At 43.7% G+C, this 72,089-nt stretch overlaps 3 protein-coding genes across 3 annotated transcripts; 2 read left to right on the top strand and 1 right to left on the bottom strand.

Moving 5' to 3' along the window:
* Positions 1–15,484: 15,484 nt before the first annotated feature.
* On the top strand, positions 15,485–19,852 carry LOC309404412 (uncharacterized protein C4orf17 homolog; the record flags this gene model as incomplete). The annotated part of the gene is made up of 7 exons (XM_081998883.1): positions 15,485–15,789; positions 15,983–16,186; positions 16,763–16,818; positions 16,895–17,013; positions 18,354–18,760; positions 19,155–19,304; positions 19,692–19,852. The coding sequence occupies exons 1-7, from the start codon at positions 15,519–15,521 to the stop codon at positions 19,850–19,852; spliced, it is 1,368 nt and encodes a 455-aa protein (XP_081855009.1). The 5' UTR covers positions 15,485–15,518.
* Positions 19,853–26,739: 6,887 nt separating this feature from the next.
* On the bottom strand, positions 26,740–36,926 carry TRMT10A (tRNA methyltransferase 10A; the record flags this gene model as incomplete). Its single annotated transcript, XM_081999677.1, has 7 exons — positions 26,740–26,906; positions 30,533–30,638; positions 31,821–31,970; positions 32,958–33,032; positions 33,485–33,556; positions 35,478–35,640; positions 36,652–36,926. The coding sequence occupies 7 exons, from the start codon at positions 36,924–36,926 to the stop codon at positions 26,740–26,742; spliced, it is 1,008 nt and encodes a 335-aa protein (XP_081855803.1).
* A 6,015-nt stretch (positions 36,927–42,941) lies between these two features.
* Positions 42,942–71,839, top strand: MTTP (microsomal triglyceride transfer protein; the record flags this gene model as incomplete). The annotated part of the gene is made up of 18 exons (XM_081999489.1): positions 42,942–43,002; positions 47,955–48,142; positions 48,714–48,857; positions 50,849–50,956; positions 51,684–51,800; positions 53,017–53,156; positions 54,013–54,163; positions 57,578–57,735; positions 58,630–58,798; positions 59,381–59,488; positions 60,498–60,710; positions 62,471–62,682; positions 63,319–63,416; positions 63,518–63,639; positions 64,425–64,652; positions 69,504–69,628; positions 69,962–70,132; positions 71,062–71,839. The coding sequence occupies 18 exons, from the start codon at positions 42,942–42,944 to the stop codon at positions 71,228–71,230; spliced, it is 2,682 nt and encodes an 893-aa protein (XP_081855615.1). The 3' UTR covers positions 71,231–71,839.
* Between the last annotated feature and the right edge of the window lie 250 nt (positions 71,840–72,089).

Raw genomic sequence — 72,089 nt, 5'->3', positions numbered from 1 at the left:
CTTTTCCCAGGGATGTCAGCAAATGGCCATCCTACCAGCCTCCACTTTCACACTGCAAAAAGACGCTCAAGAGACAGGAGGACTGAGGACTGCCTTCCTGGTCTGCCGTGACGAGCTGTGGCACCATGGCAGGGACTGGAAGTATCACAAATCGCACGAGCCCTCCTTCCTTGCACAAGCTACTCTCTCAGACTCGCCCACAAACAGGTTCCAGTGCCTCGCGCTTGATCTGATGCCGGGGAGATTTTCATGTGCTCCAAACAATTCAGCCGCTGTCATCAATAACTTTACAGTGAACTCATTGCAAGAACAGCCCTTCAGGGCTTCTGGAACCGTCACTTCTCCCTGAGGACTTCCGCACAGCTCCAGCCTGCTGCCTGAAAGCGGATCACCATTTTACTCCAGTATGATCGTGCCTAGTGCTGGACATTCCACCAATGAACAGCCAAGCAGGTAAAGCATTTAGAGAAGAGTGAGGAGTCTCACTCGTACGAGTCCAGGTCCGCCAAGAACAGCCTTTTCTACACGGCTGCAGAACTGTAGGCTATTGAAAGGCTGAGGACGACAGCAGTAGTTAGAGGGCTGTGCCCGTCGAAAGCCCAGTCTCCTCTTACTTACTGCTCCATCTCACCAGTTACCACATCTCGAGGACAGCAACCTGTAGAGACAGCTTAGGACAACAGGCATGAACTTCAGCCTCGTGTGACCCGATTCGGTTAGCACAAACAGAGAAAAGGTAAACAGCAGCAATGCCAGCTACTGGCTAAGGCACCCGTGAGGACAGGAGGACCTGGTGATTGAGACAAGCAACACATGAAAACAGGCAACAGCTAGTTACCAAGCTGCTGTGATGTTGCGGAGCTAGCACTAGGAGCCTTGCAAGAGCAACATACCCGACCATCTTTTTCTTCTATTTCTCCATAGACAGGTAAGCTTCAGGATTGCAACAGCTTGATTTAAAAACAAAAACATTCATGCACATGGGGGGGTGTGTTTATCTAATTTCACTGGGTAAAGATGCACAACAGGCTGTGTCTTAAGCCGCAAAACAATTCCAAAAGGTGCTTTTGGACCCTTGCAGAACTTCTCCGAAGTCCCCAGTGCAACCTGCTCTCGCACTCTCAAGCCTGAGTAAATGAGGCATGTGTATGAAATGGTCTTAAGAAAACCTCAGAGAGACTGAAGAGTCTCTCTAGAGAGAGGAGGTTTAATAGGTGCTATGTGCATTAACACGCAGAACCTCAGCGGCAAAGACGTTAACTCCTTGTTATTTCACTGCATTTCTATCAGAGAACCGGTGTAATACGTGGCGGGTATACTTACGCTGCACTTTTTGTTACTGAAAGGAAAACAGCAATGCTTGTATGAAAAAGCTGATCTAGCTGCTGGAACAAAAGCAATCGCATTTTTGTAAAGCCTAACAAGAAAACCCATATTACTTGAGCAACAAGCCCCAATCCACACTTTTAACAGAAGAACCTTTTCTATGGTTCTTTAAAAAGTAGAGAGAGAAGCGCAGTGAGTGGATCAAATCACAACCAGTTGGTTGCCAACTGGGTGCTTCGGGATTCTCCTCCTGGTTGCAAAGGAAGACGATTTTTGTGCCTGCCATTTCCACATCAGCATGACCCATCTGTTCTACCTTCATCTTGAGGACCACAGGGACCTGTCGGGATCCCACTTCTAGTCTCTGCTTGAATGCAGTAACAGCAGAGGGAGGAATAAAAACGCATACAAGCCAAGTCATACTTGGATCAGCCCTCCGATTCCAGCTCAGCAGAGAGGAACAGTTACGATGACGTGTCCTTGCGTTCTTCAGCCAACCCGTGTGAAAGCTGCACTTGCTCAGAAGCTGCAGCTACCTGACTAGTCCCTACAGAAGAAAGTGATGGCGCAGGCTCACAGGGGTGAAGTGAAGCCACACTTCCAAGGTGTCCATTTCAGTACTCTACAAAAGCACTTAAGTGAGTTAGAAATAAGTTGAATCAGAACATCCAGCCAAGATGGAGACTATGACTTTTTTTTTCTAAGGAAAAATATTTGACAGATAATACAATACATACAGGATCATGTGATAAAACAGGTACACTGAAACTGAATAAGTGACTTGTAAGAAAGAGTTCATGTCTCCTGGTAGTGTTCTGAGGCTGTGTGAAAAATCTGCCTAAGAGGATGAAGGAGTAATCAAAAGTGACTGTGTCACCTCAACTCACCATGCACCACCTGCCAAGCAAGGCACACAATCTGCTCTTGTGCAGACATCCATCCCACCCAAGCTGAAGCATAAAGCATTGGCTTAATCCCACACTTGTATTTCATCTATTGACCCCAGCTAACTAAACACAGTACAGAAATCAGCGTGGCTCAGCTGAGAAAGGCAGTTCAGTTGCTTGTGATTGTCTGTTGAGATGCTCAGGAAAATTAGAATTTTTGTTTGAGCGTTCATGCACGCTTTGCAACAGCACTAGCAGTAGCAGGTTTTGAGGTCACAGGAACGCTTGTCTTGCACTGCTATTAAGAAACCGTAGAGCAGAAATGGAGAAAAATGCATCCATTAAAATAGTAACTACAAATGCTCTTGGGTAATGCATCCAATGTGGTACGTATAAAAAATAAAATTGAAAAGATAACAAAATTAAATAGCTTCCTTGGGAAACAAAATAAATTCTGCACTTGCCACTAATTTATTTTTTTTAAAAAGCTATTAATATGGAAGTTTCAGGGTAAAAACTACATTTATCTTTACCCTTAATGTCCAGAAACAGCTCTGGGCCAACTATGGAACTACCGAGCATTGAGACAATTCAGCATCACAAGGGCAGCAGATGGTCTTTGCAGCGTAACTACTTCACATCCCAGCTTTACCCCATGAACTGTGTGCCTCGTCTTTCCCATTTTCTCATTCTGAAGCCTAGTTGCTGTCCGAGTCATTGTGTTCATCTTCTTTTCCAGATAGAGCATGTTCGGACAAACCCTTGGCTTCTCCCAAAGGAACAGCCCCTTTCCGCTGTGGCAAGACACTGAAAAAGGCCTCCTTCCAGTCTCTCTTCTCCAGGTATGCAAGGATGATTTCAAACACTGCAACATCAAGAAAGACCATCAGCTCTTTTACAGGCAGATAAGTGAACTGCTGACAGGAACACACCCCCAAATCCATCTTTACAGAGGTTTACATGCATTTAGTTGGGGCATCTTCAGAGTAAGGCTGAAGAAGTACAGGCAAAAGCAGACAAGGCAATTCTGCCACTGCTGTGGTCTAAAGCCAAGCACGCTTGGAGTCTCCAGTTGGAAGGCAAACTCGCTCTTCTCAGTTACCACATCAGTGCTTTTCTGCAGTGCCTCCAGTTGGAATTGATTCCTCCCGGGGCGGAGACAAATGTCCCCCCAGTACTTCAGGTCTCACCAGTGCCTTCTCTACAGGCACCAGTGCTTTCCCATGTTTGACAGGAATACTGCTGTGGATGCACTTTAACAATGCCTCGGTTCCCGCCCTGACGTATGGACAACGCAAAGCCTTCCTAAAACCTGCTATAGTTAGCGCTGTCTTTAATTTCCATCTGAGCTTATGGCAAAAATCCTTATTAGTCTCCAGTTCTGTGACCCTTTCTGGCTGTTTCGATTATGCTAACCATACAGTCACCCTTCTTCTCCTGTTTCGGCTCCCAAAACGTCCCCTCATTGACAATAGCTCCAAATGGCATTCTATGCAAAATTCACAGGCAAATCCCTATTTAGAAAAATCCCAGCCTATCCATAAACCCTCTCAACACAGACTGTGGCTCAGCAGCAGCAGGAAAGGCAGGAGGAGGCCCCATGGCTGGTAAGACAGACTTGGGTGACAAATCTGGGACAGAGGGCTGGCTCCTCAAGCCTAGGGCTACCGGAATGGTGCTAACACCACCGGAGAATACTGCCTGCAAAGAATGCACCCAGCACAAGCGTTCTCGATGCCAAGCGACAGCTTATGAGAAAGGGTCAAAGGAGCTGTGGAGGGAAAAAAACCTTACAGAGAGCTAGGCAGGCGTTCGGAAAGCGAGGAGCAGCACGGACCTCATACTCACTGAGAGTCAAGTTACAGAAAAGCGTCTCATTTACTAGAGGCTTCCTGGATCCAGGCTTACTGCACAGCCAGCTGCTCTGTGTGACACCAATATTGAAGAGTTGGCCAGTTTACTAAGCAGGTTATTCACCTGAACCATACTCTGAAGGTATGAGCTCTCAAAGGACTATAGTAATATCATTGTAAGTTACAGTGGAAACCATCTGTGGCAAAAATGCTGGCTTAAGAGACAAGATTTGGAGGGGGGAGGGGCTAAAACCGGGCTCACTAGAGATGAACCTAGGGGTGGCCCAGCTCAGGTGCATCTACACCAATGCACACAGCATGGGCACCAAACAGGAGGAGCTAGAAGCCATTGTGCAGCGGGACAGCTATGATGTAGTTGCCATCACAGAAACATGGTGGGATGCTTCTCATGACTGGAGTGTTGCAATGGATGGCTATAAGCTCTTCCGAAGGGATAGGCAGGGAAGGAGAGGCGGTGGGGTGGCTCTGTATGTTAGGGAGTGTTTTGATTGCATAGAAATCAAAGATTGTGAAGACCAAGTAGAGTGCTTATGGGTAAGGATGAGGGGGAAGGCCAATGAGGCAGATATCCTGCTGGGAGTCTGTTACAGACGACCCAACCAGGATGAAGAGACAGATGAGACATTCTATAAGCGACTGGCAGAAGTCTCGCATTCGCTGGCCCTTGTTCTTGTGGGGGACTTCCACCTACCCCTACCGGACATCTGCTGGAAGTATAACACGGCAGAGAGGAAACAATCTGGGAGGTTCCTGGAGTGTGTGAAGGATAACTTCCTGACACAGCTGGTGAGTGAGCCCACCAGGGGAGGTGCCTTGCTGGACCTGCTGTTTACAAACAGAGAAGGACTGGTGAGAGATGTGGTGGTCGGAGGCCGTCTTGGGCTTAGCGACCACGACATGATAGAATTCTCAGCTGTGAGCGAAGTAAGGAGAGGGGTCAGCAAAACTGCTATCATGGACTTCCGGAGGGCAGACTTTGGCCTGTTCAGGTCACTGGTTGAGAGAGTCCCTTGGGAGACAGTCCTGAAGGACAAAGGGGTCCAGGAAGGCTGGACAGCCTTCAAGAAGGAAATCTTAAAGGCGCAGGAGCAGGCGGTCCCCATGTGCCATAAGAAGAGCTGGCAGGGAAGGCGACCGGCCTGGCTGAACAGGGAGATTTTGCTGGGACTCAGGGAAAAGAGGAGAGTTTATCACCTCTGGAAGAAGGGGCAGGCAACTCACGAAGAGTACAAGGATCTTGTTAGGTCAAGCAGGGACAAAATTAGAAAGGCAAAAGCCCAGCTAGAGCTCAGTCTGGCTACAGTCGTAAAGGATAACAAAAAATGTTTTTACAAATATATTAACAACAGAAAGAGAGGCAAGGAGAATCTCCATCCCTTAGTGGATATGGCGGGGAACATTGTCTCCAAGGACGAGGACAAGGCTGAGGTACTTAATGCCTTCTTTGCCTCAGTCTTTAATAGCCAGACCAGGTATCTGCAGGGTATTCAGCCCCCTGAGCTGGAAGACGGGGATGGAGAGCACAATATACTCCTCATAATCCAGGAGGAAGCAGTCAAGGACATGTTAAACCACCTGGACACCCACAAGTCTATGGGGCCTGACGGGATCTACCCGAGAGTACTGAGAGCTGGCGGAGGAGCTTGCCAAGCCACTCTCCATCATTTATCAGCAGTCCTGGTTAACAGGGGAGGTCCCAGAAGACTGGAGGCTTGCCAATGTGACGCCCGTCTACAAGAAAGGCCGGAAGGAGGATCCTGGGAACTACAGGCCTGTCAGCCTGACCTCTGTACCGGGGAAGATTATGGAGCGGTTGGTCTTGAGCGTGCTCACAGGGCATCTGCAGGACAACCAAGGGATCAGGCCCAGCCAGCATGGGTTCATGAAAGGCAGGTCCTGCTTGACCAGCCTGATCTCCTCCTATGACCAGGTGACCCGCCTAGTGGATGAGGGAAAGGCTGTGGATGTTGTCTACCTGGACTTTAGTAAAGCCTTTGACAGCATCTCCCACAGCATTCTCCTGGAGAAACTGGCAGCTCGTGGCTTAGACGGGTTTATTCTTCACTGGGTGAGGAACTGGCTGGATGGCCGAGCCCAGAGAGTTGTGGTGAACGGCGTTAAATCCGGCTGGCGGCCGGTCACAAGCGGTGTTCCCCAGGGCTCGGTTCTGGGGCCGGTCTTGTTCAATATCTTTATAGATGATCTGGATGAGGGAATCGAGTGCTCCCTCAGTAAGTTTGCAGATGACACCAAGTTGGGTGGGAGTGTTGATCTGCTGGAGGGTAGGAGGGCTCTGCAGCGGGATCTGGACAGGCTGGATCGATGGGCAGAGGCCAACTGTATGAGGTTTAATAAGGCCAAGTGCCGCGTCCTGCACTTCGGCCACAACAACCCCAGGCAACGCTACAGGCTTGGGGAGGAGTGGCTGGAGAGCAGCCCGGCGGAAAGGGACCTGGGGGTGCTGGTTGACAGCCGGCTGAACATGAGCCAGCAGTGTGCCCAGGTGGCCAAGAAAGTATCAGAAATAGTGTGGCCAGCAGGAGTAGGGAAGTGATTGCGCCCCTGTACTCGGCACTGGTGAGGCCGCACCTTGAACACTGTGTTCAGTTTTGGGCCTCTCACTACAAGAAGGATGTTGAGGTGCTGGAGCGTGTCCAGAGAAGGGCAACGAAGCTGGTGAGGGGGCTGGAGCACAAGTCTTATAAGGAGCGGCTAAGGGAACTGGGGTTGTTTAGTCTGGAGAAGAGGAGGCTGAGGGGAGACCTTATCGCTCTCTACAACTACCTGAAAGGGGGTTGTGGCGACGAGGGTGTTGGCCTCTTCTCCCAAGTAACTAGTGATACGACAAGAGGAAACAGCCTCAAGTTGCACCAGGGGAGGTTTAGATTGGATATTAGGAAAAATTTCTTCACTGAGAGGGTGGTCACACATTGGAACAGGCTGCCCAGGGAGGTGGTGGAGTCGCCATCTCTGGAAGTGTTCAAAAAACGTGTGGATGTGGCACTTCAGGACATGGTTTAGGGGACATGGTGGCGCTGGATTAATGGTTGGACTTGATGATCTTGAAGGTCCTTTCCAACCTAGTGATTCTGTGATTCTGTGAAGAGTGTAAGGAGCACGTTTCTTCTCCTTTGCTTTGGAACTTCCTTTGTCTGCATAGCAAAAACAGAACTGATGGAGAGAGTGGCTTCCACAGGAGAACAGAGGTGTCTATGATGGACTGCAATAGCAACAAAAATACTATGCAAGGACAGAAGAAGGGAGTGGAAACAGTCAGTAGACACCACTGCAGACTGGAAGGGAGCAATAGAGGCCTCTAACATACATTACAAAGGATTAGCATTGGGACACAAACCTCAACAGACGGAAAAAAAACCTCTCTCAGCTACACTTGCAGTGATGTTTTGCACACAGTGTTTTACATGGACCTCAGATCTTTCAAGTTTTAAAATTCCAGATCGAGTATAACAAAAAACAGCATCACCATATGGCTTGTCAGTTTTCTAGCATCACATACTTCACACACATGTGCGTTCCTCATGCCACTGTAACATGGCAACGCAGGTACTGATCTGCCTGTGGACGTATATGGAGACTCGATCCCAAGGGAGAAAGGTTGTAAGTAACTCAGTAAAAAGCAACAAGAGAATTCTGCCGTTAACGATGCCATCCATCTCCCACCACCAGACCCCCATTTAACTAACGCGCTTCAAAGGCTGGCAAGGCAGTTCAGGAAGAGTTTCTTCTTCTACAGGACTTTCCAAATCCACACCTCTCACAAGTAGTTCCATGGGGACCAGGCAGGTCCCACAGTCTCATCTGGTGAGCCCCACACTGTGCTCTGCTAGCTTCAACTTCTGCACCGAGGGTGGGAACCCAGAGGCCAGAATAACCACATCAAAACAGAAAGGGTGGGCAATTACACAGTTACACAAAGCAGTGAGGTGGATGCACTCAAGGCAAAAGACAAAAACCTCAGTGCAAATCTCCTTCTCCCCTACACAAAATTCAGTTGTGCATGTCTCCTCCAACACCTTCCTTGAGCCCACCTGCCTGCTTTATCAGAGGCCTGGATTCTCTAGCAGGACAAGCTGAAGCAGATTCTTACAATCACGTCAGTTTCCATTTTCAGCCTGAAGGTTTCACTTTCTGCCATATCCCCTTCGTATTTCCCACTTCTGAGACTTTCTTTTCAGGCTCGTCAAGGCATACCTTCTTTATTGCCTTTCTAATGCTTTCTTAGACAGGTGTAAAGATCTCCATGTGCGTTCTGCTGTTCAGCAGCTGCTCAGGATTGCTGAATAATAGTTCTGGCAGCACCCAAAACTTGACAAGACTTCACAGTGATGAACACACAGAGCTTTCCTAAGCAGATCAGTGATGCCTGATGGCAGCGCACAGCGATCACGTTCTGCTAGAACTTCTGTGCAGCTTTTCCCTTGCATGTTCTGTTCTCTATGTCCAGGGTGGCCAGGGAAAAAATGGACTTAAATTGAAACCTGGAAGATTCAAATTACACTTCAGGACAAAATTCTCCCTGGCCCCGGAGAGCAAAGAGGGTGGATTCCTTGGAGGTGGCGCGGCGCCATCATCTTGGAGGTCTGTAAGCCCTGGTTAGACAAGCAAGCCAGAGCTGATCTTCCCTGGGGACAGGCAGGGTGAAGCAGAGAACTTCCCTGCCTCTTCTTCCACAGTTTCGTTAACTTTGTGCAGCAGAAGCTGGGATTCAAAGAAGGATCCTTCTCAAAGAGGAATGCCTGAGAGCACTGCATGGAAATATTTATTTCTGTTATCAGAAAGTAATTCCTGGTCTTTTCCCATTACAAAACAGTACAGCGATTCATCTCTGCTTCCAGCGCAATGCTTCAGTGGCCACACCTGAGATAGGCAAGTGTGTCCACCTTGAAAATCTTGAGACCAAGACAGCCAGGCCTGCAGATTGCAGGCAAGGAACAGATTTCGTAAACAATGTGCCACAAGCTAGAACACCAGAGTGCCAACCAGTGCTACACCTTGCACACAAGATGTAAATCCAAAACGTGAAAAAATTAAAAGTACGCTTGGTGACTCCACAGCCAGCGGCATGTGCTGCCTGTAGAACCCTGTTGGCTTTCCGTTTCAGTCCCACCTCACCTCTTCTGTGCGCATCACCGTACAAGGGCAGGTGGAGGAAGCTTGATGCCCACCACCAGCATAACTTTGGATCAAAATTGCAATTACAGTTGCAGTTAGGTATCGGTAAGATAAACAGGTGGAAAGAAAAAGCTCTGAGAAAGAAAGCAATGTACTGCCTGATTTTAGCCTGAAGTCAGAACCAAGAGGGGCACTGAACCGAACCACTGAATAAATGTTCCTACTTGTTCAATAATCGTACCTGCATTATTGAACATCATAACTCCACTCTTGAAAGGAGTGATAAAATCATGGAATTCAACCAGGAGGAAGCAGGTTCCCAGTCGTTAGTAGGCACTGATAATAACAGCCTTTCAATGTCTTCAACTGGCAGTTCATGAAACGATCCAGACCTTGAAACGTTACAGCAGCCCTTCCCTTCACACCCTAGAGATATCTGAACATAGAAAGACCACAGACATTTCTCACATTGGCTCTTAGCCACCATTTGCTTGTTTTGTCATTGTTTACTCACAGTTGCAGTTTATTTTCCCAGGCTGTTCTCCTTCCAAACTGATTTTAGCTAGCAGATCAAAAACAGAGATGGTATTTCTTTTACCCGAAGAACATCTGCACTGAGAATGTTACCCTTGTATCTCCACAATATGATCCTGAATGCTCCTTTCTGCAGCACCATAGGGCTGGAGATGGAAATTACAGGAATGGGGACAGCAAAGTGGTTCACAGCTTTACTTTACTGTAGATCTTTGTGTAGGTCACAATCCGCTGAATTGTGTCAGAAATCGCACAGAACTGCTACCAGGACCGTAGCTAAAGCTGCTTACTCTGTAATCTATTTTCTTCAATCAGAAAGTCGGATGCCACTTTGGAACAGAGACTGTGTCTCTCCAGCTTTGACTAGGCGGCTTTCAGAAGCACCTTCCACAGACACTGAGATACGCCCTCCTGAGAACTACTGCTTTAAAGAAACATTAACAAATTTTGAAACCAAAGGCACCTGTCGGAATCACCCACCAACCCAGACTTCTTTCGACGGGCTTTCACCAAGACTTTCATCAGTAACTCCCAAAGCATTTCCAGCCAGCCTTTTAGTTAAAGGTTTCGGTTGCTGTTTGATGCAAACTTGAAACAAATGTGTGATGCTCTGCTGTATCGGCCCCTATCTGTCTCAACTGCTGAGTTCTCGCCGGATGCAAGAGCTAATGAACCTTTAAAACTTCACTGTCCAGCTCAGTTTTACACTTCTACTGAACGTCTTAGCTGTTTTCCTACACAGATGGGCACTGCATAACTTCTTGGATCGGATATTCTGCACACGCAAACCCCCAAATCTAGTTCCGGGTTTTCCCTAGGTATCCACCTCGCATATGTGCCAAACCTTTCTCGTTTTGCGCGAGACTTGGGCTTTTGAAAAGAGGACTTCACGTTGAGCCCTTGGACTCCCGGAGAGCAGTCCGAGGTAAAGATGGTGTAGATAACTGATGTGAAGAGACAGAGAAGAATAAGTTTCTAGAGTAACTTAAGATCCTCTGTGACATCTAAACTGGCGGAGACAGGCACAACTTCCACCTAAATTAACATTTGGAAAATGTTTTTCATAAGGCAACAGAATACATGTCCAGAAGAGGTATTCCTTTTAAAACTGAAAAAATCATCAAAAAAGTATTTCAATAGCACTATAGTGGAAAAGGTATGGATCAGCTCTGGGGAAAGCAAAGTGTGGAAAGCCAAAGTGCCAGAATTACTGGCAGATTCTGATCCCGTAATACTCCTTCATCTTTTCACCTTCCAGTGAAGTCGACAGGCTAGGGTGAACGAGGGAACTGTACTGAATCCAAACCTCACAGAATACAGAATTAACACTACTGCCCTTCACCTGACTGCATCCATTCCCCCCTTCTCCTTTTAGATATGTCATCATCTCTTTAACGTTTAACACATTTTCCGTTGTTGTCTTGCAGCATCAGCAGCAGTCATTACAGAATGACTGGAATCACAGAATTAGATTGAATTTCCCAGTCAATGAATCTATCCCTCTGCTTCGCAAAAACCAAAAGTTTTCCCAAATGATCGCTTTTATCAATTTGCCAAAGGAAGTTAAGCTCCTTGTACTGCATCGCAGGAAAGTGCCGTTCCAGAACCTCACTGTCACTTGCTATGTTTGGATAAAGACAATGCTGCACTATCAGAGATCTTAATGGCACCTCCCTTTTAACAAGCCCAGCTGGCTATTTGCTTAAGCTGCTCTTCTGGCAACTACTTCTTAATCCCAAGCAATCCTAAAAAGCTGCACGGTGCTGGAAAAACAAGGTTTGCAGCTTACACTCTGTTCTGTAGGCAGACAGTCGCAGTCCCCAGGCAGCCGTTTTGCTGTCACGGTTTCCTCAAAAATTAACTGAGCAGCAGTATGAAAGACTTCTACCTTGCAGTCCCTTCCACATCCTTGTGAGTTTCTCAAATTCTTCCCTCCAACAACGCCCTGCTGCGTCTTACATGTAGCAACGGACTCCTGAGGAAGTAGATCCACAATTTCATGCCACCCTTGTTGGTGTTATTTAAAAAGAATTGATAAAAGTGCTTTTACTAACAAAATACACATCTTAACACATGCCCCAGGGCTCCTGACACTTTGTCTCCCCATATGTGACACCTCACAATCAGCCTGTGTGCCTCATGCTACCTCTGTGCCTTCATGACAACAGCCTCTTGTCTACATAGGCCTTACAGCAAAGCAGATGGTAACAGGCTGGTTTGGGCTGCAGGATCAGAAGCCAGAAGCTGCAAGGGCCCTTTCTCAGAGCTTCTGCTCTGATATCATCTGTTGAAAAAGAACAGGGCAAATATGTAGCACTGCATAGTTCTACAGAACTTCATAGCTAGTTCTTACTAGCTCAGTAAGAAATCCCACTTTTGGAACTGTGATTAGGCACAGCCAAAATACGGAGACCTCTCAGGAACAACATGGATATGCAGCGTCCCCACTGTGGCCACTTGCATGACAGCGAAGCGCATTTATTGTCTTAAAGACTGTACCCGTTTGTTCGTTTGCACAGGGTTAAACAACGCTCCCGTTTGTGTTGTGAGAAGCAGCTTTTCAGGAGAACAACCACCTGCTGGCAAAACAAAAGCCATCCCCGAGCAAGAACAAGAACGTGTGCTGACTGGCAACGCCACGGGCAACACATCTGCCAACCGCTACCTTCCAAGGCTCGAGGCTTTCATGCGACGGGAGCGAGGAACTTCACGGCCCATGACACGTGAGTAGGGGCAGCAAACTCCTGTGTTATCCAGCAGCAGAAGAGGAACCCAAGCTGTTTAAGCCAGGGCGCTGCGTCATCAGTGCTCAGGTCCACGTAAAGGGAACCCAGGGCAATGATCATACATTTAAAAGGCAACTATTTCTTCCCCGATATGTTAGTCACCACATCGCAAAAGGTTTCTCCTTGCTATTTACACTTGCATCTTTACAGCTTTTAGAGATTATACGCTCACTAGACACCCAAGAGCTCCACATTTGGCAGCAATTATTGCCTCTGTGAGCAATATTCTGCAGCGGTAGTTACGCAGCACCATAAGCAGACATCTATGAAATACGCTTTCCAGGGTTTTCCCCAGCTTTGTTAGGCATCCCAGCTAACAACTGCATTAATGTGCTAGGTGAGGTAGTAAAAGCAAACAAAAAAGGAAGGAAATACACCCCCTCACAGATATCTAAAGGATGCCTTGTGCATTTTTGTAATTGAAAATGGCTCCCCTGGACAGAACACAACGCGACTCCTATGGCCTTTATATTTCAACTTGAGAAAACGCTCTGCCTCTTCATTTCCAGGAGGACGTACAGAGGTTCCTGGAAGGGCTCAGAATATCCCTACTCCACATGAGACTCCTGGATTCGATATTCTGCACATGCAAATCCCCAAGTCTAGTTCCGGGTTTTCCCTAGGTATCCACCTCGCCTATGAGTCAAACCTTTCTTGCTTTCTGCGAGACTGAGGCATTTGAAAAGAGGACTTCACGTTGAGCCCTTGGACTCCTGGAGAGCAGTCCAAGGTACACAGATAACTGATGTGAAGAGACAGAGAAGAGTAAGTTTCTAGAGTAACTTAAGATCCTCCATGACATCTAAACTGGTGGAGACAGGCACAATTTCAACCTCAATTAACATTTGGGAAATGTTTTTCATAAGGCAACAAAATACATGTCCAAACAAGCTATTCCTTTTAAAACTGAAAAATCATCTTAGTATTTTCATAGCACTACAGTGGAAGAAATATGCTTCCATGGCAGCACACAGCTCCGGGGCGTCACAAAGAACAGCAGCAGTTCTAGAATCTTCCTGCATCACCAGCCCTGCGCCTGCCACAGCTGCTGGGCAGAGCAGACGAGCCAGGCTGCTGCTCACTCAGCTGAAGACCCCGACCCAAGGAAAGACGTGAAGCCCTGCTACAGGGTGAACGCTACCTGCTGGAGCTGGGAAAAAGGTGCCACCAACCTGCTATCCTGCTGAGAAGGAGGTCCTCTGCAGCGCTGCTTCTCAGGTAGTCAGACCTCGCTGTCCATTACAGCACCACTTACACGCTTTCCACGTATTGGCTGAGAACTGGGGAAAAAGCAGTAAACAGCATGTCACATTTTTCTCGAGAGCCCGTTAACATAGTGAGGCATAAGACTACTCTACATTAAACTGCTATACGCACCCTTCGTGAGGAAATGGGAAGCCTTTGAGTATTGTTTAGTACTGCATTTTGGGTATGATTGCATTCACAGCATTAAGATGACTGTGCTGGCTGGTAACGTGGTTCTGTCAAATGTCCAATCGTTCATGCTATCGCTGCATTTAATTTTAGAATACTTTATGTTAAGTACGACAGTTGAAAAATCACGAGGCTTTGGAAAAGCTAGTCTCCCAGTTAACGTTATCTTTTTGGAATCAAAGTTCTAAAAGTTGGCTGAGAAATACAAATGCAATCACGATCTTGCACAAAGTAGCCATTTTCTTTTAATTTCTTCAACCAACTCACTACAATCAATACCAGAAGACAGGTATTTTTACTTTTTACATCAGGAGAGACGGGTATTTTAAATTTTTATTATACACTGGTAGGCAGGTGAAACTAGACACCCCATATGAAGAATTTCCTAAAAATAAAAATTAAAAAAAACCCTGTTACTATCTCCTTATACTATCTTATTCTTTCAATCTCATATCAACTTTTCTTCTGATCTGTTTTGGAATTTGATTGTGTTTAGAATAGATGAAGGCTAGGCTACACTCATTGTTTTTACAGCCTTTAAAGCAGCCTTGGGACAGGCAGATGTCTGACGACAACAATGCCAACACAATGTTTTGATCAACAGGCATTTAACATGGATATTAGGCCAAATGGAAGGCATGGTCTCTACTGTAATCACAGCAACACAGCAGGCAAAAGGAAGATGGTGCCTGACATTTGTAGTGAACGTACCAGGTTAGTGAGTGTAAAATGAGAACTCACTCACTCCTGCCCCATATTGCTTATAATTCACATCTGTACAAACAAAACAAAGCAAGAATTTGCTTTCCTGCAGTAGGGAATCAGAAATCAATTAATCTTTCATCTTGCTGTGCACACCAGTTGAACATCACTAAATGTGGTGAAAAAAACAAACTTAAAGTTTTTTAACTTTAAGTTAAAAAGTTCAGGGTCATCCTGTAGGTACACTATACGAGTCAGACTCAAAACGCTTCTTGAAAATACACAAAGAATCAAGTTCATTGGCTGCTTTGAATTCTCAATGCCGATTAGTCCGTCCTTCCATAGCTTTTATGCAAGCTCATCATTTCTATCCACTAAAATAAACATATTTCCTTTACAGTTTTGTTCTTAAAGTAACAAACAGTAACACAAACCCACAAAATAACTTCTTAAAAAAGAAAAAAAAAAAGAGAAGAAAACCTGAAAGAGCTTGACATCTCCTTTGCTATCATCACCTGACCCTGCACTTCACAACTAAGAAAGCAGTCCACTCCCCCTGCTTCAGTACACTCTGGTACTACAACAAGGTGCCTCCGATATGCACGGCGAGGAGCGGCTGAGTTCCAGAGCAGAAACCACAAAGAAATAAAAGTAGCCAGAAAGTGCCCACAAGCAGCGTTAGCTGCCCGAAGTAGCTACTTAGGAGTGGAGCAGTAGGTAGCTTGCTTCCACCCTCCTATGCTTACAGCTTCGCAATTGTATATGGAAGACATAAAAACAACAGGTAAAGAGATTGCAAGAAAGAGAGTTGATTGTTGTTTCTGCTACCTTTCTGTCACAAAATGTCACGTGTCAATTTGTGTTCTTTCCTTCAATTCCAGCGTTTGGCGTCAGGCAATTGGGGGAAGAGCCAACCTGCTCTGCAGGAAGACACTGCGCAAGAGAACAAGAAAGGTTACACAATGAATACCCATTTCAAGGCAGCGTTTGAACCTCGGTTCAACCACAACATGGGGAAGTACAACCAGCGTTACCCTCAGTCTAGCTGCTCAGGGAGAACGTACTACTTCTCCAGGAACATTCCCCATCCCAGGATGGTCTGTCATATACCAGGTAAGAATTGCTGAGAAACCACACAGTTAGCTCAGTAAGAAATCCCACTTTTGGACCTGTGATTAGGCACAGCCAAAATACGGAGACCTCTCAGGAACAACATGGATATGCAGCGTCCCCACTGTGGCCACTTGCATGACAGCGAAGCGCATTTATTGTCTTAAAGACTGTATCCGTTTGTTCGTTTGCACAGGGTTAAACAACGCTCCCGTTTGTGTTGTGAGAAGCAGCTTTTCAGGAGAACAACCACCTGCTGGCAAAACAAAAGCCATCCCCGAGCAAGAACAAGAACATGTGCTGACTGGCAACGCCACGGGCAACACATCTGCCAACCGCTACCTTCCAAGGCTCGAGGCTTTCATGCGACGGGAGCGAGGAACTTCACGGCCCATGACACGTGAGTAGGGGCAGCAAACTCCTGTGTTATCCAGCAGCAGAAGAGGAACCCAAGCTGTTTAAGCCAGGGCGCTGCGTCATCAGTGCTCAGGTCCACGTAAAGGGAACCCAGGGCAACGATCATACATTTAAAAGGCAACTATTTCTTCCCTCCTATGTGCGTTAGTCACCACATCACAAAAGGTTTCTCCTTGCTATTTACACTTGCATCTTTATAACTTTTAGAGATTATACACTCACTAGACACCTAATAGCTCCATATTTGGCAGCAGTTCTTGCCTCTGTGAGCAATATTCTGCAGCGGTAGTTACGCAGCACCATAAGCAGACATCTATGAAATACGCTTTCCAGGGTTTTCCCCAGCTTTGTTAGGCATTCCAGCTAACAACTGCATTAATGTACTAGGTGAGGTAGTAAAAGCAAACAAAAAAGGAAGGAAGTACACCCCCTCACAGATATCTAAAGGATGCCTTGTGCATTTTTGTAATTGAAAATGGCTCCCCTGGACAGAACACAACGCGACTCCTACGGCCTTTATATTTCAACTTGAGAAAACGCTCTGCCTCTTCATTTCCAGGAGGAAGTACAGAGGTTCCTGGAAGGATTCAGAATATCCCTACTCCACATGAAAAGGTAAGGGAAACAAACACAAGTTCTTTATTTCAGCACTCTCCTCCTCACTTCTGAGCACTGTAACCTGAATTGACAGTCTCAGGCTGCTAAGGACGACAGCACAGAACAGAAGGAGCGAGGGGAGAAGCCCATGTGTAGAATACAAGAGCTTGGAAGGGAGATGGTGTCAAGCAGGGTGATATCTAAGCTAGAACGGTATCACTTTCAGCTCTCTAATGTCACTGTGCTTTGTTAGCAAGAAAAGTGGTCAAACCAATGAATATGGGAATAAAACCCACTTTGTTTCAAACTGCTGGGGAACAAATGGTCACACTATACAACAAACAAGCACAGAGAAAAGCCTCCTCCCTTCCCAACACAGAGGATTCTTTAGATTAATTACTGCCAATGGTTTTACTTTTGCTGATACCGTTTTGTAGAAGTAGCACCTGGGGTTTAGAGCCAACTTTGCAACTGTGTTCATACATTCCAGTAAAGGATTCTTTAGCCTCAAGCTGCCAGCTACCAATTTCCGAGTCACCTCTCCTGTGACTGTACAAAAGCTGAGTGCTAAGTGATTCTTCCCTTGCAAACATGGGACCACGAGGAGGACTGCACACTCTTCAGAAAAAGGGAACACAAGTGTTGCTTGCGCTGGTGCTGGGCAGCAGAGGGCACTGCGAAGGCCTTTTGCAGGAAAGATGCTGGAAATAACAACTCCCTTTTCTTCTAAGTTTTCTAGTTCAACTGTGGGGGCGTTTTCTGCCTAAAGGTTGCACTCTCGTTCTTGACTGGGCATAGTAAAGACCATGCGTTGTTTTCACTCTTCATTTACACGTGCAGAACACTTCTGCAAACTCTGTGTACTGTGCTTTCGCTGCAAAATAACTACAGCATGGGCAGATACTGCCATAGAGTCACCGACTCGTAGAATGATTCAGGTTGCAAAAGACCTTTCAGATCATCGAGTCCAACCCTTAACCTAGCACTGCCAAGTCCACCACTAAACCGCATCCCTACATGCCACATCTAGACGTCTTTTAAATACCTCCAGGGAGAGTGACTCGACCTCTTCCCTGGGCAGCCTCTTCCAATGCCTGACAACCCTTTGCGTGAAGAAATTTGTCCCGATATCCAATCTAAACCTCCCCTGGCGCAACTTGAGGCTGTTTCCTCTTTGCCCCATTGCTCGGTCCTCGCGAGAAGAGACTTGACACCCACCTCGCTACAACCTCCTTTCAGGTCGTTGTAGAGAGGAGTGATAAGGTCCCCCCGAGCCTCCTTTTCTCCAGGCTAAACCACCCCAGTTCCCTCAGCCGCTCCTCACAGGACCTGTGCTCTAGACCCTTCACCGGCTTCATTGCCCTTCCCTGGACGCACTCCAGCACCTCAAGGTCTTTCTTGTAGTCAGGGGCCCAAAACTCAACACGGTATTTGAGGTGCGGCCTCACCAGTGCCGAGTACAGGCCGATGGTCACATCCCTCATCCTGCTGGCCAACGTTACACATTACGCCACAGGTATCTGCTCTTGTTCTTGGTGACCGTGTACTGGAAGCTCTAACAGTCAACCTATATGTGGCCACATTCCACCAGATAACAGCTTTAGATGTGTTTCCTGCTGCACGCCCTTGCTGGGGATTAGCGGTAGCTACATACTTCACATTGCCTTTAACTGCCCCTTAAATGGAGTCAAGTCAATTCGTTACACATTGTTTTCTCTTTTGGAAAAGCTTTTGAAAAAACGATTCCAAGTCTCTGCACAACCTGCAACTAGGCAGGGAACCCACAGTGCGTCGCTCGCCCAGCCTTCCTCTCCGTTCCTCAACTTGCGTCACGGTCCTCATGTCCAGGAGAATGTGAATTCTGACCTGAGCTCCCTGGATCAGGAAATAAAGGTAAGACATGAGTGCTGTAGGATGTGGCTTCCTATGATGTTACCTGTTTTTATTTTTCTTGAGGATGGTGTGGGGCATCTTTTGACATACTCTTTTCCCCACTATGGATTCTGTTGATTTTGTATTTAGCATTTACTCCAAGCTGCTTTCACCTAACTCGGACTTGCGATTGGCAATCGCTGGGGAAGCAATGCAGGTGGCGCAGGGGCTGAAACCTGTTCTCTAAAAAACAGCCTGCAGCTACTGCATGTCACACGCGAAGGGCTTTATATGCAGTAAACACTGCTTAGGATTCCCTTCCTGGGTGGCTGAAGTGCTGTGTACACAGCACTTGCTCAACATCCCCTTTTGCAGACTGGTGGCCTTAGCTCACACCGTGGCAAAACAGACGGGACAGCTTAGGCCACGCGAATCACACAGCTCTACAACTGCATGCTCACACAGCTAGAGCTAAACTAAAACACACACAAAAACTGCGTGGCAAACCAGCTTCTCTTCCTTCATGGTAACGCTTCTGTACATCTTCCAGGTGCTGGATAATCTTGGCAAAGTGTTACAGACAGATTCGCTTACCGAGATCCAAAAATGGTTCACAAGGGCAAGTCACAGAGGTAACAAACATACGCATCCACATCCCTTCTTGAAAAGCACGCTCTCTCGCATATCCACATAAAATCCTAAAATTCTCATAGACCTGAACTGAGTGGGACTGCTGAGGCGGAAGGAATAGGATCCAGGGAAGTGCGTGCCTGGCCCCGTTGTGGCTGTGCTGAGCAGTGAGGTGACAGTACGCAGAAATCAGTCACTCAGGCCTCAGCGCACTCGGGTTTGGTGCACGGTGCAAAATCGTGCTCTCCCAGTGGAGCTCTGAGCTGCTGTGGGCCGGGGAAAGGCAGAAAGCAAATGAAATGTGGCTAAGGGAACTCCTAAATTCACCCCTAAACACCCAGATCAGCAAGTGGGAACTTCAGTCAAATTTCTGCTACCTTCAATTGCAGAGAAAGAATTTGTGTCCAGTGTGATTTACTCAGAACTGACTGGCAAAGGTGTGCTGAACTGCGAGGAAGGGGCGGCAGACAACATGAATAACCAGAGCCTGCTAAAGCCTCACCCTCCCCCTCGGAGAGGTCCAGGAGGGGACATGAATTGGTCCAGGTAAAACCTGCAGTGAAGTTGCTGGGATTAGGCATAAACTAAACCTCCTAACCAGAAACCCTTGTTTTCTCCTCCCGTGAAAAACGCGACTTTGCAATTAAAGTTTATCATGCACACTTTGAACCAAAAATGGTCCGAACTACAAACAACTCTTTGATACAAATTTAGTTATTACAGGAACAGCACAAAGCTTTAGAAACCGCTCTGGGAAAAAATAAAAACTGTATATTGCAGTGCACGGTTTTTACTAGTTATAAAGGTAGATGTTCTTTCTTTCTTATTCAGGCCTTCAACTAAAGAATCAGAAGCAAGGCAAAACATGAAACAGGGTAAGTAACGGAAATGATAAACGTTAAGACACCATGTGTGTAGGATGCTACTCACCGAACAGCACAGGGATTGTGAATGTTCAGAAGCTCTCACTTTTGTTTTTGCAGCAGGACCCAAATTCTGTGACAGTATGAGCAATGAAACCCAAAACCCGAATTTAAGGCCTCTAAGAGCTAGATACCCAAGAACCCCTAATTCTCAGACCCATTCAACCCATTTCTCTGGATACAACATGCATGTAAATCTTCTAACTGGTGCCATTCAGAAAGACAGCAGGGCGAGGGACATGTGTACAACTGCATCTGCCTCTTGCTAGAAAGAACATAGCAGCAAGAGGTGCTGAGTTCATGTCTTCCCTGTAATCTCCTCCTGTAAGTTACACACAACCTGGGGGAGAGTAATCTTCAGTAAGACCAAGAATGAAGAAGAAGAAACTGCCAAAGCAAAAACCTCTCCTGTTCCAAGTGGTGTCCAGGGAGGCTTCTTTGCTAAAGAGTGCATGTGCTGCTGTACTCTCGGCTGCACATGGAACAAAACCCAAGCAGTCTAACAAAATCCTAAGCCTAGCCTGATAAGATGCAGCTTGCTTTTTCAAAATCTTTTCCAGAAAGGGAAAAGGAACGTCTTTTATTCCCAAGGCTGAGAAACAGAGGTCCAGCACGAGCAGACACACTGTTCCCAGGGAAGAACTGCGGCCAAGAAAGCACCACGGAAACACCACACCGTCCTGCCTTCCCACTCCAGCAGAAGTCTCATCTGCAGCAAGCCACCCCCAGACAACAGATACCTCCCTTCCAGGGGAGGCCTCCTCTTAAGAGCCACTGAAGTTGCCTTCACATAGAGAAATACGTAATCTTAGCACCTGCATTATAAAGATAGCTGTTCAGACTCCCTGTTAAAATAAATCTGTGTTCATTCTATTTAGTCCTCAAGTGATTCAATCAAACCATGCTGCACAGGTACATGACATGTGAGCTAAATGAACAAAAGGAGAGAGGCAACACTTTCTGGCATCACAGTTGTTTTTCTTCACGACTCAGCCAGGCCTGCACAAAGAGCTCTTGTGGGCAGACTTGACTCTACAGTCACAGACATACTGGGGTAAGAAGCGGGGCACACACACATCATCTGCAGAGGTGCATGTCATGCACTGGGGAAAAAAAAAGACCCTGGATTTTCAAAATCTGGCCAGCAGAGTGACTGCAGGTGTCTGCCTCACAGCAAGCTGTAACTTGCGTCCATCGCTCTCTGGTTATTAGCAGAGAGCCATCACAAATTTCAGTATCCAATGGGATGGGGGGACACCATTAGAAGCACCATGCGAACCTCAAGCCGTTGGAATAGAGGCCGACGAGAACAGAAATGTATCGAGACCTTTTTCAGGCCTTGAGACTGAACTGGGAAAGCAGAAGAACTGGGGTTTATCTCTTTTAAAAACAGCCCCCTGTCAATTTATTCTGCCAAAACCAAAGGAAGGTGAGAAATCGACCCTACTTGCCTGTATTTTCCACAGCAAGAGTATTCAGTGCAGACGTGCTCACTCAAAACTGCTGGCTGTTTGAGGGGGAAGGAGGGAAATTCTGCTAGCACAGCCTTAAGGAGCGAGGCGCTTAGCTCAGAGCAGAGCTCAGTGTACTCTTCTCAAGAGCCCCTGCCTTCCCTGCAAATCAGAGCTACTGTAGGAGCCACTACCACCTCCATGCTGGTTTCCCGCTGCCCAAGGGGAGTATGCTAAGACCTGGGGGACAATCTCAGCATTGCTTTCTCTTGGTGCAAGAGTACGAGCCTGCAGGCCACGGTGAATGGGAGCAGAGCTTCCAGCAGGAGAGGAGCTGGCAGTGCTTGGAACTTCCCCACTGTCTCCAGTGTAAAACCCTACAAAGTCAGCTGGAACCCAAACTGGAAGCTGAGTGAACTGGAAACCAAACAGCAGGGTTGAGTGACCACACAATGACTGAGCTGTGGTAGTGACTTACTGAATGGGCCAGATACTTGACCACGTGCTTTTGGGCCATCCTCAGATTGCCTTCATTCCATACAAATCTCTGTCCTGAGTGTTTCTGATCAGCTGCCTCTCAGCCTCATGCTGCAGTAGCTCAGCCTGAAAAACGTGATCACATCTCAAAGGCTCACTACTGAACAGCATCCAAATGAAAGCAACCACGTTAACACAGTCTTTCAACAGCATGCTTCCATTTCCTCCATGAAGCTGACACGTTACTGAGCAAACGCCTTACAGCCAGAAGGGTGATAGTTTGCAAGGACAGTTACAATCAATAGCATCTTCTCAGACACTTCCCTTTCCAAAGCATCTGTTACTGTACTTGATAGATGACTGAAAACAAAGCTCCCTCAGGGGCACCTCACCCATCCTCGTAGTAAAGGAAGAACAAGGTCATGTTCAGTGTGTGAATCCCAAGATCAGAACCAAAGTCGTTTACGCTGGGAAGAGTCTCAGGTACGTAGTAAGCTGCCGATCCAGCCTGAACTTTGCCATTCCCCAATACACATGCTGCCCGGTCAAGTTCTTACCCTAGGCTTAAGTGGTGCATGTGTCCTCCAACACCTTCCTTGAGCCCACCTGCCTGCTTTATCAGAGGCCTGGATTCTCTGGCAGGAGAAGCTGAAGCAGATTCTTACAATCACGTCAGGGTGCAGCAGGGATGGAGAAACTCTTAGGACTACTCCAGTGAGGCAGCTGCATTTCTGTGTCCTCTAATAAAATGACATGCCCCATCTTCTGAACTATCACTTGTCCCTACCCTCTGTCTGCTGTTACTGGAAGGTTTGGGTAGTACACCAATTTAAATGGTCATACATCCACGTCAGATATTTCTAAATGCTTCCTGAAATGTTCAGGTCGCAAACCAATATTCCCCTGTCACTGCAGATCTGGCGCATTCACCAGATACGCAAAATCTTTGCACTGGGCAGGGAACACAGAAATAACTACGAGTTACACAATTTATCACGATAACTTAATATAGGCGAGCCTTCAGAAAAAAACAGAGAGCTGAGCTCAGGTAGCTGTGCCACCATTTAAAACGATTTCATTAAGCAGCTCAGAAAAAGAATAAAATGCAGTAGAATAACACGGACTATTATCAACCCTATAACTTACTCACTGTAGGTCAATATAATGGCAACTTAGTTCTATCTGACAACGGAAGGAAGCCAGGGGAAACAAACTTAACAGTGTCCTCCAAAGAAAAGAAATCACATCAGACGCCTGGACTGAGCAATTTAATCGGGGTGAACTGTCTTCCCCAACCCTCCCCCCAATAGTTTTACACTGAACGACAGAAAAAAAAAAAAAAAAAGAAAAAACAGATATTCCCATCATCAAGATGGGATGCAGGCTGCCTAGAGGTCCCTCACTACAACTGAACAAATTTGAAAGCCACCCTCACACTCCCAGGATGTCTCACAAATCCCACGATACGGATTTCTGGTCACTTGACTGTTTCCAAACGGCTGCCCATTGCTGCAGAGGTAGCAGGTACTGCTTAGGAAGTCCATGCCCTTCTCCACAGAGGCAGCCAGGGACACCCGGGGGTTAAAAGAAAAAGGACACAGAAGGTGAAATACACCAGAGCATGTATTCCAGCATCAGAGTGAAACACAGCACAAGACCAAGACCACTTGGGATGCTTTTCCCAGGGATGTCAGCAAATGGCCATCCTACCAGCCTCCACTTTCACACTGCAAAAAGACGCTCAAGAGACAGGAGGACTGAGGACTGCCTTCCTGGTCTGCCGTGACGAGCTGTGGCACCATGGCAGGGACTGGAAGTATCACAAATCGCACGAGCCCTCCTTCCTTGCACAAGCTACTCTCTCAGACTCGCCCACAAACAGGTTCCAGTGCCTCGCGCTTGATCTGATGCCGGGGAGATTTTCATGTGCTCCAAACAATTCAGCCGCTGTCATCAATAACTTTACAGTGAACTCATTGCAAGAACAGCCCTTCAGGGCTTCTGGAACCGTCACTTCTCCCTGAGGACTTCCGCACAGCTCCAGCCTGCTGCCTGAAAGCGGATCACCATTTTACTCCAGTATGATCGTGCCTAGTGCTGGACATTCCACCAATGAACAGCCAAGCAGGTAAAGCATTTAGAGAAGAGTGAGGAGTCTCACTCGTACGAGTCCAGGTCCGCCAAGAACAGCCTTTTCTACACGGCTGCAGAACTGTAGGCTATTGAAAGGCTGAGGACGACAGCAGTAGTTAGAGGGCTGTGCCCGTCGAAAGCCCAGTCTCCTCTTACTTACTGCTCCATCTCACCAGTTACCACATCTCGAGGACAGCAACCTGTAGAGACAGCTTAGGACAACAGGCATGAACTTCAGCCTCGTGTGACCCGATTCGGTTAGCACAAACAGAGAAAAGGTAAACAGCAGCAATGCCAGCTACTGGCTAAGGCACCCGTGAGGACAGGAGGACCTGGTGATTGAGACAAGCAACACATGAAAACAGGCAACAGCTAGTTACCAAGCTGCTGTGATGTTGCGGAGCTAGCACTAGGAGCCTTGCAAGAGCAACATACCCGACCATCTTTTTCTTCTATTTCTCCATAGACAGGTAAGCTTCAGGATTGCAACAGCTTGATTTAAAAACAAAAACATTCATGCACATGGGGGGGTGTGTTTATCTAATTTCACTGGGTAAAGATGCACAACAGGCTGTGTCTTAAGCCGCAAAACAATTCCAAAAGGTGCTTTTGGACCCTTGCAGAACTTCTCCGAAGTCCCCAGTGCAACCTGCTCTCGCACTCTCAAGCCTGAGTAAATGAGGCATGTGTATGAAATGGTCTTAAGAAAACCTCAGAGAGACTGAAGAGTCTCTCTAGAGAGAGGAGGTTTAATAGGTGCTATGTGCATTAACACGCAGAACCTCAGCGGCAAAGACGTTAACTCCTTGTTATTTCACTGCATTTCTATCAGAGAACCGGTGTAATACGTGGCGGGTATACTTACGCTGCACTTTTTGTTACTGAAAGGAAAACAGCAATGCTTGTATGAAAAAGCTGATCTAGCTGCTGGAACAAAAGCAATCGCATTTTTGTAAAGCCTAACAAGAAAACCCATATTACTTGAGCAACAAGCCCCAATCCACACTTTTAACAGAAGAACCTTTTCTATGGTTCTTTAAAAAGTAGAGAGAGAAGCGCAGTGAGTGGATCAAATCACAACCAGTTGGTTGCCAACTGGGTGCTTCGGGATTCTCCTCCTGGTTGCAAAGGAAGACGATTTTTGTGCCTGCCATTTCCACATCAGCATGACCCATCTGTTCTACCTTCATCTTGAGGACCACAGGGACCTGTCGGGATCCCACTTCTAGTCTCTGCTTGAATGCAGTAACAGCAGAGGGAGGAATAAAAACGCATACAAGCCAAGTCATACTTGGATCAGCCCTCCGATTCCAGCTCAGCAGAGAGGAACAGTTACGATGACGTGTCCTTGCGTTCTTCAGCCAACCCGTGTGAAAGCTGCACTTGCTCAGAAGCTGCAGCTACCTGACTAGTCCCTACAGAAGAAAGTGATGGCGCAGGCTCACAGGGGTGAAGTGAAGCCACACTTCCAAGGTGTCCATTTCAGTACTCTACAAAAGCACTTAAGTGAGTTAGAAATAAGTTGAATCAGAACATCCAGCCAAGATGGAGACTATGACTTTTTTTTTCTAAGGAAAAATATTTGACAGATAATACAATACATACAGGATCATGTGATAAAACAGGTACACTGAAACTGAATAAGTGACTTGTAAGAAAGAGTTCATGTCTCCTGGTAGTGTTCTGAGGCTGTGTGAAAAATCTGCCTAAGAGGATGAAGGAGTAATCAAAAGTGACTGTGTCACCTCAACTCACCATGCACCACCTGCCAAGCAAGGCACACAATCTGCTCTTGTGCAGACATCCATCCCACCCAAGCTGAAGCATAAAGCATTGGCTTAATCCCACACTTGTATTTCATCTATTGACCCCAGCTAACTAAACACAGTACAGAAATCAGCGTGGCTCAGCTGAGAAAGGCAGTTCAGTTGCTTGTGATTGTCTGTTGAGATGCTCAGGAAAATTAGAATTTTTGTTTGAGCGTTCATGCACGCTTTGCAACAGCACTAGCAGTAGCAGGTTTTGAGGTCACAGGAACGCTTGTCTTGCACTGCTATTAAGAAACCGTAGAGCAGAAATGGAGAAAAATGCATCCATTAAAATAGTAACTACAAATGCTCTTGGGTAATGCATCCAATGTGGTACGTATAAAAAATAAAATTGAAAAGATAACAAAATTAAATAGCTTCCTTGGGAAACAAAATAAATTCTGCACTTGCCACTAATTTATTTTTTTTAAAAAGCTATTAATATGGAAGTTTCAGGGTAAAAACTACATTTATCTTTACCCTTAATGTCCAGAAACAGCTCTGGGCCAACTATGGAACTACCGAGCATTGAGACAATTCAGCATCACAAGGGCAGCAGATGGTCTTTGCAGTGTAACTACTTCACATCCCAGCTTTACCCCATGAACTGTGTGCCTCGTCTTTCCCATTTTCTCATTCTGAAGCCTAGTTGCTGTCCGAGTCATTGTGTTCATCTTCTTTTCCAGATAGAGCATGTTCGGACAAACCCTTGGCTTCTCCCAAAGGAACAGCCCCTTTCCGCTGTGGCAAGACACTGAAAAAGGCCTCCTTCCAGTCTCTCTTCTCCAGGTATGCAAGGATGATTTCAAACACTGCAACATCAAGAAAGACCATCAGCTCTTTTACAGGCAGATAAGTGAACTGCTGACAGGAACACACCCCCAAATCCATCTTTACAGAGGTTTACATGCATTTAGTTGGGGCATCTTCAGAGTAAGGCTGAAGAAGTACAGGCAAAAGCAGACAAGGCAATTCTGCCACTGCTGTGGTCTAAAGCCAAGCACGCTTGGAGTCTCCAGTTGGAAGGCAAACTCGCTCTTCTCAGTTACCACATCAGTGCTTTTCTGCAGTGCCTCCAGTTGGAATTGATTCCTCCCGGGGCGGAGACAAATGTCCCCCCAGTACTTCAGGTCTCACCAGTGCCTTCTCTACAGGCACCAGTGCTTTCCCATGTTTGACAGGAATACTGCTGTGGATGCACTTTAACAATGCCTCGGTTCCCGCCCTGACGTATGGACAACGCAAAGCCTTCCTAAAACCTGCTATAGTTAGCGCTGTCTTTAATTTCCATCTGAGCTTATGGCAAAAATCCTTATTAGTCTCCAGTTCTGTGACCCTTTCTGGCTGTTTCGATTATGCTAACCATACAGTCACCCTTCTTCTCCTGTTTCGGTCCCAAAACGTCCCCTCATTGACAATAGCTCCAAATGGCATTCTATGCAAAATTCACAGGCAAATCCCTATTTAGAAAAATCCCAGCCTATCCATAAACCCTCTCAACACAGACTGTGGCTCAGCAGCAGCAGGAAAGGCAGGAGGAGGCCCCATGGCTGGTAAGACAGACTTGGGTGACAAATCTGGGACAGAGGGCTGGCTCCTCAAGCCTGGGGCTACCGGAATGGTGCTAACACCACCGGAGAATACTGCCTGCAAAGAATGCACCCAGCACAAGCGTTCTCGATGCAAAGCGACAGCTTATGAGAAAGGGTCAAAGGAGCTGTGGAGGGAAAAAAACCTTACAGAGAGCTAGGCAGGCGTTCGGAAAGCGAGGAGCAGCACGGACCTCATACTCACTGAGAGTCAAGTTACAGAAAAGCGTCTCATTTACTAGAGGCTTCCTGGATCCAGGCTGACTGCACAGCCAGCTGCTCTCTGTGACACCAATATTGAAGAGTTGGCCAGTTTACTAAGCAGGTTATTCACCTGAACCATACTCTGAAGGTATGAGCTCTCAAAGGACTATAGTAATATCATTGTAAGTTACAGTGGAAAGCATCTGTGGCAAAAATGCTGGCTTAAGAGACAAGAAGAGTGTAAGGAGCACGTTTCTTCTCCTTTGCTTTGGAACTTCCTTTGTCTGCATAGCAAAAACAGAACTGATGGAAAGAGAGTGGCTTCCACAGGAGAACAGAGGCGTCTATGATGGACTGCAATAGCAACAAAAATACTATGCAAGGACAGAAGAAGGGAGTGGAAACAGTCAGTAGACACCACTGCAGACTGGAAGGGAGCAATAGAGGCCTCTAACATACATTACAAAGGATTAGCATTGGGACACAAACCTCAACAGACGGAAAAAAAAACTCTCTCAGCTACACTTGCAGTGATGTTTTGCACACAGTGTTTTACATGGACCTCAGATCTTTCAAGTTTTAAAATTCCAGATCGAGTATAACAAAAAACAGCATCACCATATGGCTTGTCAGTTTTCTAGCATCACATACTTCACACACATGTGCGTTCCTCATGCCACTGTAACATGGCAACGCAGGTACTGATCTGCCTGTGGACGTATATGGAGACTCGATCCCAAGGGAGAAAGGTTGTAAGTAACTCAGTAAAAAGCAACAAGAGAATTCTGCCGTTAACGATGCCATCCATCTCCCACCACCAGACCCCCATTTAACTAACGCGCTTCAAAGGCTGGCAAGGCAGTTCAGGAAGAGTTTCTTCTTCTACAGGACTTTCCAAATCCACACCTCTCACAAGTAGTTCCATGGGGACCAGGCAGGTCCCACAGTCTCATCTGGTGAGCCCCACACTGTGCTCTGCTAGCTTCAACTTCTGCACCAAGGGTGGGAACCCAGAGGCCAGAATAACCACATCAAAACAGAAAGGGTGGGCAATTACACAGTTACACAAAGCAGTGAGGTGGATGCACTCAAGGCAAAAGACAAAAACCTCAGTGCAAATCTCCTTCTCCCCTACACAGAATTTGTAAGATGAGATTTGAGAGGCATCTTGATTCTGTCCACCTTACTCATTCCAAGTAGCACCTGACTTTAAAGCTGTCTTTTTGGACTTAGTTTGTAAGTTATTAGGGTTACAATATACACCAGAGCCTTAATTACAACTTTTAAAGCTACCTCTACTTTTGGTGGTGGTTGATTCATGTTTATTTCCCTGCACAGAAACCTTAAGCAAAATACTGCTACAATATAATCTTTACCTTTAAAAGGGTCTGTGTGTTAAAAGCCTTTCAGCTGCCATGTGAGAATGTTCTAGAAGGGCAAGAGAAGATGAGCTTATGCAAAATGAAATCTCACGAACTAAACTGCAGTGAAATCAGGTGCCTGCAAGTCTGGCACATGAAACATGCTCAAGACTGTAAAGCAGATAAATTAAAGCCTCAACGTAAGTGAACCAGTTTATACCCAGTGCTCAAACATGTAGAAGACAGCCTCCAGAAATGTTGACACTAGAGGTCGATATCAGATTATTGCAGGAAAAACTCCAGTAGAAAGCTACAGCTATCATAACTTTTGATGAATAACACCTAAAGTCCTATTCTTGTCCATATAAAGCAACATTTAAAGATTGAGTTTTAGAAACATGTAAAATCTTACATATACATGAGGTTTGATAAGTTTTAATTCCAGTGATATACTATATTCTTCTCCATGTTTGAATAATCTTTATTATCATACAAATGCATACCTCATCAATCAATGGCATGTTAAGAAAATAATGTTGTCATCGAGCAACATGTTACATAATAAAAAATACCTTGAAATAAAGCAAGGTAAGATCAAATAAAAGAATGTGAAGAAGGGCAAAATAAAGACTTGGACACCACATAAAAAATTTCCGTAAAAGTCTGAGTAGGCTCCTGTTGCATCTGTTTTTGTTTACTGTCACTGAAAGATAATCTAATAATAAAACTAAAAGTTTAAAAGAAGTGTGATTCAAGATTTGGCTAAGCAATTGTGTACTTCTGTCAGAACCAGGAAACCAGGTAAAAATACAGTTATAAACGCTCAGCAGATAGAGTACTGCTGATACCAAATGAGACCAGTCTACCGGTACCTAAGTAGTTACTGTTGAACAAAGCTGTCCAAAGAAGGGGAAACAGCACATACATTTATCCTCCCCTGGGATACAATACATGGGACAGTTTTCAACATTTTACTCAGTTATACATTAAGCCTGGAAACAAGACCAGGATGGTAAGAATTCCAAAATTACTCATTGGACAAGGCAACAGAACAGGAGATGCACTTCTAAGTGGCTAAGACACCATCTTTTACATTTAACCACTTCTAAATATTTTAAGGTCAGGGCAATGACTGTATCCCAAGGGCAACCAGATTCAAGAAACAGCAACATAATAAAAGAAGACTTAAGATATCTGCACTACAGTGCAAATTTTGAGGGTTCAAACTGTGAATATCTCAAGTATATTCTACAATAATGTCATTATTTGTGATTTAAAACTTACCATGATTGACGGCTAACACTTTCCGACTGTTCATCTTTACAAAGTTTCCAAGTGGGAGCTGTGCATGACCAATTCCCTGTTCTACAGCTTTTTTGTAAGTAATTCCCTGTGGGAAAGACACCAAAACAATGGGACTGAGAATAACCATTTCAGATCAGCCTACACAGATTACTACAAGTATCATATTCTGGGAAGAGTCTTGTCAGTGCTGCCACAATCTTGCTTTAGAATGTATTTACAAAAAAGAAACTCACCCTGGTTAGACAATACCTGCTTCAAGGGCTACCTTAGGAAAACTTACTACTTTGAATATATGTCACACTGTGATGTAAGGCCAAAAGGATCATAAATAAAACTTGTCCATGCAGCTGCAGCTCTAGAATGTGACAGCCAGAGCCCATTTTAAAGGCAAACAAGTTACTCAGACTGCAGTAACTGGGTGTTTTTAGAGAGGAAGACTAAAGGATAAAGAAACTTTGTTTGCTTTTTTAAGCCTGGCAACTCCTGTGCCCAAGATGTGAAAGAAACCCAAACAAAACAGCTTTAAAATTGTGTAAATACTTTATACAATAATGACTACATAAAGGATCTGCTTTAGCTCCTCCTAGTCTTTTAACTGTGGACTAACTGCTGAAGCATAATTTGGTAAGGCTTAAGATCATTCCCTTTTTTTAGCATCACACTGAAATATTAAACATGTCACCAGAAATTACATAGGAGAGTCTTTGAAGAAAAGCAGTAACAGTGCTTTAATTTCTCAGCTGCATTCTCTACGACATTACAGGTGCACACAGCACGATCCCATGTACAGGTATGAAACCAGACCCCTGAGGCATGTGTGTTACTTAGCCAAGTTGTCCTGACAAGCAAACTTATTAAAAAAGGACATCCAAGATTAAAGTGCTGATCTTCATCTATATTTGGGCATGTGCACATGCAAGTGCACATGCACACACATACACACAAGTGCATGAACAGAAACCAAACCCTTCTGCCTGAAAATATGGCTCTCAGTAAGATGAGCAGTGTTATTAATTCCATTCCTATGCTTAAAATGAAAAGATAAAATCCTAAGAAGCTCAGCATGTCTGTGCTCTGGAAGACAAACCGCTGCTACCACCACAAGTGTTTTTTTCCCCATTTCCTCAAAATTTTTTTGAGGTAAGTCTTTTTTGAAGATGTTTTCTTGTTATTTATTTTTGTTAGTTTACACACAAGCAGCATTAATGTCAAATAAGGTGCCAAAACATAAATGCAAGAGCTGCAAAGAAACAGACCACCAGTTTACCTTGTGGTGATTGTGATCCACCAGTCCTCCAATCACGTAGGCTTTCTTCTCATCAAGCTCACCAAGAACAGCCGGGGAATCTGAGGTAAGATACACTAGGTCTTCTTTCTTTATTAGCTCACTATAGTGCTCTGTTCTAATTTGGATATCCTCAAAAAAACGTAGTTAAAAGAAGTTACATTCAACTGATGAATTGCTGGGCAAGCTTTACAGAGCCAAGATGGTACCAGAGAAAATAAATCCAATAGCATGCAGTCATTCCACATCCTTCGTGCATGTTTAAGTATGTAGCACAGTGCAGATTGACTTCTGCATAAATAATCCATAGTCCCTACAGCATTGACTTGTAAAAATCATCAGGAAATTTTCTGAAACCTCAAAAGAACTTTACATCCTGAAGTTCTTGTGATTCCCTTCAAATGTTACCATATTTGTCCTAGGGATGCAAATAATTTTCAAGTCCACCTTTCTAAAAAAAGTGAAACCAGAAGTAAATGCTTAGTTAACATTACTCATTTGATAAAAGAGGTTTATGCTATGCTTTTGCAAAGCAGCTATTGCACAAGACATGCTGAAAGTAGAACTGTTTTTATTTCCACAAAGTGCTCTTCATTTGAAGTTGCTGCAATACTAGTTTAACAGGGAGTCGCAAGGAAAACCAACATGAGTTTGACCATAAGACAAGCTACTTCTCTAAAGAACACTTCAGTGTCGAGAGGCAACATAATGGAAGTGAAGGTGCACACAAGAGAAACACATCATGACTTCAAAGTCTTATTTTTCACCAAGAAAAAGAGAGCACTGTCAAGACAGATGACTGTCAGAACTGCCTAAACCAAGTAGTCTTGCTTAGTCTATCATAGAATGGAATCTGTTCAATAAAAACAGGTGAAAGCAGATATGTGCAGAGTTTTTCAAGCAAAAATTAAATCTAGATTCAAGACAAGCAGTCCTTGGCTCATTTAAGTTAAATTAATTAAAAGCACAAAGAGCCACACTATTTCTCATACGCTGTTGCTCTGATGTCTTAGAAAAACCCATGTGGAAAAAGCACAGGTCATTCACAACTAACAACCTAGTTAGCAACTATAATCAAGACTTCTTTTTCTCTTTTTACAGAAATAGTCAATTATTCACCTTCCAGTTCACCCATCCTTTGTCATTTTCATTCATGTTGTTCTTCAACTGTCCCCCATGGCTGGTCAAGTAAAACTTTGAAAAGAACAAACAAGACGTACAAAATACTGAAACATTAATGTGCCAATATGTTTCCTCTCTGTATAAGACTTTTTCTATCTTTAACTATTAGCTAAAACTCTTAATTAATTTTTACCTTAAAGTGGTAATAAGACCATATTCATATAGTTAATGACATATTTGAAAGACAAATATGCATGTAGAGTAAAATTTTTTTTTTCAATCTATCACAGATAAAACCAACTATCGACAATATTTTAGTGGCATGCACATATATATATACAGGGACTTTTGTAAGACATGGGTTGAAAATCAATCTATTACAATAGAAGTAATTTTTCTTATTAAAAAGAGACAGCTTAAATATTTTTTTTTCTACTATAGTTCTCACCACTTGGAACGCAGCTGCCTTTCTCATATGCTTTGTACACAGCAATACAGTCAGTGCTCAGTTTGTTGAAACATACCTGCACAGGATGAAATGCTTTGCGGTTTTCTGCATAACATCTCTGAATTTGCTTGTGAAGCTTCTTAACATCCTGCATACAACACAATTTGTTTTTACATAGTCCTTCAGAGAGACCACCACAAAATGCTTTACCATGAGCCACTCAGAAGCTAAAGAGAGAAAAAGGAAGCTTTCAACTGGCAAAAGTGACTACTTAGCGAGTGTGGACATCAGACCTTGAGAGAAAAAACAGCCATTGTTTGAGCTATTGCCTCAAAAACAGCATAATCCCTTTTACGCTGACAAGGAAACACACACATCTTCCACAAAACTGTATTTAGACACCTCTATGCATGTGCTTGATTTGCATTATTCTAGGAAACAAACAAACAAAAACCACTGCGATTTCATAATATGTAATAACATACTCAAAATTAACCTGAGGAATCAAGCAGATTTATCACTGTGACAATACTCAGTCTTTCACCCATGGGAAAACCCTGATAATATACAGTTTATATTCAGAAAATTAAATATGCATAATTAACCTGAAGAAGCCCAGAACAATGCAGATAATTTAGTGGCTGGCTCCAGCATTTTGACCTGATAATTTGAACAACAGTTAATTAGTACTACTTAAAATGCAGCAGACTTAATTTTTAGCCAACTGTGTTTTTCAGAAGGTACATTACATAACTTTACTCTTAGTGCCCCAAAAGCAGTGTTTTGTAAATATAACAGATTCCCATTTTAAAAAGAAACATTATATTGCTTTGATTCATGTAGTGCTTTGAGAATGTCCTGTTATCTCCAAAGGATTTCAAGTAAACTAGACTTTATCACTACAATATTGCAGTGCAAGTTTTTACAGACACTAGAGAAAGCGGCTAATGAAACCCATTGCTAAAGGCCACAACCATCTTCACTTACAACACTTCACCCTTCTTAAACACCTGCAGAAGTGCCAGTTTTTATATTAGGCCTTACAGGGGCTCTGCCTGACCAAGGAAATGAAACTTGTTTTACAAAGGAGGAAGCTCAACAGGAAACACTCAGCCAGCATCTACGAAAGTATCAAGGGGGTCCCCTGGTCTCTTCTGGGGCACTTCTGAGGGGTCATCAGGGAAACCAAATTCCAAAATGCCAACTGGAACCTCCTCAAAATTTTGCGGTGAGCAGGATTAGCCTCCCATTACTGCTACACATGCTCTGCATTACACTCAACAAGTAGGCGCACGAGCTCTGCAAAAGCTTGAATTCAAGCAGTCTGGCAGGGCAATGAAGTCCTGGGGCTCAGGATAACAGGGAGCGGAAAGGTCTGCCTCAGAAACCAAAGGCCGCACTCTTACAGAGGCTGCAGATTAACATACTTTCCTCACAGAGTTAAAGCTGTTTTGATCTTAAACACTACACCAAGCATCTTGACCACTGGTTGGGTATCATGCTGATCTTTCTCACGTTTACCTATCCTGCGATCATCTCACCCATTCTTTCACCCTTTCTAAAATTTTAGACACTGGCTGAGTAGTGTCCTCCTACTCCAACTGCCTCTCATGTGACTGAGAGAAAAAGCTCAGTAGTCTCATAATGCTCAAAATTCTCATTTCCACAGATACTAAGATGGTTGGGAGCCTTAGGCCCACTTTGAAAGAGAAAGTAACTCGATGGGGCATTCGTAGCCCCCTCTAGCAAAACCACTGAGGCAGAACTGCATCTAACTTCATGGTGAACACGTGGCACAAACTGTTTACGTATTCCTGTTCTTGGAATCAAACCACCTTACTGCATCTCCCTGAAGGCAAACAAAATCTTTGGCAAACTTACATTAAGGTACGTTCCAAACCCTAAAAAAATTCAGCAACTGACGTAAGCATGTCTGGGAGTCATCACAGTCTGAAACATGCTATCTGTCCTCTGCAAGACGCTCTCCAGTTTTTGTTCTCCGAGACTGCATCAACACCGTCACTGAAGAACCTTTCAACATTTGTATGTGATAGGCAAGTTTCTTTTACCTTTAGCACCATCAGGTCATCAAAGCTGCAGTCCACAATGAGGCGAAGTGTACTAGGAACTACTTCCCTTCGCATCCGCTTTCTGTCATTCCCTTCGTGACTGGAGTCCAATTTTGATTGACGTTCTAGTTTTCTCTTCTGGCGTTTTTCTTTTCGTTTCTGCCTAAAAAACCAACCAAACAAATAAATCTTCAAGAAGCACTGCCAAATCTGCTGAGGGACGTTATGCACATAAATGCACACTTCTATGATCAAGGTGGTTGTCCTGTGACTGCAGTAGTTTAAACTCATCCTGTTGCTTGCATTTGTCCTAGGCTGACACCAGCATGAAACACATACCACATCTTTGTGAAGTTCTGTATATACCTAAAAAGACAGACATCTGACCTAAATTCAGTTAAGTCAATAGTGGGAGTCTCATGGATTTAAGGGGGCTCTGAGCCAGGTCTTGTAACAAAAACAACCAAAAAGACTGCCAAAATTGCAGCATGAAAATTAGAATGTGGAAAGCAATTTACCCCATTTCACTGGACATTTTTTCAAAAGGGTTCTGAAGCAATTGTTTCTTCCCCCTGTTCCCCGGATGGGAGTTGGTAGATCAAATTTCGGAGACAGCAACTTTAATGGCCACTGTCTCGGGAAGAAACACTTTGCACTCAGCAGGGCAAGGATAAACCACCATCAGCCCATTTGCAGACACACTTTATCTCAACAACAGAATAATACAGAAGCTCATCTTCCAAAACTATTTTAACAGATTATAAGTTGACATAACTTAAAGCACAGCATTTCATGTGTCAAAAGACAATTTTTTTATCCAGTCTTTGTAAGAGTCATCAAGCCTGACAGCACCGTGGAAAGTGGGCACAGCCCATTCAGAAAGGAACAAGGCCACACGTTATTTCTCACTTCTAACAAACCAAAATCATGCAAGTTTGAATCTCTCCTGATACCCTCTTCATGTCGAAGAGCACTTCTAGTGTGAAGAAAGAATGCTTACCTTTATAGCTTCTTCATATGCAGGTGGGAGTAGCCTATGACTACTGCTTTAAACCTGGCATGGGAGAAAACTGGCTCAACTGTCTTGATTTGCTAAAGCAATCTACATGCAAATTCTGCTGATTAGCACTAAATACTACACACGATCCTAGGAAAGCTATTCTGCAAACCATACCTCCGTACATCTTTCTGTTCTTCCCACTGTTTCTGCTTCAATAGCTTCTTCCTTTGCCTCTTGGACATGGGCGCAAGGCATTCTTCCTCATCTGAGCCTGCCTCCCGTCTCTCTACTGGATTGTCACTTGACTTCACCTTTCCTTCCACATCAGGAACTTCAAGGGACATGGTATTTTCCGCTGGCACCTCTGGACTTTCTGCTGGCGTTTCTGACGACATTAGCTTTTGGCTGGGTTTACTGACTTGTTTCTCAATGCATGATAAATATTTCATTAACAGCAAGCTTTTCCCTCACTAGTTCTGTATGAAACAAAATGACAGCATGAGTGTTATTAACAGGAAGCTCAATTAGAACAAGTATCACTCTATACCTGCCATAAACCTGAATAAAGAAAAATAAAGAAGAGATGGCCTTTTTTTTGTTTAAAGCCAGGTTAGTGCCTCTGCAAACATATAAAATACTGGAGAGATTATAACCTGTATTCATATCATGTCTAAAACTCTGCCTGCTACATCTGCAGCTATTCAACAGTTTCCAGTTAACAACTTTGTAAAAACAGAACTGCATACAAGCAGGGAATCATACAGGATTATACATAAAAGTAAAAACATTACCAGTACTACTATGTGTACACAAAACTATTTTCAAACACACAAACAAAAAAAAATTAAAGAGGTATCTTGCAATAAAACTATGGCAGCATGTTAGAGAAATATAATTTTAAAAATACTAAAGTCATGGGGGGGGGGGGCAAGTGTTAACAAGCTGTATCCCTTCAAAATTGATCTTTATTTCTTCTGAGAACCAAAGACACTGGCCAAGCACTGCTGCTGGCCACTGTCAGCGGACAAAACACAGCAAGTAAGGGGATGAACAGACTAAACTGTTATTCACCAGAACCTTCTGCGTTCGAACCAGTTACAATTATACCCTCTCCTTTTCGATGGCAAGTATTATTTTTTTCGTATTACTAGCTGCCCTAAGCTCAACAGCTACATAATTTGCCAAAGAGAACTAGTTCACCACAGAACGCTGCATCTACAGACCCAACATGCAGAAAAAACCCAAGCCCCTGGCTTCTTCAGTAACAGAAGAGCCAGAAAAACATACAAAGCACCGGAAAACCTGAAGCGTTTCGGCTAATGCACCCCGATTTTCCTATCCGGGGGTGTTAAGGCATAAGGCTCAGGCAAGCGGAGATGTTCGTGGGTGCCCAGCGGCACGGCCCCGCGTGGCACAGGTGCGTCTGCAAGCACGGCAGCGCGCGCCCCCCAGGTAGCGAGTTCTATACGTACATCTGCGTACGTATATATAGACACCTATATAGAGACACGTATCTATGCATACCCACGTGATATATATAGAAACACAAGTGTTATTTCCGCCTCCCACCCCCAACAAGGGCTCGAGGGGGCCGTGACCGGGCGTTACGGGAGGCGGCGTGGGGAGGAGGGGAGGGTCACGCGCCCCAGGCCGTTGGGAGGCGGCCATTTTCCCCTCCCTCCCTGAGGAAACCCGAGCCCGAACTCCCTCTCCCCCGAACCTCCTCTCTCCCCTCCGCCTTCCCGTAGACCAAGGGGTAGCTGACGCGACAGGTAAGGCCTGCAACGTACCAACGAGCCGCCTCACGCGCGGAACCGGAGGCGGGGAGGGGCCGGAGAGGAGGAAAGAGGAGGAGGAAGCCGCCCCCTTTGCCCTCGCGCACGCGCGTACACCGCCCTTCCCGCCACGACTTCAAATCCCGGCGAGCGACGGGCGGCGGTCACGTGGGGCTAGCGGCCGCCGCCCCGGCGCTGAGGGAGAGCGCCGCGACGCGCAAATACTGAGTGACAGCGTTACGTCGCGATACCCCTCTCCCGGCCAAGGAGCGGCGAGTAGCCGGGGCGGCCGTCCCTGCCGGTTGGGCAGGCAGGCAGGCGGGGAGCGGCTCTCCGGGGCTACGTTGTTGGCTATGTTCTGAGTCAGCCCTGGTTTCACTTGGAACAGCTTCCAGTCAAATAAAAAAAGAAAAAGCTACAACCGTAACTAACGCACCTGAAGATCAGTCGTGGTGCGGGTGGGTTTCTCATGTTCGCATCGCTGCTTGTAACAGATGCTGACAAACCGAGGTTGGCCGCCGGTGGCTGCTGGTGTCTGCCGCCGGCCCTGCCGTGGTGGCAGAGCAAATGCGGGTGGATCTGGGTGCCATAGCCAGGCTTTAGAGGCCTTTAAGGCCTGCCCTTGCAGGCAGGTACACAGATGAGCCAATTGCCTTGAAATCAGCGGCCGTACGTGCTGGCAGTCTCGAGGGGTGTGCTAATACCCCTGCCAAGAGTCATGAGAAAAGCTGTGCTTCACCCCCACCCCTTATGGCTGCGGTGGCTCCGCAAGATTAAGAGGAGCGAAAAGTAAGAAAATCTTATTTTTATCTGATGGTTTTGATGACACTACTGAGTTCACGCAGGGGCCAGCAAAGTATTTTTAAGTGGTGACATTCCTCAGAGCAGATTTCTAGCTCCGAAGGTCCCCCAGCAATGCCATGCTCCCTCTGCCCCCTAAAAAGGGGTACGCGCCTTCACGCTTCATATTTTTAAAGGCCACTGCCAATTAGCTTTTTAAACTCTAGTGTCAATACCCAGCAAAGGGCCCCTTCAGATAACTTCATGAAAGAATGCTGCCCTGGTATAGGAGTCGGTTCTGGAGACCAGGATTATGTTATATGAGAAAAATATATTTTGGGCAAGCCTACATATGTAGGTATCTGTTTGTCCCTGGTTAATGAGGCACACAAAGTTAGCAAACATAGGAGTGCATGCTACCATAATACCCTTTTCATCTGCATCAATGTTTATCTCAAGTTTCATTGGTTCCAGATATACACACTCTTTCAGTTTTAGTGCTGGTTTCAGGTTTACTACGGCTATGTTAAAGTCACAAAACTGTATGGTGTCACTATAGTAAGACACTGACCTTTAACTGCTCTTCATATTTAATATTTGCTGTAATACTTGAGTTCATTTGTGATTCCTATTCCCTGCATTACTTTAAAAATAGCTAGATTTGCTTTTGCTAGCTTCTATTTAAAACCTCACTCATGTTACTATTAATATCTAGCTTTACATTCCAACATCACACAGTCCAAATGTGCCACTGTCCCTGTGAAGAATCCTTCATTTTCCTTTGGTCCTTAGAAGGCTGCAGATCTGTAACGGATAGAAGCCCATTTGCTTGATTGATTATTTTAAAAAAGCAAAAAGGCATCTAACAAATTCACATAATACTCAGACATGGTTTTTTTAGAATGAAGAAACTGCTTATGCATTTCGATTCATAAATCTTGTTTTTTTCATCTTGTACTTTCCAACACGGCAGTATTGCTAATCCAGACCCCTACGTCCTCAAACACCGATACAGGGTAAGGCTATGTTTTCTGATGTCTGCCAAGTGGTGACAAAGCAAAATGAAGACCTGAGCAGTTGCAAATACTGAGAAAGAGCTGTCTAACTGAATTTAATTACTTTGATAGAGTCATAACATGACTTTTCAAGATGATTATTCAAATGGTGAGTTCCCCTCAGCAGCAGAACAAACTAAACACCCCATATGCATATTGAAGCACTTTGTACAAACAGCACTGCAGGTCAAGAGGCAGAGTATGGAGAGAGGAAAAAAGATCCTTGGTGGAGGCTCAGGTGTGGACACAGACATCATTCTCTGTGGTCCAGGTCTGACTGCAGTGCTCGTGAGGTGAGGCTTAGGATGCGAGTGACATGCACAACTCACCTTTAGCCGGTGGCTTGGCTGTGCATCTCCCTCCCCCTGTCCCCCGTGGTAGAAATGGGGGGTGTCTTATTCACCGAAACAGCAGGAGCTGGGGCACGCAGGCACCAGCTGAAGGGCAACGATGGACTTGGGTACTTCAATGCACTTCAATACTTCAAGCTGAAAGTTTGAGTTGAAACCCAAGATATTCACACTGTCGTTTGTGAAGAGAAGACAAAAACATTTCATTGACCTCAGAAGATGTGGGGAAATCTTATAAGTTTTATTAGGTCGTATAAAGATATGAGACTTATAGTTTGGACTCTGGAAAATGTTCAGAAACAGTAATACTTTGACCCCAGTACATATGCCAGCATGGTGTGAGGCGTACATTAGGGGCTGATCTTGCAACCTCTGCGTGTCATGGACTTTGGTGGGCGCAACACTTCTTTCATTGGTGTAATTTGACTTCAAGAAAGTCACTGCTGATTTACTCCAGGCATAACTGAGATGAGGCTCAGGCCCCCAGTTTTTAAGACATTTGAAGAATATAACAAGTACATGTTATAGCTATGTATAGAGGTGTATATATGTATATGCACATGGAAATATATGTATACTATTTCTCTATATCATAGCTACATCCTTAGTTCTATAATTGGCACTATTACACTGGTGTCCAAGGAGATATGCTGATTTAACTCAGCAGGGGATCTGGCCTCTGATATTCTAGTGTCTAAGAGAGGCTTCTTTTAAAATAACTTTATTTCAAGGAAGAAAGAATTTTCCTGTGTCCCAAGAGCATAAGAAGAGGACAGTTGCTTTTCTTCAGATTTCAGACCAACATCAACTCCTCCTCGCGAGTGAAGTGTGTACGTTGTATTTCCACAGCAGGATCAGTACCTCTGGTCTCTCACTAGCTAGAGTTAGTTTTGAACACTGCTGGTGTCCTTATTTTTTTCGAAAAAGCACAGAAAGCTTGGCAAGCTCCTTGTTTATGAAATGCAGCAAAAGGATCAGATGGAGTCCTCTGCCTCAGTCCCTTGAATTCAGCACGTCATAACCTGTGCCAGGGGGGAAGCAGCATAAATAACCACAAACTGGGGAGAAGCAGTAGCAGTCCCCAGGGTTTCCTGCTATCTCTTCCCTCCCACGTGCATGCACACACAACACACAAAGAGCTCCTGGGGGACTTCCACAAGATGCGGAGAGATGAGCGCAAGTGAGGCGTTGACCTGTTGTTTCTCACTGCTGGGCAACATTTGATATCCACAGTGCTCGGCTTCTCTTTTACTGCAAGGCATCAAAGGGGACATTTATACCACCCAAGGTGAAAGCCGTTCTGCTCTTAGGATCTCTTACTAATACAGAGGAGCTGGTGGCAGAGATGTCCCATTGGGAGCAGCTAAACACAGCCTGGGGCGGCACTGGTTCCTTTGGGGTGTTTGTAGCTCGCAGTCTTGTTAAAGCAACCTCTGGAAGTGGAGTGAAAGAGTGTTGTGATGGCTCATGAATGTGTCTCCTCTACAAGCAGGACCAGATCCTCTGTCCCCGCAGAGCCAGGGAGGCTTCGTATGCCAGGGAAGAGGGTGTCCCCTTGCAGGCTGTGACACCTGGGGGGTGCCGATGAACGTGGCGGGGGTGACCTGCTACCCCACTGTCACCTGAGGGACAAGAGGTCCTTCAGTGAGCCCTGTGGCCATCAGGCTTAGTGCAAGATGGCCTGGGATTTCCTCTCAGAGGAAACAAGGAAGCGCATGAGTTAGTCAGCTGGGGACTTATCAGGGGAGGTGGTGAAATGAGCATGAGAGAAGGGGAAAATAGGGGTGAAAAGGAGGGCTTGGTTTGCTCTGCTCTCAGACCTAGCCAAGCAGGTACTCTTCACCAAGGTGGGACAGAATGGCAAGTTTATCTCATCTTTTCAGTCTCTAACCTCTGCCACTGCAATGATATAATACAGGGGCTGGGGCTCCTGAAAGAAAGAGAATTTATTTGGTACAAAACAATATAGCAGGAACTGACATTGCATCTGAGTCTCCATCAAAGTAGCATCACTTTTTGGGATGGCACTCATAAATCCCATGTACTTTTTCTTCCAGGAAGACCCTTAAAAAGCATCTGCCTCTGGGGTTGCTCACAGAGATGATACAAGGAGGAGACAGTGGCCAGGATCTGGTCTCACCCGAACGCCCTTTCGTTCAGACAAAGGAGGAGTGGCAGGAGCTCCTGGTTCTGCCAGGACTGGAGGTGGGCTCCCCCACTCAGAAATGTAGCTGTGTGGGCTCAGTATTCAAAAACGAAAGCTGAGGCGATCAATAAAATGGGGTAGAAACCACCAGTTACCTTAGTTCTTAATAATTAACTGGAAGTCCTTTGATGAACTTAGTACCTGCATGTGGAATTTGGAATCTGACCTTTACTACATCTAGATAAACAGTGTGGTCAAGCCGGCGGCTCTCTCTGCAAGCACCCCTCCACTCTCGGCAGCTCACTTCTTGGAGGCTCTCACACTTCATGCTGCAGTCAGGCGCTCGGGGGAGTCCAGCATGATTCTTCTTACAGTGCTGTTCCTTTGCATTATTTCCACCTACTCAGCCTCTGTTAAAGGTAGGTCTCTACCGGGCTTGGTTCACCTTTTGGCTCAGCGAAGGCATAACCAGTGTGTATATGCAGGTCTCTTTTGCATCAAAAACAATCATCTTTACTCGTCCGTCCATGAGTAATGCAAAATGTATTTAGTAATTACACTGGCTTAAGTGCTTGGAGCATTCATGTCAGCAGAGAGGATGGAGGAGACAATGTTTTCAGGTGCACAGGGCCAGCAGCGTGAGCCAGGAGACTGGGGATCTTGACCTTGCTTAGTCAGGACATACTGTGGGGGCACTGACTTGAAAGGGAGTATTCACAAGCTCAAAAGTTAAACACACAGAAGTGCTCTGATGGAGCAGAGCCAGGAAGTGCTCAGGGCTCTCCAGGTTTCAGCTTCTGAGAAGTTGACTCAGCTACCACTGAAGTCAGCAACAAGCATCCCATTAATTTCATGGGGAGCTTGCTCTGCAATAAGACATGAAAATCTGGATGTCTGCACAAGCCCTGGGAGCAGGGCTTTACTTTACCTTTACAAAGGTCAAGGGTATGAAATCTGGAGACTGCCCACTTCAGCAGTGCCAGTGTATGAAGCAAGGAAAGGTGTCTTTAGTAGTGGCCCTTTGTGTACAACCTGACCTTAAATTTAGAGGAGCAGCAACCTTAAAACATGAGACGACACCTAGTTTTTAGTTTAATGAGGATGGCCTCATCATGATGAGGGCTGGGGGGCACACCATTCTAGGTTAAGCTGTTAAAAAGTCTGTAGAGATGGTTTCATGGGTGCCTCCTCCTGCTCCCTGCAGAGGATACAGGACACTGTATATGTGTAAGCACAGAGCAACAACCTTCCTTCCTACCTCCGTACCACCTTACAACAGGAGTTATAAAGCAGAGAAGATTGCAGGCAGTTCCTTTACCCATGAGTGTATCTCATGAGACTGCCAAGTGACATTTATGGCTAGATACTGACATGCCACATTCCTGTTGTCTGCTTTTCCGAGCATCAAATAAGCAAAGCTCCTTCTTGAAGTAATATTTGCTTGTCACTTTACATCCCCAGGGTACTAAGCAAGCATTTTCTCATTAATTAGTCCTCCCTTCAGCTCTGCCAGGTTTCATATCTCTCTTGTGCAGAGAGACTGAGAGCTAAATTACTGGCCCAAAGGCCACTTAGTCCCTCAGTGACAGAGCTGAGATTAGGATGAGTGTTTTACCTTTCCAACAGGCCATGCTGCCTTTTGGGAATATTGAAGGAGTATTCTTTTCTTTTAAGTCGACTAGATCAGCACACATGAAACTTCCCTACAGCAGTTCCACTTGAAAAATATTTTCAAAGAAGTGGATGGGTTTTGCTTTTTAAAGCTATCCGGTATCAGAAACAGTGGCAAATATAATTTATGAAGGTAGAGCCAGCAAGTAGTTAGAGACGCATATGCTGTGCATGCCATATATATTAATAAAAGGCACAGGACTTGACAGCTGTCTCTACTCATGCAGTGTAACCTTCTGTTATACAGTATCATGATTTAATTATAGACTTGGCATGTTACCCTTAATGACAGACACTTAACATTACTAGTCAAACTATGTGTTATGGCACTCCACCTTGAAAGCAGGCGCTTCTGACCCTGAGAGAGCATGGCCGATTGCAGTCTTTATGTCCATCTCTCCTCCCTTCTCAGTCAGTGGGACATTTGCCGTCAGCTGAAATGGCAATGGCTACATGGGCAGCAAGGATCCCAGTGCTGTGCCCAATAAAAAGGAAAGAGCTTCTAAAGGCAGGGCTGTTTTTTAAGAAAAGTTTATATCAGAAAGGTGTAGGAATATTCCTTTTTAAATAGTACTGGTGTTTTCTTTATGAAAGATGGCATGAAAATTTAGTTACACTGTTTTGAATACTGGTTCTGGGCAGTGACACTGTGTCTCTGTCCCTCAGCCACCAATATCCCCCTTGCCTCTCAAACTGACCACACTATCCAGTTGTCTCTCTTGGCTTCCCCATTTCCACCGGGGTAAGTGCTAACTCCTTGGGACTGCCTTCAACATTGCCTCATCCCTGCCGCTTCTCTCACCATGATCCAGCACTGGCTCACCCTTTTCCATCAGTGACATCAGTCTTGCAACTAAAGGCATCTTCTGCCCTGGCTCCTGCAGCGTTTTCCACGTGTGAAATGGTGAAAGCTTTCAGAACTGAATATTCTTCTAGCTCCCAGAAATACTTTGCAATTATTCATATCTTCCATGATGCTTGCAAGAAGCTGCTGCGTCGTTTGCTCATCTGTTTCCTTCAGGAGGGAACAGCTCTTTTGTATGTGAGGACAAGCAAATGCTAAACGGGAGGAAGAGGGAAGGAACTCTTGCAAAAGGGAAAAAAGATTTATGGGTTGAACTGTGGGAAAAGGAAGAGGATAGGTGAAAGGTGATTTTAACTGAAAAGAGAGAGGGAGCAAAACACAAACATCCACCTTAACTAATAAGACACATGTGTCTCAGCACCCAGATCATATTTCTTGGACGTGCTTTTCCCCCTCCTTTGTCTTTAGATGGGACTGTGTCACCCTCTGTGTTTCTAAAGTACCTAGTGGGTAGCACTGGTAAAATCTCAGCTGATATTAAATCATTAGCCCTGCCATTTCTGCTGCAGATGAAGGACATTTCGAACCAGGAAGGGACCTGCTCCGAGGTACTGCAAGGAACCAGGGGTGTCCCTGAAAGGTGGAGCCACCTCTGGGCAGGCACTGAGCACCCTCTGCTCTCAAGGGCAATGTAGCTTCAAAGCTGATAGGAGTGTGGGGAATTGGGGGAGTGGCTAGGAAATTCACAGTAAACCTGAAGGAAGGGTTTTATGCCTCTTGGTGACTTTTTTGGAAGAAGACACACACGACCAAAAGAGCCCTGTCATGCCAACATTAGTGCTTTAGCCTCCCTGCAAAAAAAAAAAAATCAATAGTCACAGCTTTGACGTCTCACGTGTAAACACGCTGCTCTTCCCGGGATTGCCAAACTTGCTGCGCCACATCTCCAGCTGGCGTAAAACTTAAGTCAGTTTGGTTTTGTGTAGCTTTGCCAATTTACGCAGATTGCAGACCAAACTTGGTGGGGTCACTCTTTCCTTGAGGAGAAGGTTCTTTGAAGCTTACCTTAATTTATTGCTGTGACATCTGAGTGAACAGGGGAAGGAAGCAAGCAACACCTTAAAAAAAGGGGGTTTTGGACTCTTTGAGCACTGCAGAATATATCTGGATATATCCAACAGCCATGTTGGAACTACATTGTCCACCTGCCTAACTGGGATTTAAAATACGAGAGGGAAATAAGAAAGTACTTTGGTTTTCCTTTTTACCAGTGCAGTGATTTGAAAGTTAATTAGCAGAGGTGAATAAAACACTGAGGGACATGGCATAAATCACGATAGCCTGCTGATTCTTTGCAAGGGACTTTGATGACACCGATGACATTTACAGCATGCTTAAGAATTTGAGATGTTTTAATAGATATTTCTTCTTCTTTTTTTTTTCTCCCCCCTGCACTTGTCATAAGACTGACATGCATCTTCCTGAGGACAGCACTTTGCTTTTCTTAGATTAACTCTGTTGTGAAGTTTTTGTTTCTGCTCTGCACCTCCTGAACTCCATGAAGAAATTCCCAGTGGATTCAGTGGTGCAGCATTCGGGTCCAAGAGGCTAGTGCTGTGCTGCTTACAGATAGCATCTGAGGTCACTGTATGTGTATTTACTTTGCAGATGTAACAGCACTTTGTGTACAGCCAGCTTCTCCTCCCTTCCCTTCCCTCTGCAAACTGAATTCATCAGTTTTTCTTCTGTGGAAGAGACCTTTGTAGCCATCCACACCAGAGGAGGGAAGGCCCTGAAAGCAGTGAAAAGGGATGTTACGTATACCCTTTGTGACAAAATACTTAAAGGGTATTCAAGAAAAAAAAATGTTTTCTTTAGCCACAGACTTTAGGGGCATGGTCTTAATGCCTGTGCCTGAGGTTATGTAGAGAGTTGTGACACTGGTGCCACACATTCCCCACATGGCTCTGGAGGAGAGGAGAGGAGAGGAGAGGAGAGGAGAGGAGAGGAGAGGAGAGGAGAGGAGAGGAGAGGAGAGGAGAGGAGAGGAGAGGAGAGGAGAGGAGAGGAGAGGAGAGGAGAGGAGAGGAGAGGAGAGGAGAGGAGAGGAAAGAGGGAGAAGATAGGAAAGGATGTGGTAGCAAGTAGTTTTATAAAGGAAAAAGTTATTTGTATACCACAAATTTCATTTACACTAACAAGGGTGCAACTGAATCTGTAGGGAAAAGCCTGTCCAAGTTGTTAATGCAGATGGAAATGGCACCGTAAATTTGGTATGTAAGTTGCATTTATGCTAGAATTTGGCTTTTTATATCCCTTAAACTACATCAATTAACAGCAGAGGCACAGTTACAGGGACAAATATTTAGTTTAAAGTACAAAGGCTTAAAAATATTTTCCCAATATCTTCATTGCATTCATGTCACCCCTGGGCAAGGCTCTCAGTGGAAAGATTCCCAATAAACATGCAAGTGGTGCAGAGAACAATTTCTGTCGGCTCCAACAAATTACATCAGTGCATTTCAAATTGCTAAGCTCACAAATTGCATGATTAATTACAGTATTTTGAGTTGCAAATAATTTTGGATTAATTTCTAATGCTAAAAAATCCAAGTAAAGAATTTTACTCTCTTTTGTTCATTTAAGTGTAGAGCTAGAACAAAGGATTTTGTGGACATTCTTATCTTAAGTATGTAAGATTAGTATCAATCACAAAAAAAAAGCCAGCTGCTCCAGTGGGACACCTCTGTAATCAAGGATGGCAGGATCAGTCCCATAAATGTTTTGTTGGCAATTAAATTTTTAATTTTTCTGTAGGTGCTTTTTAGAGAAAATTATAGATTATGTGAGTTAGTAAATTCTAAAACACTAAGTTTGTTTTTGCTTTCCAAACAGGGCACACTACTGGACCAAGCTTAAATAATGACAAGCTATATAAATTTGCTTACTCAGCTGAAGTGTATGTTGATCAGGTGAAAGCATCACTGCAGAAAAGTGCAGGCTACCGGATTTCTTCTGGTGTGGATGTCAACCTCTTATGGAGAAATCCCGACAATGATGATGACCAGTTGATCAAAATTATGGTAATTAATGCCATCAGACAACTTAAAACATGCCAATCTTTTCTGCATTTATCTAACTGCTAATCTAATCTTGAAGAACTTGTTTTCAGAAGATGAGCTAAATTTTCCATTCTTCTCTAGTCTCATCAACTAAAACCACCATCTTCAATAAACTGATTCCTATAGAATAAGACTTCACAAGAGTATATCTAACATCATAAGCCAGAACTTCAGAATGTCTCCTATATTTTGAAATTGCTTCATACAGCTTCTATAGCTTCAAACAACTGGTGTGCAAGCACCTACTTAAGGGGCAATAGTTCTTGGTTCTAGCTGCAAATCATAGCATTTGCTAAATACAAACTGGGTTTGGTACTTAGCTTTACAGTAAGTTTTTCCTGCCATTTATTTGCCCAGTGGGGAGTGCTGGTTTCTTTTGAAAACATAGACATAATAATCATGGAAGATTAATGATCAGAAGCAGAAATGAAGAAGTAAAAAAGATGTATTAGGTGATTTAGTCTATGCAGCCTACCCCAGGTCGATGCTAGACTGCTCTCTACATGAATTTTCTCTGCTTTTATTTTTCTAGATAAGAGATGTTCAAGTTGAAAATGTGAATGAACGCCCAGCTGCTAAAAACATCTTCAAAGGAAAAAGCACAGAGAAGATCATCGGGAAACAATACCTGGAAGCTTTACAGAGGCCCATAGTTCTTGAGTTAGTCCGTGGAAAAGTAAGACCCTGTCTTTTAAAATTCAATCCCTGAGGAAACCTGAGACAAATCTTTTCTTACAGGCTTGGAGAATTTACCAACTCACTATCCTCTCAGTGTTCTTAATAAGCCACTGTGTCCTATCTTTCTATACAAAACACAAGAGTTTAGAACAGACTGTAATTTACCTGTACAAGGTGCCCTTCCAGCCCAAGACTCTTGCGCATTGAGAACACCATACAGCATCAAAGTAAATAGCAGATTTGCCACAAACATACGGGTACACATGCAGATATATGCACAATTGCAATGTAAGATTTGTGCTGTTGATTTCAGTGAGGCCAGGATTTTATCCAAGGTCTGAAGGCAGAAAATGAGATACAGTTTGTCATGAGGGAGATTATACCAAGTTTGTGAGGAACAGTGTTAATCACTTTAAACCCTTAGCAAATACTTGAGCATGACTGCTTTTCCCACCTCTCCAGCTTGCTTATTTGCTTCAGTGTCACCTGCAGTTTCAGTGGTCCCAAGTTAATGAGCTTGATACTGAAACAGCCTTTCATGTTGTTCCTCTATGGGGAACTGTCTCCAAAAATTTGAATAGAAGGGACAGTGAGCAGGTGTGTCTCAGCCTGTGACTGGGTTTTACAGTTTGCTCTGAGAGAGCAATGAAGCACTGTCCCATTGCAGGAGCACCCATGCCCAACTGTAGCTCTCAGAGTCCCAGTCTTGCTCAGGAAGGGAATCCTGTAAATCCATCTCCCCTCTTTTTCCCCGAGGAGCTGCTTACTTGCCCCCTTGTGCTCAGCCTACTGCTCTGGCCAGAGAGCGGCAAGGCTTGCGCCATGGCTGCCCCTGCCTCCTCTCCACTCTTCCTCACCCTCTTGTTGCTCGTGGCCGGGAGCATTAGACCAAGAGCTTTGCTCTCCCCTCTGTAGCCCGAGCAAGTGGGCAGGTGGGATGTGGGCAGAGGGGCAGTGAGAAAGGAGGAAGGTTGAAGGTCACACTCCCTTTTCTCTTCTGCAGAGCGGAGCAAGGCTGTGACACTCTATCCCGGCAGGATCTTTCCCTCCCGCTGTAAATAGGCACTGAGCACATACCCTGGCCACCAGCTCAGCCTACTGAATTGCAGCTGCTATCAGGCCTGCTCAGTAACTGTCAGACTTAGCCTTGTCATCAGTTTTACACAACATAAAAAGAAACAGGACAGCACTGGCTCCCAACTGTACACATCCCTAAATGAGGATAGAGGTATCAGAAGAACACCGTCAAAATACATCTGCTCCAAATACATTAAGCAGTTCACACGCTAAGATTGAGATGTAGTATTAAAAACTTGGGCTTTTTCTCAAGTAACAGGGTCCGTACACTCCTTTTATGATTTCTCTGTGGTGTGATACTTTCATCCCTGGCACAGTGATTTCACTTTCCACAGTTGCCCTGAGATAACATGCTGATTGTACTTACGGTTCCTGAAAAAGTGCACTTTTAAAGCACCATGAATGCAAAGTGGAGGTGCAAAGTCTTGTTACCAGAGGAGAGGCTTAAGCACAACTGTTGACCCATGAAGTGCAAAGGTTGTGATGTGTTCGACACATCATTTAAGTCATTCTAACAGTGATTTACCTATGATTCATTCTGGGTTTTTGTAACCTGTGATTAAAGTACGACAGATATTGTGCCCCTGTGGGGAGGGATTATTTGAGGATTATGCAGAAAAACGAGTAACTTGTGAAATTTTGTGAAGTTTCTCATTTCCCTTCTAAATTCTCTCTAATTAACAGGAGGAAAGATGCTCACTGCATTGAAACTGTACAGCTGAAGCCTGAAACATGTTTATACTGTTATCGTCAGGTGCTGTAGCCCCTGGACTTTGCTTACATAAGGGCAACAGGTCCAAATTCAGCTTCCCAATCAGAAACAAGTAAAGGGCAGTTTTATCTAGAGAGGATCCTCACTATTCCTTTCTCATTCAACCAGATTTGTTATATACTTGTTTTTTATTCCTACAGGTCAAAACCTTCTACTCGTATCAAAATGAACCTGGTTTTACTCAAAATATTAAGAGAGGTCTGGCTAGCCTTTTCCAGCTACAGCTGCACTCTGGTGCTGCCCGTGAGGTATGATGCTATATCTGGCAAGATAATTGGCAGAGAAAGAGGCAGAGCCTGGTCTGCTCTGACCTGTGGCTCCCACTGACTTCAGAAGGAATGACCAGTGACCGAAATCAGGCCTTTGATCGCATTTGAGGTCAAGGACATAAAGACAGTCTTCTGAATATCTGGTGACACAAGTCAAGTTGCTGCAGTTAATGTAAAGAATGGGTGAAATACATTTATTTTAAAATGCTTTTATCAATTTAGCAGAATTTGGTAATAAACCAACTTAAACTAGGTCACTATTGAAGAGATTATACTGATGTTTGAAGTTGGTTAATTCCTAAGATCAATTCAATTGATTAGGCCATTTTAAATCAAACAGAGTATCCACACAAAGTTAGCAATGGTTTACCTGGATTACAGTGTTAAATTTCTACGTCTGTCCACATGAGCAAAGCTGGACTTTAACTTGAATTCATGAGTATAGTGCAAACTGCCAAGTGTTTCTAAATTTTTTTGTTTAAACATTGTTGCTTTCCTTCATAGCCATCTAATGAAGTGTATCCCTGCCTATCCAAAGCAGGTAGTTAGAAACACTGATACTTTCAAAACTGGTAAATAAACCCGAACAGTGCAGCATCTCAGGTACAGGATTCCAACAGTGGAGAAAATGGTTTGTCTGTGGAAGGTGTTCTGGGGTCCCAAAGATAAATTCAAGAAATTGACCTAATTAACTCTTTTTTTCAAGGTGGACATATCTGGGAAATGCAATACTACTTACCACGTGCGGCAAGATCAAGTGACTAAAGTAAAAGCCCTGGACTCCTGTGAAATAGAAAAACAAGGATTTACCAGCAACAACCGGGTATGATTTCTTTAACAAAATAAAATCTGTTCTGCCTATTTAAAATATATTCTTAGCAGCTATTGCTCATTTCTCAAAAGTCCTTTCTTGCATGACAGAAAGCAAATTCTACATGTACATTTTGTAGTATTACTAGTACAAATTTCATATGTAGTACCCATGGGTAGAACAGGCAATGGATTTGCCTCTTGTGTAAACCACCTTGGCTCAGCTGACATAGAGTACAGCACACCGATTTCAATAATTTTTAGATCTCGTCCATAACATATTTTAGTTTCTATGCAGATTTACAGCACTTTTTTCCTGACTGTACTGAAGTTTTCATTGATGTGAGGCTTCTTTTTTCTTTCGAAGAAAATATTATATACAGTCACAATCATAGTGACAACAGTAACCTTTTTCCCAGCTGCTAAGCCACAGCATTTAGTGTATGCAATAAATGCCAGGCAAGCTGCTGACTCCCGAATGGAGCCTGGTCAGGCTTGCCTGGAAGGTCAAAGGCTTCCCTAATGCACAGGTATAACGTAGGTGATGTGCTGTAGAGGTAACTGAAGTGGTACTATGGCCTTAGTGGTCTGCTCCACTACTAGTAAAAGCCTTTCTAAGAGGTTACTACTGAGTGCAGGCTGGACACATGCTGAAGGCACTGGGATTCTCTGCATCAGTAACTGACCTTCTCAGCTCAGAGAAGTACAAAGGTAGCACATGCTCTGTTAATAAACCACCTTAACACTATGACTGAATTCCTGATTTTCACACTTGCCACAAAGACTTTGTCTTGTTTACAAACAGATCAGGCAAGGTGTCTGGCTTTGCTTCCTGGGTGTGAACATGACAATCTTATTTACAAAAAACATTCCCCTGGAAAAGCTTCTCATCTTATTTAAAATATATTTTTAACTAAGTGTGGTATTTTCTCAGTTGCAGCCTGCTCCATAACTTCCTTCCCTTCATCCCCTTTTTTTTCATAGAATCCCCTGATACATATTGAATTTGAAACACATAGTGCAGAACTGAGTGGCTTCTTGTTGCAGAAGGAATTCTTGAGAACCTAGTTTATAGGCTTAGCTTGAGATGTTGTCAACCCACATGAACCTTCCTTATTTGGCTCTATTTCATTACGAATTTTGCCTTGATTTGGAGCTGTGAGCTCTTTTCCTATTCTGTTGTTTATTTATCAGCCCTTTTTTCTGGTTCATTTTTTAATTATTTTCAGATTTTAGATGTGAATACAAAAGCCACATCTGCCACAATTTATGTGCTGGAAGACAGTTTCATTAAATCCATTAAGGCAGAAGAAAATTATGTTTTGCTTCTGAATTCCCGACGAAAAACAGGTGCCAAAATAATTTCAAAGTAAGTTGGGCAATTTGACTGTCATTGGTGATAGTAGGACTAGTGGTTCAAGTCAGGTTATATGTGTATGTCTTACAGCATCAAAATCTAAGGCTGTAAACTCTCCAGGTAAGGATTTAGTTCTCTTTTGTATCCTTATGGTACCTCGTCCAACTTTGATTAAGGGCTCTACCATACTGCAAATAATAAATAATGGCATTCATAAGAAATTAAATGAAAACAGCTGGAACTGGCCAAAATATTTTAAGCAACACATTACTTCTGTAGGTGTTCTGTTTCTGTGTCCCCTCATTTTTTAAGAAATACTTCCAATGGATCTCCATTTCTAGTATGTGAAAGTTCAGAAGTATAGAAAACAAAATCTGCTGCATAGAAAGGAAACAACAGTGAAACCTAGATCAGTGTTAGACTCCAGACTCTAAAACACTGAAAGTTTGGAGATACTCATACAAGATAAATGATTCAGGCATCTCCATATTATGATATTAAAAAAAAGTACATTCAAAATCTCACTTTCCAGATCTTCTTATGAACAAATATATGAAACATATCAGAATGTATATGGTTACTGAAGGCTGTTTACCAGGTGCTATAAATCCATACTTTAGAAAGTCTATTATTTAGGTATTTTATGCCACATACCTCTAGCAGTAATTTTGCTGGTATCAGATACTTCTGTTACCTTAAAAAAGCCATAGACTTGCAATGTTCTTAGCATTTTAAAATAAGACTTCAATAAGTCTGTGTTCTATATTTTTGGTCTGTGGAGGGGTTTTTTGTTTCCTCCTGCCATGATTTCTGCATTTCTTCTCTAATGGTTGAGCTCTAACAGTGTCTTCACTCTATGGATACACAGGCAGAGACTGGAACTGAAGTCAATACAAGCTGGCCCTGGACTGATCGCGGGGAAGCAAGTCGCCAGTGTTGTCAAGACCTTGGACTCCAGTTACATTGCTGTACCACTGGTAGCAGAGCCAGTCAAATCCGAATGCAAAAAGTGTCCTTCAGTAAGTAAACACAGGCCTGTTGGACGTCAGGTCAGTTAGCTGAGCAGAACAAGCATGAAAGAAGTTTCTGTCCAAGCAGCCCACTAGGAGAGGTCTAACGTAACAATACAAAATACACCCTGGAGTGGGGAGCATGGCAGTGATGCAATGGTGCTCCACCACACAAGGGTGTTTTAAGATCTACCTCTAAAAGTACCAACTTTTTGCTCTCTTTCAAAGATTGAGTGCAGTCTTTCTCAAGACCACTAGAAAATACAACACACTCTTGTTTTCTCTCATCTTTGCCAACCTTGAGTTGGCAAGAGCTTATTTCCTCTGGGTAATGGAGTGGGAAATGACTTTTAAGATGGTTGGCCAGTGTTTATAAACAATTCCGTCATGGAGGAGCTGAGCTGCTCCTAGAAATTAAAGGCAGTGAGCCATTCCTTAGGCAGGCTAAACATTTGTTGCTAGTATATCTGGCCTTTTCTTACTGCCTGACCCTGAAGAAAATATTTTATTTAAAAGACTTTATAGATATTTTATAAGTATAAAATGCGGCCTTAGTATTCATGGCAAGTCCAATAGTGTTCTTATTTTTCCCCTGGAAAAAAAAAAAACCACCTTGTTTTTTTATATTTAAGACACCTAAAGACTACTAAAAGCTTGGTACTGTAAATGCATCATCTTTTGTTTTACTGATGCTATTCATCATAAACTAATATAAATTGCTACAGTGATTGTTAGAAAACAGTTTTAATACTATTACCATTGTGGAATTAATTTAGCAGTGACTATGAACATGAATTTAATGATTATTCTCTGGTTTTGATGCGCAAGATAAGGCTTCTATGCAGCACACATAATTTTAATCCTCCAGAGATACTCCTTATGAGCACAAATTCCTTACTATATTGGAACTTGTGCTAGTTCTTTGGAAGTAGCATTGCACTGTAATAATTGATCTTGTCTAATGCTTGTTGAGCCACAGAAAAGACAAAAAAATGTGTTGGGGGAAATGAAATAGAAATGATGCTGCATGTATGCTGGAGTAGTTCTGAGCAGGGAACACTAAGGGATCTTAAACAAAGCAGGGACAGGTGCTTTTGACCTGACTCTGCCCATCAGGGTTTGTGCTGACCAATTTGTCACTTGGAACCGAGTTTGTCATAATAGTTATAGAGATAATTTCCAGACCAAGATAACAAACACAGGGTATAATTCCAGAGCACTGCCTGGGGACTGAGCTATGTCATTATAAACCTAATGGCATGATGAGAATGAAGTCCTGCTTTCTCACTGTATTTTACAGTAACTGCTATGAAAAGATGGAGTCTATAAACAGAACACTGTATCCGAAGCAGCAACATAACATTTGGTACTTATATATCATAGTATACATTAATGCCATGCTGACATAGTATGGCCTACAGTTTTATGTTTTCAAGACCCTTTTTAAATCATAACAGATCTTATCTCTATCTTTATGAATTTGATAAAATAACCATTACTATCCCCAATTCACAGATGGCAGCACTAGCTTCTGTGAGGCTATGGCCAACATTTACGTTTAAATTTAGGCCTAGATTTCTGTGTTTAGACATCATAAAACACAGTCTTTTCAGAAGAGCTCATGGTTCTTATATTTTGTTTATGCTGATGGTTCCTACAGGAACGGATGCTTGCCCCTTCTGAAGTTCAGGTGGGTTTTTGTGTCTTGTGCAGCCAACCTTTGTAGGTTGGTAAAGCAGCTGTCAGGCAGTGACTTTCAAAACCAACTCCTGCTCAGTTCAGGACCTATTGGTTTGGCTTGAATTTTCCTAGAATGCCCACAAGACCTCTGGTCTGATCTCTTTGTCAGAGAGAGATTTGTGTCCAAGCTTGGCTGAGTTGCCATGTGGAAGTGTGTGCATCTGTCCCTGAATCCTTGGGGTATTCAATCCAAACTGCCTGACATTCACATAAGGAGAACAAGGCCCCTCATAAAAGTCAATTGTGAAGGCTAGTTTTTTAAGTCCTGGTCACTGCAGGAGGTGGCAGCTGCTCCTTGTACCAGTTGAATCGTTAGAGCACCCCTGCAAAGAGGAAGACTTGGTCTCCACTCTTTTGCTTGAGATGGCTCCAGCTTGCATATTCCACCTTGCTAGTCTCTAGGGTATGAGCTAAGCTGACCAAGAGCAGTCCACACAGCTGGGCTCTGCACAGACGAAAATATAGGATTAATGAGGTTAGAGATTTTTTTGCTGGGCTATGGTGCAACATCAACAGAGGGAATAGAAAGTGCCCCACGTGTTTATCCAATTTCAGCTTATAATAGCCACACTGACCTTGGTGCTAAGCGCTAATCACCAGTTGAGTTTAACAGACCCATCTGTGCCTCAGAACACGAGCTCCTCCCAGCTGGTCATTAATCCTCAGGAAATATCCTATGTCTCAATCATTGTTGCCTAATTATTGTTTGTTACAGTTGATGGAAGTTGCACTCTGTACTGCTGAATGATACTTCTATTTGCTGGCAGGTTCAAGTGTTATTGCCTAATACAAAACCCATGAAGAGGGGAAGTATTTTAGTAAGGGTCAGATGGGTGCTAGTGTTATTTCCCTCTTGGGAAAACTGCAGTAAACACTGCTGCAAAGAACAGCTGAGTTTTCACCAAGGAATGTTCTCGATAATTTGAGATAACAGAGGCAAAGGCAAGTGAGAGAGGAAAGGTCAAAATACCTGCACCAGTTTCTTCTGGGAGTGTTGCTGGAAGGACAGATACAGGTGCTTTGGTACCATGTTGGCTCATTCAGGTCAAAAATATGGTGTGTGGAATACATACAGCAACAACATATGAAGAAGCCACTACCTGTTCTAATACCATCTTACCTATCATTTTGTACAATAACCACAAATCCATCCCCATCTTATGCAGGTTTATGAATAAGAAATGGGAATTACTTATGGGACATTTACTCCTGTTCCACATTAACCACTTACAAAATTACCTCCTTCTAAGAAAACATGATTAATTTTTGAAGGGGGGATTGTGCATCTCCCACTTTAAAGAAACTAACTTAGAAGAAAATAGGAACAGAAGGCAAACACTCTATTCACCAGAAAGCACAGTACATTTGCAAAAGAAGAGAATTCACCTTATTCCAGTTACAGTGTAAATAATCATGTTTTGTTCCAAAATAGATTGCATTTAAGGCAATGTACATTATCAGGAAAATACTAAGTGTTGGAAGAGAGACAGCTATAGAAAGGTTCCAAAGATTTTTGTGCTGGGAAATCATAAATTAAATACTACTTAGCTAAAGGATCAGCAATCTATTGGATTTCAGCTAATTTGAGCAATAGCTGGCCCACATATCTGCATTTAGTAAGTCTGATTTTGAGAAATGAAACCACAATCTGAGAGATTTGACATAATGTGAATTATTTTTCAGCTTTCTGAACACTGGCAGAGCATCAGAGAGCATATGTATCCTGAAAAACTTTCCAAAGCTGAAGCAGCAAGAAGCTTTTTGTTCTTCATTCAGAACATCAGAAAAGCTACGAAAGATGAGATACTGCAGATTATTAGAAGTGAAAATAAAGAACTTCTGTAAGTCATCATGAACAAGCTTTCAAAAGGTTTAAGTTTCTTAAAATTGCAGAAGAGCAAATTGCATGCAAACAGATTCATGGTTTGCATGTTGCTAGGACTGGTGATGTCCTCGCAATGCAAAAACAGTATATACAGGAAAAGGATTTTTTTTTTAATAACTGTGTTTGTTCTTGGAGTATAATGTATTTGCAGCACACTGTTCAGCCACCAAGACTGTATCTACAATGCAAGGCAAACATGCTTTGTAGCTTACCCAAAGGTTCTCAATCCGACTATTTGCTCTGAAACACTCTATAACTTGTTCTTGTCTTGTCCATTTGTTTCCTTCAAATGGAAATACAGTAAAGGGGATGGTTCATGCCTGGATATTGTCCTAATATTAGATTTTGGGTGTGAACAGCATGTGCACCTAGACTTCGGAGTTAGAAAGCATTTCCGAGTTCCACCATACAGTCAGGATCTTGCAAACAAGTAATAGCAGTTATTAACAAGAGTAACTCAGGTAGTGTAGAAGCCTATTCTCTAGTTGCCATTGTTTATGTGGAAATAAAACACTTTTTTCCATTTACAACCTTGTCCTGTAAACTTTAAGACACTCTGGATAGTTCTGTTCTTTCAATACTTTTTTGTCCCATATTTGCATAAATTCAAATATTATTATCCATGGATATGAATAATTTCTGGAGTTCATCTACCATTTTGAGGTGGAAGAATTCAGGGACTTTTCAGTCCCTGAAAAAATTTGTTTTTTTCCAATAAGAGTAAAAAATTCTGCCTCTTACCTGCAATGAAGAGATCTTTAAGCACATTAGCTTCTTTCTATATGCAGCAAAGTCTTTTCATCATTTTCTAGCTCATTACAATGTTATGGTCATTCCCACATCTTTGTAGTCCACAGATAGTGGATGCTGTAACCTCCGCTCAAACCCCAGCATCACTGGAGGCCATACTGGAGTTTCTTGACTTTAAGGATGCAAGCACTTCTACCCTGCAGGAGCGATTCCTGTATGCCTGTGGATTTGCTTCTCACCCCAATGAAATGCTCCTGAAATCTTTAACTGTAAGTCAAAGGACAAAACAAATACAATGGAGTTAATACCCTTGAGCCTCATCCCTGTCAAAGCAGAAGGGAAGAAGAAATGACTGTTGCTGTTTCCATTTTTCTTTTCTTTATCCCTTCCAGGGGTTCCTTTAAGTGTGCCAGTAGCGTATAGCCTGGAAACAACAAAAATTCGTAGGTCCAGACTGAAAGCCCACTCACTTTGTAAAACATTATCAGGATCTACTACTTGGAAAACAAACATAATTCTGATTGTTAGCAAAACAATTAGAGGATTGTTTGACTGTTGCCTTATCAAAGTCCTGTAACCATTTAATACTCTTTATTTTTTTTTAAACATAGCTTCAAAATGAATCTACTATTTGAGACACTGAATGTAACTCAAGGGAAAAATGGCAACCAGTTATGATGTGTAATGCTAGAGCAGTGCTCTGCTTAGCCTGAGCCCAGGCCATTGTGGTCATCACTACCTTTGTATTGCACTAATGTTTGCAGGAAATGAGGGAGTGTATTCAGCCCATTATAGACTGTGGTTCATCATATTTACACAGAGAGGCTAACAGCATTGCTTTTGCATAACAGGCTATGTTCAAGGGTGATATCGCAAATGAAGAAATAAGAGAAACTCTTGTCATTGTCATGGGAGCGCTCATCAGAAAGCTGTGTGACAGAGAAAGCTGCAAGCTTCCAGTGAGTATCTGCTGTTCACTGCTGGCCAAATTCTGGTCTGCAACACACATGAATGATCCCTGCTCATGTTACTGGGAGAGCATAAGGGACACGGGAACCATATTCCCCCCTGTTTTAAAATAAACCCATAAACTCCTATGTTTGATAGAGACAGGATTTTTTGATTTTTTTTTAATAATGACATCTACTTTGTCAGCTTTATGCTTTAATTTGGTCTCCTCCTATTTCTGTGGATTTCTCCCAGTTTGCCCTTGTTTGACAGAACTTCTTCTCACTGCCTAGTCTGTCAGCAGAAGAAGTACTTGTACTCCCTTGTCCAAAAGCTTTGCATGTCCTCAGAGAAACACTGGCAAACTCAGGACCTATTTAATATTTGCAGTCACCTTAGGTTATTTCAGCTCTGTGAAGAAAATTCATTGGTTCAAGTTCTCAATTCTGCCCCAGACGTGAATAGAACAACCCAGAAGGAAGGCCATCACCTAGACCATGGACTGAGTAGATGCTGGTGGTAGAGGACGAGGATGATCGGACAAGGCATTGCTGCCCGTTGGATCTGTGCTGTTCAGGATTGCAGCACACTGCTGAAAAGATGCAGAGCACCTGAAGGCCCTTAGGAATCCCTTTTTCCTTCCCCTCTTAATTGCCAAGCACTCTTAAAACATTATGTTATGAAGTACTAAAGAACACTTCCCTTGTCTTTTTTTGTGGGGACATGTTGGTCCCTCAAGTAAGACCTGTGAGGTCCCTGAATCAGGGCAGGAGCAGCTAGCAAATGATAAATCTATGGACCAGGTGTCACTGTGTGTATAGCCACTTTGGTTATGCTTGAAGGAAGCCATTGACGTACAGATGACAAATGACACCTTTGCTAACCCTGTGCAATAATGCTTTGAAACAAAAACATGCTTTTTTGTTTTTTTCTTAGAACTCAGCCCTGCCCCTCCTACTTCTGCAAGGGAAAAAGTTAGGTTTATGACAACCATTTAAACATGCTGTTGATTTTCTTCAGGCTGTTGTAGAAGCCAAAAGGCTGATTCTAAGTAGACTGGAGAAGGCTAAGAAAGATGACAATGTGAGGATGTACCTGCTGGCACTGAAGAATGCACTCCTTCCCGAAGCGATTCCACTACTTCTGAAGTACGCCGAGTCAGAAGAAGGGCCCATCAGCAATGTTGCTGCCACTGCCTTACAGAGATATGATCCTTCTCTTCTCACCAAAGAGGTAAGAAAATATACTGCCCAAGAAAAGAAGTGCAAGAGACTGTATTAAACATAAAGTATAAATTAACAGAGTTCATTTGTCAGTCCCACTCTTTTTAAAAGATCACAGAATCACAGAATGGTAGGTGTTGGAAGGGACCTCTGAAGATCATCTGGTCCAACCCCTGCCGAGGCAGGATCACCTAGGGCAGGTTGCACAGGAACGTGTCCAGTTGGGTATGCCCCACATACGTGTTTTTTTACCTCCAGGAAAATATTATACACACTTCAGTTCCAGCCAGAAAACCCTATACATTCCTGCTTGCCAGATCCCAAATCCCAGCTCCCAGTCTGCCAGTGCTAGTCTTTGGCTCCAGAGTCACTGTCATGGTTTAGCCCCAGCCGGCAGCTAAGCACCACGCAGCCACTCGCTCACTTCTCCCTCCCCCAGTGGGATGGGGGAGAGAATTGGGAAAAAAGTCATGGGTTGAGATAAAAACAGTTTAATAGGACAGCAAGAGAGAAGGAAACAACAATGATAACAACAATAATAATACCAACAAAGGAATGTACAAGAACAAGTGATGCCCAATACAGCAATTGCTCACCACCCGGTGATCGACAGCCCGTCCCTGAGCAGCCATTCCCGCCCCCCGGCCAACTCCAGTTTATGTACTGGGCATGACGTCATATGGTACGGAATATCTCTTTGGCCAGCCTGGGTCAGCTGTCCTGGCCGTGTCCCCTCCCAGCTCCCCGTGCACCCCCAGCCTCCTTCCTTGCTAGCAGGCCAGCACGAGAAGCTGGACTGTCCTTGGCTACTTAGCAACAGCTCAAAACATCAGCACCTCATCAACAGTTTCTCATCCCAAATCCAAAACATATCCTCACACTAGCTTCTGTGAAGAAAACCAGCTCTATCCTGGCTGAAACTGGGACAGTCACACAGCCATCAAAGGTGGAAGGCAGTCTGCGGGGAAAAGCAGCTCCCTTTGCAAGAGCACTCACTGCCTTCTCTGTGATGTACAGGAGATGTTAGGAACACTTGGGCACCTGTGTAACCCTTGTTCTTTCTTGTGCTTTGACATAGCTAGGGAGAATGCGTGAAGTAAGAGAAGGGTAAAAATAGCTGCATCTTACCTTGCAGCCTCCAAGAGCAAGAGAAGACATACAAAATAGCAGAACATGATGTCCTGCCTCTGCTGCATTACCCTGCATGCTGTTTCATACCTGCCACTGGCAGCTGTGACTGAGGTTGTCACGGTGCTGCTCTGCAATGAACATGCCAGAGGCCATGCTGTCAGTGGGGCTACATGGCTCTCCATGGACTTATCTGTAACAAAGATGTGTCACAACCTTCTCAAGGACATGACACCACCACAGCCACTATTTAGAAAATTAAAACTGCAAGATTAGATTCTTGACTTTTTTAAAGTACGTATTCCCTTAACAGTCAAGGAAATCTCTCTCTTGATCTTACCACTGCCACAGTATTTTGATCTTAGGGCTCCTACAGCCTTGTTGTGAAAATCGGTGTGGAAGGCTGTATTTGGACTGTGGCTGAGAGAACATAATAGATGCCCCACTTGTCCATGTGGTCACTGATCTACACGTCTTGTACATTCCAAAAGGACCACGAAAAACAGGGTGCTGAAAATATATCCTTATGTATTAGCCTTAGCTATGGAGCTCGCTTAAGCTGATATTATAAACGAGATTCCAGTCTGTACTTTGCCCAGTCAACTGTGAGAGCACAGACTGAATCATCTGTTTCCTGACCAGGTGAAGGAAGCAATGAACAGGATATACCACCAGAATCGTAAAGTCCATGAAAAGACAGTGAGAACCACTGCAGCTGCTATCATCTTAAACAGTAACCCATCCTACATGGAAGTGAAAAACATCCTGCTCTCCATTGGTGAACTCCCTCTGGAAATGACCAAGTACATGCTCTCCATGATCCAAGATATACTTCACTTTGAATTGCCTTCAAGGTACATTAAGTTCAGTATGAATAAATACAGCTTATTCTTACTTCTTTGCAGAAACCCAAAGAACACACAGGTTCTCATTAATTACTACTGGAAAATTTAAGGAGAGTATAAAAGGACGCCTGATATTTGTGTCACTTTTAAGTGTTGATATTTCAGAATAAACCTCTGCATTTCAATGACATTCATTTAAATAGCTATTCACATTTTCAGAGGTACAAATAAGAATTAGGCATCTAACTTGCATTACTGTAAGAAATGCCGTATGTTGGTCTTAATTCTCTTGGTGGGGCCCTTGCTTTTATATTTTAAGAACTGGTGAACCAGAAAAGTTTTAAACATCACAGCACTAGAATGAAAATAATCAAAATATCTCTTCTTAACACCATTAATTTTCAAGCAAGACCTTTGCTTGCCTTTCTACCTATGACTGCAGGGAGTAGCTGAAATTGGAAAAGAGACTCTGGGTTAGGGCAGATTTTTGGTGGGAAAATGTAAGGGTTTTGAAGACCCTCTTGCCTACTGGGAAATTCTCCCACTCTCAAATTTGATATTTGTACAGAACAGTAATACATTTGGTACCGTAACTTTTTTGTGTCTCTGTGCTTTTGTTTGTATGTTTGTTTTGAAATACCACAGCAAAACAATTCGGCAAGTTCTGAAGGACATGCGTGCTCATAACTATGACCGCTTCTCCAAGATGGGCTCTTCCTCTGCCTACTCTGGCTATATTACACGTATGTAACCATGAAACTGCCTTTTAACCCTGTTTGTATTCCCAAACATTTGATTAATCCACTAGTTTAGTCACAGGTACCTTCTTTCTTTTTTAATTAAGGTGGTCCTGATGTATCATCCACATACAGCCTTGACATCCTCTATTCGGGCTCTGGCATTTTAAGGAGAAGTAACATGAACATCCATATTTTCGACAGAAATGCTGAACTACATGCCATCCAGGTAACTGCCACAGTGTACATAAAAATTAAGCCAGTATGTGGTCCTCTTCTTAGAGCTTCTAAATCAATTCAGCTAATGCTTAAGACCATAAGTTTTGCTGCACTGGACAGAGAACAAGCCGGTAACAAGGGAAAAAGAAACAACAGCCACTGAGGCACAAGTTTGCCCTAACCAAAAAGACAGGTGTTTTGTTCTGTATATATCTCGAATTCTGTCTCTGGTTAAAGCCTACACTGTTTATCTGATGTAATTGGTAAAAGCCTTGCGAGTTTGTAAAATCAAGTCCTGTATTTCGGGTATAACATAGAATGGAAATACAAGGAGTAGATTAAATGTACAAATCAAAGAGATTTAAATGAGATGCCTCTCTTTTGGACTTTTCTTAACGTTAGCAAGTACCTTCAATATGATAATCCTCCTAAATTTCTGCAGGGCAAAAATTGTGCAGTGGAACATCTTTGGGTTTTCCTCCCAGAGGTCTGTGAAAAATAGTCATATGAATAAAGGAAAATTTGTTTGAAAGGAAAGTAGGCTTGGGATTGTGATCTGCACATGGGCAAATTCTGCCTGCATCTAAAGGGAAAAAAACATGCCATGAGATTATTTTATTTTCCATTTTTCTAGCTGCTCTACCTAGTTCCCTTAAGTCTTAACCTCATACTTTTTAAAGTACAACTACATAAATTAGAGTTAGGCTCTTAGACATTAAGAAAATGCGTAGGGTTTTTAACAGCCTGGGTCAGGCAGCGTTTTTTCATTGATTCTGTATCGCTGTTGCTTCTTAGGTGGTGATTGAAGCTCAAGGTCTGGAGTCCATAATAGCTGCGACTCCTGATGAAGGCGAGGAAAACCTGGATTCCTTTGCTGGCATGTCAGCCATTCTGTTCGATGTCCAACTCAGGCCAGTTACATTTTTCCAAGGGTATGGTGATTTAATGTCTAAAATGTTCTCAGCAACTGGAGATCCCATTAACGTGGTGAAAGGACTTCTCCTCCTGACAGATTACTCACAGGTACTAATAGCACACTGTTTGCTTCTTTTTCTGTCTCTTAAGCACAGATGCTCCCTCCCCCATACCATTATTGCAGGACATCTTATTTGCTTTCTTTTCAGTGCTGATGAAACTGACCAGTGTTACCTAGGCTTCTCTTACTATGGGAGCAATAGAAAAGTCACAGGTATTAAAAAACAGAATGAAATTACATGAAAAGCAATCTAGAACAAAGGTGAGAACATCTATCATTCTAGAAAAAAAAGTAACGCTGAATTAAAGCAAATCCAACTGAATTTCCTGTAGAAAACTCACATTGCTGTCAGCTATGGCCTCCCCTCCCATGGTTTCTTGTAGTATTGTCCCATGTGACCACCTAAATTTTCCTCTTCACAAGTTGTCCAGAGATCTTACGTCCAATTAGGCAATAACTGTCAGGTCCTGAATGAACGAATCACTGGTACTCAAACTTTCCCAGGTAACTAACCTTCAAAGAACAACTCTAAGAGGTCCAAATTTCAAATGCTTATTGCTAGGCAAAACCAGGAATTAAAATGAGGATTACAGAGTTTTTATGCAACTGTCACCCCAAATGGTCTCTACTTTTATGCTTAAGTATAGACGCATATACAAATATAACAAGCTACATAATGTATTATTGGAGGACTAAAAATCTAGACATATGTCTGAAAGTGCATGGCCAGCATTTAGTTTGATATTTTTGTTCTTCCCAAGCAGGGATCTCCTTAGAACCTGGGGATTTAACAGCAGCACTCAGCTCATGAAACATCTGCAGGCTCGAACTTTACTTTTTACTTTTCCCCTTTAACTCTCGGCAAAATAAAATGCAGATGATGAGAATATCCACTGTGATGAAAATTAGACAGAAACACCGCCTGCACATGACAGCGGTCCCCATCCTGAACCCAGCTCAGCCCCTTTATTAACAGTATTATAATCTAGAGGGCTTCCCATGTAGTGCACAAATTGGCTAACTAAAGTTCATTCCAACAATGCTTTACAGTTCACATGCAGATTATGGGCAAAATCCTTACCATGACCTATTTAACAGACTGCAAAGGTGAGAAAGATAATCATGTCCAGTCCTGAATATACAAGCATGGTGTTTACAGAACTAAGTATTTCCAACTGCTGTGCATGCACCAAGATCCATACATACCCTGGCTGAAGCAGCTGGCTGGGCACCCTGAGAGCTCTGCCAGCCAGCAGATTCTCCACTGCTCATCTTTGGAGAACCTGACAAAAGTCTGGGGCACACCAGGGCTGGGACTGCGTGCCATTTTTAACAATATTGGGGTGTAACGTTTTCGGTCAGTCACTGACACTCTGGAAGCCTAGGCAGCAGCGTGATGAGACGGGATCCCACCCTGCTTTCTCTCATGGGTTGCCACTAGCACAGTTGCTGCCTAAGCTCTTTGGGATTCAAGCAGTGGACACAACCAAAAACGTGTGTTCACAACCAAAAACGTGTGTTCACAACCAAAAAGGCACTTGTTCTTACCTCTACACCCCACAAAGGCAAAAATTGTTTAAAGCACTGCTGAACACAGCTTCAGGCTGCGCTGTGTTTTAAACACAGCACGTCACTCTCAGAATGGTTTTACAGCTACGTTCCAAGTCAACAGCAACATCAACATGGTTTGGGCACTTCCACATAACCCGTTTGAACTTTGTTAGAAATGCTTTCACCTGTCAAATTCTTGAACTGTGATTACAGCTGTACCAGAAAACACTGTCAGAATGGGAACACTGGAACTGAGGAAAGTGCAGGAGAGCCATGATTAATCTAGCTTCTGGATAGCTGAGTACTACCTCCACTTTCCCTGGCCAGCATGGACAGGCCTTGCCCAGAACATAAGCCCCTTTACCAATTCATACAGTACATACAACCAAGACAAACGTGGGTTTATCTTCTTTCAAAGAAGAAAACCAGGCATGGGAAATAGCGCCCATTCTATGATACCAAAACTCAGTGTGCCAAGCTGGCCGCAGTGTGATTTCAGAACAGGCAAAAAACAAATGTAAGATACAGACAGCGTGGTTGAGATCAAACATCACAGGGATGGCTTGGAAGCCAAGACTGGAACTTAAAAATGAGGCAACTGAATTGTCAGAAAAGAGCTTATGTAATATTTGGGTTGCAATTTTTGCATTGGTACAGCCTGATTTTGAGAAAAGTGATTTTTAAATATTGGAAAAGTTCTGTTCCCTTATTGTTCTTTATAAGGATCATTTTGCACAGAAAGACTGAAACTGAGTTGTACTAAAAGTGCTGTCAAATCTACCAAATACCTCTCCCCACCCCCCCAGAAAATAGCTTCTTTTCATTAACTTTACAACTGCAGTAATCACAACAGGCACATTTTGGAGAGGTGATTTCCAAGTCAATAATGTTGCATCTGAAGCTTACACTCCCACCCACCATCTGTAACATGTTTTCTCAGATAACTCCATAAACTGAAATTGGAGTCTATTTTACAGCCATTGCCAGTTCTCACAGTGTTGTTTGAGGGCTAAGAATAACCACCCAGAAGTTATAATTCCCTCTATAAAATAAACAGCTCTCATAAAACTGTTTTTGAGACTCCTAAGTCACCTGCATTAAAGTTCAGTAGTGTTAGTATTTCTCCTAGGCAACACACGTGCCAGAAGCACAGAGAAATTAAATACTGTATTAATAGGTCAGAGAAACCATTTGAAAGACAGACCCCAGTGGAAGATAGCCAGTTCCCAAAGAAGTGCCTGTTTCAGACATCTCTGTGTTGCATTACGGTAGCACTGTCAGTGCAGTACATAAAGAAACCTTTTTTTTTTTTAATTGAAACATAGCACGTTTCAGCATTTTAAATGGTAACAAACTACTGATTATGATCTTTCGGGTCACATTTTCCCCTGCAAATGACACACAAAGCTTAAAATAGGAAGGGAAAGGAAAATACTGCCCCTGAGGAGGCTGGGTCTCTGTGATTTACACCTCCCATCAACCTGGATTGGATTTGCACATGAGGCAAAAGACAGGACTGAGCTCTAAATAAGGAAATAAGATGAACATAAGACAAGTGCTCCTTAGCTTCTCTGCTGGTTTCAGTGACAAACCTGACTTAATTCTAAGCAGCCTTTGAAGCCTTAAATTGTGCAGCCATTGCAAAGCCTACTGTAATATTTTTAGGTGCAATTTGACAATGCATCTAAAAATATCTGCTCCTGTGGTTGTGTGTACGTGTCTCTGCCAGAATGTATACTGTTACCTTCTCGCTCCTTAACAGCTGCCCACCAACTCAGTCCCATTTAAAAGCAAAGTAAAATGGAGTAAAACAAGCTTTGTCTCCACACCTAAACAGACCAAGAAGAAAAGTATTCCTTGCCCCATTGCAGTCAGTAGAAAAACTCCCTTTGGTTTCAGAAAGACCACAATTCCAAGCCGTTATTTTTACTTGAGTAGAAATAAGAAATCAGAGCACACTGTGACCACACTTGCTGGGGGCGTGTGGTTTATATTTATATTTATAAGCTGCAGCCAACCCACTGAACTCTTACATTAAATCTCAAGCCCACTTCAGTAGCAACTGACTGCCAAGTTGGTTCTGCCAAGGAGATTGTTTCAGAGATTGTTCATTTACCCTAAAATGTGAAGTAACCATATACAGCCACCGTACTTACCCAAGTCCTCGATTACGGCAGGAAAACTTTAATGAATAAAGCTTTTTTATTCAGGCTCTGAATAAAAACCTCCTCAAATGTTGCTCCTTGCTATAGAGATTAGGAAGCCAGAGTGTCTCTGCTTGCTTCTTAAATCTTGGGACAGCATTAGCTGGAACCACTGGGCTACTGAATAGCTAAGAAGAGAGGAGAGACTTTTAAGGTGCCTGGACATCAAAAACGGGGAGGAAATTGGGCATTCAGACATCCTACAAATGCCTGCAACATTACAGGTGCTGAGAATACCAAAGGCACAGAAACCCAGGAGGAGGGAGAAAACCAGCTGGGAGAGAAGAGGAAGTGCTCTGTACTCAAGGGACATGTTCAAAATAAACTCTTTCCAAATTAATGGTTCTTTTAAAACAGTGAATTAATCCACTAGTTCTTAGGGAAGCAGGACAACTATATAAAGTGAGTTAGATTGCCAATCTTAAAATCTTGGCTGGCTGTCAAAACTTAAAAGTAATGAACTGCCATAACCCTGAGCTATATTATCACTTCTGAAACGGACTCCACATGATGCATTTCCAGTCCAGCCGTACAGGTTTCAAGAAGCCGTGGGCGCACTTGATGGTTGATGGAAAATCCATTAAATGCAAATTCACTGTGGCACTTAAGGGGCATTAGCTTATGGGTTTGGCCACCCAGCCACTGAAGACGTAGCTCCTGCGCTACGGTGGGTTCGGAGCCACTGCGCGACGGCTCGCAGCACTGTGCATCCCACTGCCGGTACGGGGCTGCCTTTGGGCGTGCTGAAGAAGTCGCCCTGTGCTGCACCATTGCTGGGGCTCCAGTGAGGAGTTTCGTCTGATTTAGCTGGACTGCCAGCAGAGCCTCCATGGGGCTTGTGTGGTAGCTGTTGGAGACAGAGGCCATGATATTCCTTGTGGTGATACTCCCTGCAGAAGTTATGCCAGCTGGCACATAGAGGAGAGAGGAAGGACGCAAGGCACCTCGCCTTAGCTTCACCCCATTTTCAAGGGAGTGAGGTCAATCGGGGTGTTTTGTCCACCCTTTCAGAAAAGCCCTCTATTCCTTTTTTTGTTCCTGCAAAATGACAAGTGGCGTGATCGCAGTACGAAATGGGTAAGGAAACCACTGAGATCTGCAGTCGGTAATGGGGGGGTTACCTGTGCTTTCTGACGCCTCTAGGAGATTCAGCTGCAGTCCGGGCCGAGGGCCAGCACGGAGTTCCTGGGCGGCCTGGCCATCGACATCTCGGGAGGGATGGAATTCAGCCTGTGGTACAGGGAATCCAAAACCAGCGTCCAGAACCGGTGAGATACTCCCAGCACGCGTTATAGCTGTAGAGAGCTCAGGCTTCCGAGCCCCAGTAGTCCCAATGAGAAGAATTTAAATACAAAAGACCTTGCAGATGAGTTAAAATTAAGTAACAGTTACGTGCATGGGAGAATATTTCTACTTCTCTTTTCATTTCCACCTGGGTAATACCAGTTCCCACTAGTCTCATCCTAATTTATATACCCTTACCTGAGGAACAGGCTCCTTTGAGGGCAGTTTTTATGAATGGATAGTAGGACTGTTTGCAATTTAATTTACTCTTTCTTAATGTGTTTTGAATTAATTGTACTTCCTGGATTTATCTGCAGGGTAGCCATGTTTATAGCTGGTAACACAGAGGTGGATTCCTTCTTTGTAAAAACTGGTATGGAAACCACTTTGGAAGTAGAAACAGCATTAGACTTCATCTCCACGGTGCAGTTTTCACAGTACCCGTTTTTAGTCTGCATGCAGATGGACAGAGTCGAGTCTCCGTTCAGGTAAGAACTAAGAGCCCACAATTTCTGAGGTGTCCTTCCAGACAGCTGCTGAATCTGGACCTTTTGGTGTTCACAACCACTAGAGATTAACCACAGAGGCCAAATTGCAGCCTAACACAGCCAGGTGCAGTGTAGGCTGTTACACGCACCAACCTCTCTGCTAACCCATTCTTTCCTGAACCCCTGAGATTCAGAAGGGACCTTTTTGGAGATCACAACTTACTCTGAACGTGCGCTTTAGTCCAATTTTCTAATTTGGTTTTGCAAGTAAACTAACTGAAGTGGCAGGACACTGGTCTCCTCACGTACAGTCAGTTCCGATGGTGACCTGAAACCTTGCCAGCAGTAGTTCTCTATTACACTGTTGAGAGAGGAAGTGCATAGCCATAAACTAGCTGACGTGGAAAGTTTTCTTCATCATCTGCTATTTACTAGTGTCAGCAGAAGTACCTGGCGTGTTAAGCTCTTGCAGCCGTCACGTTCTATGATACTTTATTAAGGCACCAACTTTCCTGAAAGCTAAACATCTGCGCAAGAAGGTAAAAAAGATGCTTTCCAGTAGCCATAGAGTAGTAATTGCATTGCCATGTGAGAAGCGGGGTTTACTACTCCCTCCTAATCCCTATTTGCTAAGACCTAAGGGCAATAACATTTGCAGAGCCTGTGCCAGATTTCCATTCAGGCTTTTCTGATCCAAAAGATGGTAAGCCTGAGAGGAGAAGAATAAGAGGATCTTCAGAGAACTTGAGGATCTCCAGGAAATCTTCTGAAAACAGTATCTGTTACTCTGCAGATACTAAAACATCTTCTGATTATACCTGCATATTGTGGAAGTGTGTATGTAAAGTGTTTATCTCTAGCCTCACCTACAGGGTACAGATTTTGCATAAATTTGCTAATGCCAGACCACCATGTGTCTTTTTTTACAGGCGTTACGTGACTAAGTATGAAAGTCTACCATCTGGCAGACGGTACACTGCAAGGAGAGGGAAAGCAGAACTGTTGGCAGGTAATGAATACCCTCTCCATCAAGAAAACTCCAACATGTGCAGGAAGGTTTTCGGCGCAAAGTCTGATTCCTCCAGCAACTGGTTTTGAAACGAGCACCTGAGCTTTTGCTTTCCTGAATCCATGGCTCCCTCAATGACTTAGGCTTGTACGTACCGTACTAACTCGGAGCTTGATCTTGCACTACGGCAGTGAATGGGAAATTTGCCATTGATTTCAACAGGCCAGGATCAAACTCTCAGTGCGTGCACAGTGTTTACATATTAACCTATATTTAAGACTTTTGTAAAAAAAAAAAAAAGCTAAGGCAAATAAAGAACAATTTGGTAGTATTCCATGCGCTCCCTTAAGGGTGGTGCTAGTTCTTTATTTTTACTTTTCCATGCCAAAAGCAAAAGTAATCCCTCATTTTTCTTTCTTGGGGAATACAGAAGTCCATGTTTTTGACATGCAGTAAGAAACAATAATGATGTATAAAGAATGATTATTTATGAATATATTTTAAAGTATTTAGGTGTTTTAGGCCTATGACCAATCCTCATTCGAATATCCAGCTACAATTAACATCTAAATGGGACCATGAATTCCTGCTTACTCAGTATTGCCTGTTTACAAAAAAGCAGTTTTTATTTTACATGATTTTAAAGGATTTCCCCTTTTTTTAAACAGTCAGATCTTGATTATTATTATTATTTATCTTTTGGGGTTTTTTTTATTAACTGCTATAGTTAAATACAATTGATTAAAAATGTAGAGTAACATTTCCAGAAGTACTTACAGTTGCCTTAATTCTGTTCCCATTGAAATCAATGGTATAATTTCTGTAGTTATCACCAGGAGCAGAGTTAAGCCAACACTGGTTGCTCTTCAAGGTTGCCTCCCGAAAACCTGTGTTTTGTGATTGCAGTCCCTGTGTGCAATCAAGGCAGGTGGATTTCAAAAAGTGAGC

Source organism: Phaethon aethereus, assembly GCF_964289735.1.
Source record: "Phaethon aethereus genome assembly, chromosome: 4".
NCBI classification, from domain to species: domain Eukaryota; kingdom Metazoa; phylum Chordata; class Aves; order Phaethontiformes; family Phaethontidae; genus Phaethon; species Phaethon aethereus.
The sequence above is the reverse complement of the archived record's forward strand: the minus strand, read 5'-3'. Positions and strand labels throughout refer to the sequence as shown.